This window comes from Schistocerca cancellata, chromosome 10, assembly GCF_023864275.1.
Source record: "Schistocerca cancellata isolate TAMUIC-IGC-003103 chromosome 10, iqSchCanc2.1, whole genome shotgun sequence".
NCBI lineage: Eukaryota > Metazoa > Arthropoda > Insecta > Orthoptera > Acrididae > Schistocerca > Schistocerca cancellata.
The window spans coordinates 200119822-200191910 of record NC_064635.1 but is presented as its reverse complement, the minus strand read 5'-3'; the positions used below and the strand labels follow the sequence as shown (position 1 = coordinate 200191910).

At 39.8% G+C, this 72089-nt stretch overlaps 1 long non-coding RNA gene across 2 annotated transcripts; it reads right to left on the bottom strand.

The window, feature by feature from the left end:
- Positions 1 to 39242: 39242 nt before the first annotated feature.
- Positions 39243 to 53157, bottom strand: LOC126106600 (uncharacterized). Of its 2 annotated transcripts, none has more exons than XR_007523374.1 (3): positions 52835 to 53157; positions 52596 to 52745; positions 39243 to 42222 (listed from the first exon to the last, which is right to left on the bottom strand). It is a non-coding gene; the product is annotated as an uncharacterized LOC126106600 (long non-coding RNA). The 2 variants fall into 2 exon arrangements; XR_007523375.1 differs by having other exon boundaries at positions 39243 to 39652.
- Between the last annotated feature and the right edge of the window lie 18932 nt (positions 53158 to 72089).

Sequence of the window (72089 nt, the reverse complement as noted above, 5' to 3'; positions counted from 1 at the left end):
AGATAAGTCACAACAACATCCTATTTTTAAACATTCAGGGTCTTGAAAATAAAGTTGAAATTCTGGAGGAGTCATTGCCACAGAATAAGTATTCTTTCTTATGTCTATCAGAACATTGGCTTAAACCAGAACAAATACAATACTATGTACCAGAAGGTTATAAATATGGAAACAGTTTTTGCAGATCTCAGTACCGTAATGGTGGTACTGTTATCTATGTTTCAAATGAAATAGAGTGTAGAGAACTAGATCTTAGTTGGGCATGTGTAGAGAAACACTTTGAAACTACCGGAATCATATGTGATATAATGAAACTTATCATAGTATGTATCTACCATTCCCCTGACTCAGATGATAAAACTTTTTTAGATAATTTAGACAGTGTACTCTGCTACATAACGAAATGGAAACAGTATGTAACTGTAATTGGGGGAGACTTTAATTCAAGCTTTGATGTAACATGTAACAAACCCAGTGTAAATAAGTTACTGAATATGCTAAGGCAGCACAACTTCCATCATGTAAATTCAGAACCAACAAGACTACAAGCGTGCTTGGATAATGCTTTTGTCAACTGTGCACGTGATATGTACTCCACCAAGGTAAAGGAATTTGTTTTCTCAGACCACTCCATGTTAACAGTAGAGTTAAGACACTTTATAAAAGGGGACGAGAGCAAGGCTGCACAAAAGTTAACAAAATCTAATACCTTAATATTAACAAAACACAATCTCATAAAACTAACACACCAGCTGAGCATAACAAACTGGGACAAATTATTTCAAAACTGTGATTCCTGTGCCCAAACAGTTTATGAAACATTCCACAATTACTTAACAGGTATTTTAAAAGACCATCTTGTTCAAAAGAAATACCATAAAACAAGAAAGGGTAAATTTTGGTACACCAAAGAACTGGAGAATCTAAAAAATAAGCTACTGCTGTTGAAGCGCCTTGCCAAAGTAAACAATTCTAATGAAATTAAGGATCTCAAAAAAATCACTAAGAAACTGTATAAGAAAGAGTTGCAATTGGCGAAACTAAGATACAACACAAATTTCATAAAAAATAGTAGAAACCAATGCAAAACAGCCTGGTCAGTAATTAATACTGTTAAAGGTGAAGTCAGAAACTTTGACAAGACAGTCCCAATACCAGCAGATACATTCAATAAATATTTTGTAAGCTGTGCTGATGATATCAAAAAGCTAATCAGTAAACCCAATGTAACATGTATAGATTATCTGAAGAGAGCAAACCTAAATCATAATAGGGCCAGATCATCATTGAAACACTTCAAAGAGGTATGCCAACATGAAGTTCTTAAAATAGTCCAAGAAATGAAAAATTCATACAGTACAGATATTTTTAATATGTCAAACAATCTATTGAAAGAAATCATACATTACATTGCAGCACCATTAACATATTCCATAAACCTGTGTCTCATAGAAGGGTTTTTTCCTGATCCTCTCAAACTATCCAAGGTAACTCCAGTCTTTAAGAAGGGTGTCAAATCAGATCCTGCAAACTACAGACCAATTTCACTAATTCCAGTACTAGGAAAAGTCTTTGAAGGCATAATATATAAGCAGATGTATGAGTACCTAGAACTAAATGGTATGTTAAGTGCATCACAGTTTGGTTACAGAAAAGGAAGGTCAGCTATACATGCCATAGAGCTCTTAGTCAGAGACATTCTAGCAGCATTTGAGGACCATGCGCACGCACAGGTAACCTTATGTGATCTGAGCAAAGCTTTTGACTGTGTTGACCACTCACTTCTGCTCTCTAAACTTGAGGACTACGGAATACGTGATAAAAGTTTAAAACTCATCAAATCATACCTCAATAAAAGAAAGCAGGTGGTGAGTTCAGGAAGTCATCTGTCAAACATACTCGAGGTTCATCACGGTGTGCCACAGGGATCTAAATTGGGACCACTTCTTTTCCTTGTACCCATAAATGACTTACCAGGAAATATAGATGTAAAGACATATATGTATGCAGATGACACAACTTTTCTATCTGTAAACCATGTACTTGATAACCTTGTAAGTGATATGAAATTGGCAAAAGAAAATGCAACATCATGGTTTAATGCCAATGGTCTGCTATTAAATGAGGAAAAGACCCAGAATATGTGGTTCAGTCTATCAAAGACTACAAAAATAGAAAAACAAAAGACAAAGTTTTTAGGTATCGTTCTTGACAACAGTCTAACATGGAACTCTCATGTTGATCACATAGTGGTTAGGTTGTCAAGAGTTATATATTTGTTGAAGAGACTGATGTGTTGTGTGACATTTGAGTATGTAAGGACAGCGTACTTTGCCTTTTTTCAATCTGTTTTAAGGTATGGGTTAATACTCTGGGGAAACAGCAGAAAAATAAATGAAATTATGGTGATCCAAAAGAAAGCAATCAGAGTAATGGCTAAGGTAGATAATAGAACACATTGTAAACCATTGTTCATTAAATATAGAATTTTAACAGTAATTAATTTATATATTCTTGACAGTGTTAACTACATACTTGTTGAACTACCTAATTTAAGTGTAACAAATGAAAGGCATGGCTACTATACAAGAACGTGTACTTCTCTGCTGTTGCCACAAAATAGGTTAGCTAAAACTAACAATAGTCATAAGTATATGGCAATTAAAATATATAACAAATTGTCTAAAAATGGGTCAATCAAGCCTGACAAATTATTTAAAGACAATGTTCATAACTTCTTGTTAACTAATCCATTCTATTCATTAGAAGAATTTTTAGAAATGCCCAATATCAACTTAAATATGTAAAAATTTATTTTATAAAATTAATAGGTTAAGTGAACTGACGAAGTCTATTGCATGTAATAATGCTGAATGACTAATAAAGAATCTGAATCTGAATCTGAACCTTGATTTACAACATTAATTTATATTCTAGCATGCCAATTTCTAGTCAGTCTTCTCCCATTCCACCCCATTATTGTTGGCCCTTGACACTGATGCCTCCCAGCCCACAGTTTCATTGTAATTGCTTTCAGTTATCCTTCCCACATCTTCCTCTCTTTTGCTGAGTTTCACATTTGTACCATAATTCATGCTTTTACAGCTTTGTTAAATATTCCCTTCTACCTCTTACACTACAGTCATTGTGGTGGCCACTCATCATGTTAAGATGGTTTAATACTCTTAAATCCATTATTTTCTTGCCATATAATTTCTTTCGTGCTTATTCTTCTTCTCTAGATGCCTACTTAAATTTGTTCTTGCCTTTCCCATGTATCTCTCCTGTCCAGCATTCTACCTAAAGTAAATTTTGAAAGTCCAAAGAATTCTGACATGTTTCTTTAGTCGCACAAGCCCAACATACAATATCACATTTCAATAGACTGGTAAAAAAATTAATTTTCTGTTTCTCTAACTACCTGCTTGGTAAATCTCTCTTAATAGTCATAATGAATGCAATAGGTTGCAAATACCTTTATGATTTACATTTCTGGTTAATACGGCAAATCCACATTGCACTTCTTGATACCATGCACTATCTCCACAATGTGGTAAGCAGCAATTGTCCTTTTCATAATATTGTTACATTCCATCCTGAATTTTCCATTGTTCAAAATTTACTTTTTGTTTCCCTTAAACTTTTAATCTCTTTCTTTACAACCTGATGCAATTTGTCCAATTTCCTTTTAATTTTTTTGTATCTCCTTTAATTTCCTTCTGCATCCCTTACTGTTATCTCCTTGTGATTTTAAACTCATGTTTTCTTGTGACTGTAATGTCTGTTCTGATGACATCTTCAAGGAGTCATATGTACCCACAGTTATTGAAGAATCTGCTACTTTTTTCTTATATTCCAGTATTGTAACCTCATATATCCATTTATTCTCTATCTCAATCCTTGTCACTTCTCCCTCACATAATTCTTCAAACTATTTTGCATATACATTCCATTCTTCATCAATTAGGTTCCTTTTCTTAATATTTTCATAGCTTAATTTTTGTCCAAGTGAGCCCTCCAAACAGTCATGGTTTTTTTATAATATCACAGCATTATATATTTTCTGTTTACCACATCCTCTGCACCATCTTCCACCCTCCTGGCATATACCTTTCCAGTTACCTTTTTTGCTTCATCAGTCTCCAACTTTAACCACTCTGATAACTACTAATATCCCAATACACAAATTAAAACAAAATTTCCTGCCATAATATTGGGCTTAGATCAAAGAAATTTTAACTATCATTTATTTGAATGCTACTTAAATGTACTGCAGCCCCACTTTTACTTTCCCAGTAAAGACTTTCCTTATGTTTATGACTTTTTCCAGTTAAAATTTTCTATGTTCACAAGGTTAATTCACACCCTTTTTGGCATCATTGTAATTACAAATTTCCATTGATTTACACTTAATGGTGCAATATTCATGGAGAGAAATAATGAAAACATGGTATAATTAACATAAAATTATGCTAGAAAGGTATCAACTTTCACATATTGTTTACAAACATTAAGCAGTTAACTTTCTTGAGTCTTCTGTTTATGCTGGTCAAAGACACTGTGAATTTCTTGAAAAATGATGTCGCTGGTTCTGAAATGGGAAGAGATTTTAAAGTTCAGAACAATTTGTGCTGCTGCCTGCTAGTATTTGGTCTGCTAACACTGCCAATGTAACATTAACTATATAGTAAGTAGGAACTTCAGAAAGTAAGTTACACATGTTGCCCCACACTAAGACTATTGCACAAAAGTGGTGTATTATCAGAAGAGAGTAACGTGCAATCTTCTCCTGTATTAAAGATGACAGGTGCATCTCAGTGTGCAAGTGAAATGGAATGATAACTGGAAACATAGCCCAAAGGTGTAGGAGAATGGTGCCAACAATTTGATCAAGGCTGCACAGCCATGGATGATATCGATTGGGAAGGAGGCCACTGATATCAACTACAGATGAAAATGATGGCACACTTGAAGAACTGATTCACAACAATGTCACAATGACTGTTATTGCTCAGCCGATGCTCATCTCAATAGGCAGTGCTCATTCCACCACCTGAGATGGTCTACAGTAATGCAAATAGTGCTCACGTGGTTTTCTGTGGTCACTATCACCTACATACAAAGACACAAGATTTATGGCATCTCTGGACTTCCTCGAGCATTACTCCATGGAAGGCAATAATTTTCTAAGCTGCATGATTATGAGCAAAGAGACAAGGATCCATCATTTTACACTTGCAACAAGGAGAGAATCTATGGAAAGGAGACACACCTCATCTCTAAAAAGAAATGCAAAGTTGTGCAATTAGCATGATAGGTCTGAGCCAACAACTTTTCGACTGTGATGGAGTTGTGTACGCAAATTTTATGGCAAAGGGCACAACCATTTATGCAAATTACATGAAATGTATTTGCAGTTATAAATATGGACAACCATCAGCTGTATAATGGAACAACAACAACAAAAATTTGTGCCTGAGAAGGACTCGAACCCAGATTTCCCACTTACCACATGTGGTTGTCTTACTATTAGGCTGTCCGAGCACACTCCATGACTAGACACAAACTTCCATATGTCATACTTCTGAACAACACAGGTACTGCAATATTGTATTTATCTGAATAGTCCTGTATGTTGGATTCCGTGATCACTGTAACCAGCCCACAAATCCACAAGGCATATGGCATCTCTGGTCTTCCTTGAGTGTTTCTCCATGGAACACATAATTTCCTAAGTTGCACCATTATGGGTAATGAGAAATGGGTCCATCATTTTACGCTTGCAACAAAGAGAGCATCCTTCAAAAGGAGACACACCACCACACCTCTGCAGAAAAAATGCAAAGTTGAGCAATTAACAGGGAAAGTCACAGCCACCAATTCCTTCAACTGTGAACGAGTTGTGTACACAAAGTTTACGGAAAAGGGCACAACCGTTTACATGAATCATTGTGTACACTGGATTCCACGATCACTGTCATCTACACACAAACACACAAGGTTTACGGCATTTTTGGTCTTCCCTAAGTGTTACTCCATGGAAGGCAATAATTTCTTAAGCTGCATCATTATGGCTGATGAGAAATTGGTCCATCATTTTACAATTGCAACGAAGAGACCATCTATGGAAGGGAGACACACCTCTTCACCTCTGAAGGAGAAATGCAGTGGTACTATTGGCAGGGAAGATCATGGCCACTAATTTCTTTGACTGTAAAGTTGTGTACACAAAATTTATGGCAAAGGGCACAACTATGCAAGTGAATTACATGAAATGCATTTACAGTTGCAAATGTGGACAACCATCAGTTGTATAGTCGAATGATGACAAAGAAATTTTGTGCTGATCTGGATTTTGAACCTGGATTTCTCATTTATTGCAAGTGGTCACCTTACCATTGGGCTATCCAAGCACACTTCATGGCTAGACCCAAACTTCCATATGTCACACTTTGAAAGAAACTGAAACAAACTATAATTTTGAACTGTTGCTTAAAATGCCTGAACTAGATACCAGTGTGTTCACAAAAACTAAAGTTTATGTCATATCAAGTAAAAAGTCAGTGTAATTAATAAGGATGTTAATTCATATTTTCATGTAATTTACACCAATTTTTAAAGTTCATTGAAAAATATGAGAAGTATAAAAGGAGTTTTCACAGTACATATGATACTGGTAAAGTGTCAAATCAAGCCCTGTGTAGAATGCCTAGAACACTTTGGCAAAGTGTTTAATTTAATTTAATTTCATGTTTCCTAGGAAAGGTATGAAATGCCAAGTCATTTAACAAAATGGACACAAAGTATAAAAATCTTAATGAGTTTTAATGTCAGTTTAATGGCATCAAGAATTAAATTCAAAAGAAATCAGTGGTTTTATTAAATCTACATCTATAATCTGCAAAACGCCATGAGGTGCATGGCAAATGGCACATCCAATTGTACCAGTTATTAGGTTTTCTTCCTGTTCCACTCACGTATGGAGTGCAGGAAGGATGATTGTTTGAATGCCTCTGTGCATGTAGCAATTATTCTAATCTTATCCTCACAACCACTATGTGAGTGGAACATAGGGGGTTGTAGTATATACCTAGAGTGATCATTTAAAGCCACTTCTTGAAACTTTGTTGATGTACTTTCTAGTGCTAGTTTACGTCTGTCTTCAAGAGTCTGCCATTTCAGTTCCTTCACTACCTCTGCGATACCCTCCCATGGATTAAACAAACCTGTGACCATTTGTGCTGCCCTTCTCTTTATACATTTAATAATATCCCCTGTTAGTCCTAGTTGGTACAGGTCCCACACACTTAAGCCACACAAGTGATTTGTAAGCAATCTCTTTTGTAGACTGATTCCACTTCTCCAGTATTCTACCAACCAACTGAAGTTTACCACCTGCTTGACTCACAACTGAACCTATGTGATCATTCCATTTCAAATGCTTACAAAATGTTCAACCCAGGTGTTTGTATGAGTTGGCTGATTCCAACAGTGACTTACTGATATTATAGTAAGAGGATACTATGTTTTCTTATTTTGTGAAGTGCACAATTTTACATTTTTGACCATTTAGAGCCAATTGCCAATCTCTGCACCATGTTGAAATCTTATCAAGATCCAACAGAATATTTTTGCAGCTTCTCTCAGATAGTACTTCATTACAGATAACTGCAACATCTGCAAAAAATCTGATTTTACTATTAATATGGTCTGTAAGGTCATCAGTATACAATATGAGCAGAAAGAGTCCTAACACAATTCCCTGGGGCACACCTGAAGTTACTTCTACATGTGATGATGACTCTCCATCCAAGATAATATGCTGTGTCCTTCCTACCAAAAAATCCTCAGTCCAGTCACAAATTTTGCTTGATACTCCATATGATCATACTTTTGACAATAAGCTTAGGTGAGGTACTGATTCAACTGCATTTTGGAAATAAACAAACACTACATGTACCTGGTTGCCTTGATCCAAAGTTTTCAGTATGTAATGTGAGAAAAGTGCAAGTTGGGTTTCACATGATCGATGTTTCCAAAAACCATGCTGGTTGGCATTGAGGAGGCCATTATGTTTAAGATACCTCATTATGTTTGAGCTCACAATATGTTCTAAGATTCTACTACAAATCATTGTCAAGGATATCGTACGGTAGTTTTGTTGATCACTTCTACTACCCTTTTTGCAGATGGGTATTATTTGTGCCTTTTTTCAAGAACTGGGCACGATTTTTTGTTTGAGGGTTCTATGACAGATTATAGTGTAAAGAGGGGCTAACTCAGCCACAGATTCAGTATAAAATATGACAGAGATTCCACTGGGGCTTCATTCAATTTTAACAATTTCAGCTATTTCTCAACACCATTGACACTAATACTTATTTCATTCATCTTTTTAATGGTTTGACAATTAAGTTAGGGCAATTCTCCTGGGTTTTCATTTGTAAAGGAACATTTGAAAACAGATAATTCATTTCAGCTTCTGCTTTACTATCCTCAATTTCAGTTCCTGTCTTATTCACTAGGGACTGGATACTAACTTTGGTGCCATTAACAGCCTTTACATATGACCAGAATTTCTTTGCATTTTGTGAAATGTCATTTGATAATATTCTACTATGGTAGTCACTGAAGGCATCACGAGTTGCTCTCTTGACAGCCAAACCTGTTTCATTCAGCATCTTTCTGTCCATAGCCCTATAGCCCTACACTCTGTATTACAACTATTATGCAGTAATATCTGTTTCTTTAAAAGTTTTTTTACAGTTACTGTATACCATAGAGGTTCCTTCCCATTATGAACTGTTCTATTGGATACATATCTATCCAGTGTGTGGTCAAATATGCTTTTGAACTTGAGCCAGAGTTCCTCTAAATGCTCCTGACTTGTGCTGAAAGTTTCAAGTTCCTCATTGAGATATGACCTTGCAGGTTTTTTACCTGGTATACTGAGCATATTCAATCAAGTGCCAAAGAAACTGGTATAGGCACGCATATTCAAATACAGAGATGTGCAAACAGGCAGAATAAGGAGCTGCGGTCAGCAATGTCTATATAAGACAAGAAGTGTCTGGCACAGTTGTTAGATTGGTTACTGCCGGTACAATAGCAGGTTATCAAGATTTAAGTGAGACTGAGCATGGTGTTATAGTCAGTGCATGAGCAATGGGATACAGCATCTCTGAAGTAGTCACAAAGTGAGGATTTTCTGTTACGACAATTTCATGAGTGTACTGTGTATGTCAGGAATCCAGTAAAACATCAAATCTCTGACATCGCTGCAGCCAGAAAAAGATCCTTCAGGAATGGGAACAGAATTGTTCAACAGGACAGAAGTGCAACCCTTCTGTAAATTGCTGCATATTTCAGTGCTGGGCCATCAACAAGTGTCAGTGTGTGAAACACTCAACGAAATGTCATCAACATGGGCTTTCGGAGCCAAAGGCCCACTTGATGGCTCCATGACACAAAGCGTTACATCTTGCCTGGGGCCATCAACACTGAAATTGGAAACATGTTGCTTGGTCGGATGGGTCTTGTTTCAGATGGACGTATACGAGTATGGAGACAACCTCATGGATCCACGGACCCTGCATGTCAGCAAGGGACTGTTCAAGCTGGTGGAGGCTCTATAATGTTGTGGGACATGTGCAGTTGAAATTATATACGACTCCTGATATGTCTAGATACAACTCTGACATGTGACACGTATGTAAGCATCCTGCCTGATCACCTGGATCCATTCATTTCCATTGTGCATTCTGATGGACTTGGGCAATTCCAGCAGGACATTACGACACCTCACACATCCAGAATTGCTGCAGAGTGGCTCAGGAACACTCTTCTGAGTTTAAACACTTCTGCTGGCCACCTAATTCCCCAGACACGAACACTATTGAGCATATCAGGGATGTCTTGCAACATGCTGTTCAGAAGAGATCTATGGCTCCTCACACTCTTATGAATTTATGGACAGCCCTGCAGGATTCATGGTGTTGAATCCCTCCAGCATTACTTCAGACATTAGTCGAGCCCATGCCATGTCATGTTGTGGCACTTCTGCTTGCTCATGGGGGCCCTACGTATTATGAGGCAGGTGCACCAGTTTCTTTGGCTCTTCAGTGTATATCTTTCTGCTTGTTGTCACAACTGCGTCATGGTCATTGATACCAGTTCCAATGTGGACATCCCCAAAGAGGTCAGGTCTGTTTGTTGCCATTGGAACCTATGTATTTCCATCATGAGTGGAGTTCCTAACTAACTGCTCCAGGTAGCTTTAAGAGAAAGCATTTGGTAAAGTTTCATAGGATGTCTTATCATGCCCACCATTAACAAGACTGCAATTTTCGCAATTAATTGTAGGATGATTTAAGTCTCTGCCAATGATTAGAGTATGTCTGGGGAACTTATGTATGAGTGAACTGAGGTTTTCTCTGGAGTTTTTGGTTACATCAGGAGATGAGTCTGATGGGCGATAGAAGGATCCAGTTGCTGGCTGCTGTGGCCGAGTGGTTCTAGACGCTTCAGTCTGGAACCACACAGCTGCTACGGTTGCAGGTTCGAATCCTGCCTTGGGCATGGACGTGTGTGATGTCCTTAGGTGAGTTAGATTTACATAGTTCTAAGTCTAGGAGACTGATGACCTCGTATGTTAAGTCCCATAGTGCATAGAGCCATTTTAAGGATCCAGTTATCATTTTATGTCCACCCTTGAAACTGAGTCTTGCCTGACCAGTCTCACATGTAGCTTCAATTTCTATCTCAGTGGATATGAGTTTTTATCTACTGCAACAAATACACCACCTCCATTTCTCATTTGCCTATCCTTTCAATGTACACATAAATTTTCCCCAAAAATCTCACTGTTATCAATTTCAGGTTTCAACTTGGTTTCTATTCCTACTACTAAGTGAGCTTCACTGCTTTTCAAGAGTGCTTCAGACTCTGGCACTTTTTTCTGAATGCTTTGGCAGTTTACCTTTAGGATTTTAATACTCTCACCTGTGGGAGGCATTTCCTTTGATTTCACACTGATATTTCTGTGTTTCCTACCATTATCTGGATTAATAGAGAGATGCCTAGTCTAAAACAACCCTTGTGTGCAACCCACATACATGCAGCTACCTGAGCAGCAGCCTCTGATGTGTAGTGCACACCTGACCAATTTAGGGGGACCCTACAGTTCTCAACCCTATGGCACAAGTCCACAAAGTCACAGCCTAGCTTGCCACAGAATTTTTGAAGTGTCTGGTTCAGTCCTTCCGCTCTGCTCAGAACCAAAAGGCCATGATCAGTTTGGGGGACAATGCTGCAAACTGTGAGCTTCATTGAAACTCCATGCACAAGACTGGTATTCTCAACCTCCTCTGCCAGTCGCTGGAATGGTCCGAGAATGACTTCGGATCCGAGACAACAGGCATCATTTGTTCCAATGTACACCACAAACTGCAGTTAGTTGCACCCTGTTCCCTCAATGGCTGTTGGAATATCCTCTTCAAAATGTTCCTCTTCAAAATGTTGAATGAGACCCCCAGGCATACACAGTGAGTGCACCTGGTGTCCTTTCCTGTCCACTGCTGCCGTTTTTCTAAGGGATACCAACATTCACTGTATGTCTGAACTACTGACAATTAACAGACCCCTACCCTTTTGAATTTGCCTCCTCCTGACACTAGACAAAACAAGTTTCCACAAAACAGGTGAAGTGAGTCCCACTGGGTCAGTTTCAGTGAAACACAGCACCTCAAACTTGTTGGTTAGGAGGATCAATACAACATCCCGAGTCCTCCCTGGTCCCCATCCATCCTGTAAAGGACACCGAGATCAACCATTGACACACCACTTGCAGTCAAGTGGACAGGTAATAACAAATCCTGTACTTTCTATAGAGGAGACCAGATCCATAGGAGAAGGTAATACTTGAGGTACCTCTTTTACAGGTATCACAGGTACACAACTCTTGGGATACCTTCCAACACACTGATTCCCACCAGCTGTCAATTGTTTGACAGCAGCCAGGGTGATTTGCAGCTGCTTGCGAATGTCAACCAACTCATCCCTTGTTTGAGAACAGTAGTCAAAGTGAACTGCATTTTGACAGGTGCAATGTATTACAAGGCAGTAAACAAAGGACTTTAAATTAAACCTGCTGATAATCTTTTATTCTGTTGAGCTATGCAATTTCTACAGCCCTTCTGCTGCTGCTTTCAGGTTCACAGATTTGTATGAATAGCTGTTTATCATGATGAGTTATATTAAGTTATCAGTTAGACAGCTAATTTATCATCTGGTGTTGCCAACCATGGCCAGTAGAAAAGTGGGTCTAACTAGGATTAACAAACAGCTCATCATTTGAAACTTGAAACTTCCTGGCAGATTAAAACTGTGTGCCGAACCGAGACTCGAACTCAGGACCTTTGCCCTTCGCAGGCAAATGACATGTAAAATTTGAGTGCATCTCATATTTCAGTCAGTCGTTTCATTAGTTCCTGTGTTTTCCAGACGTTCATTACACTGATCTTCATTAGTAACTGATAATAATGATGTTGTCTCTTTTGGATGGTCTTAGCTGATCTCGGGGAAGATCAGTTTGGATTCTGTCGAAATGTTGGATGTGGATCCATTATGATCTGTTGGAAAAACACTGTTTCTTGTAATCTCTAACTCTCTATAAAATATTTCTTTTATTGCACTTTCACAATCATCAACTACAACATTTTCACAATATCTTGTGCACCCCCATTTTAGTGAAAGTGACGCTATGGCACAACTGAACTCTGACTGAAACGGACTGAACCTGATATAACAATGATGTCTGTGGATCCCATAACTGTCAAAATATTTAAATTATCTTTCTCCTATAATCTACTTTAAACAGAACCAGCATTCTATTCAATGCCAAGTCAAAGTATTAAATAAGATGCAATTCATACCATGTCTAATGATTTTTGATATTCAAACAAAAAAAGGATAGAATGTAAAACATTACAAAAAGGAAAGTTGTTACCCACGAGTGAGACCTCTCTGCAGTCTCGCGTGTGTGTGTGTGTGTGTGTGTGTGTGTGTGTGTGTGTGTGTGTGTGTGTGTGTGTCACTCTCTCTCATCTATTTTCAAAAACAATTTTCAAAAACAAAGGTCTTGATGGCTGAAAGGTTATATTGTGATAGTCTTTTTGTTGTGCATATCTGCGAATCACCAGCTCCGCTATATGGTGAGTAGCAGCTTTCCTTTTCGTAATATTGTTGATTTTTGATATTCTATGTATTGCCTCTTGGGTAAAATATTCCAGAGGCAAAACAGTCCCCTATTCAGCTCCCTAGGCATGAATTACTCAGGAGGATGTTGTTATCGGGAGAAACAAAACTGGTGTTCTATGGACCGGAGCATGAACTGTCAGTTCCTTTAAATGGGCAGATAGGCTACAAAATGTAAAAAGGCAAATGGATAGGTTAAAGTTAGATATAGTGGGAGTCAGTGAAGTTTGCTGGCAGGAAGAACAGGAAAAAATCAAATAGACGTATTGCAGGCTTAATAATGAATTAAAAAAATAGGAATGTGGATAAGATGCTATGAACAGCATAGTGAATGCATAATTGCAGCCAAGACAGACACGAAGCCCACATCCACTACAGTAGAATGAGTTTATATGCCAACTAGCTCTGCTGATGCTGAAGAGGTTAAAGAAACCTATGATGAGATAAAAGAAATTATTCAGATAATTAAGGAAGGTGACCCCCCATGAACCACGGACCTCACCGTTAGTGGGGAGGCTTGCGTGCCTCAACGATACAGATAGTTGTACCATAGGTGCAACCGCAACGCAGGGGTATCTGTTGAGAGGCCAGACAAACGTGTGGTTCCTGAAGAGGGGCAGCAGCCTTTTCAGTAGTTGCAGGGGCAACAGTCTGGTTGATTCACTGATCTGGCCTTGTAACACTAACCAAAACAGCCTTGCTGTTCTGGTACTGTGAATAGCTGAAAGCAAGGGGAAACTACAGCCGTAATTTTTCCAAGGGCATGCAGCTTTACTGTATGATTAAATGATGATGGCATCCTCTTGGGTAAAATATTCTGGAGGTAAAATAGTCCCCCATTCGGATCTCCGGGCGGGGACTACTCAAGAGGATGTTGTTATAAGGAGAAATAAACTGGCATTCTACGGATCGGAGCAAGGAATGTCAGATTCCTTAATCAGGCATGTAGGTTAGAAAATTTAAAAAGGGAAATGGATAGGTTAGTAGAAATCCTTGGGTAACAGAAGAGATAATGAATTTAATTGATGAAAGGAGAAAATATAGAAATGCAGTAAATGAAGCAGGCAAAAAGGAATACAAACTTCTCAAAGATGAGATCGACAGGAAGTGCAAAATGGCTAAGCAGGGATGGCTAGAGGACAAATGTAAGGATGTAGAGGCTTATCTCACTAGCCTACAGGAAAATTAAAGCGACCTTTGGAGAAAAGAGAATCACTTGCATCAATATCAAGAGCTCAGATGGAAACCCAGTTCTAAGCAAAGAAGGGAAAGCAGAAAGGTGGAAGGAGTATATAGAGGGTCTATACAAGGGCAATGTTCTTGAGGACAATATTATGGAAATGGAAGACGATGGAGATGATGATCAAATGGGAGATATGATACTGCATGAAGAGTTTGACAGAGCACTGAAAGACCTGAGTCGAAACAAGATCCTGGGAGAAGACAACATTCCATTAGAACTACTGACAGCCTTGGGAGAGCCAGTCCTGACAGAACTCTATGATCTGGTGAGCAAGATGTATGAGACAGGCGAAATGCCCTCAGACTTCAAGAAGAATATAACAATCCCAATCCCAAAGAAAGCAGGTGTTGAAAGATGTGAAAATTACCGAACTATCAGTTTAATAATTTACAGCTGCAAAATACTAATGTGAATTTTTTACAGACGAATGGAAAAACTGGTAGAAGCCAATCTCGGGGAAGATCAGTTTGGATTCTGTCGAAATGTTGGAACATGTAAGGCAATACTGACCCTTCGACTTATCTTAGAAGAAAGATTAAGGAAAGGCAAACCTACGTTTCTAGCATTTGTAGGGAAAGCTTTTGACAACATTGACTGGAATACTCTCTTTCAAATTCTGAAGGTGGCAGGGGTAAAATACAGGGAGCGAAAGGCTATTTACAATTTGTACAGAAAACAGATGGCATTTATAAGAGTCGAGGGGCATGAAAGGGAAGCAGTGGTTGGGAAGGAAGTGAGACAGGGTTGTAGCCTCTCCCCGATGTTATTCAATCTGTATATTGAGCAAGCAGTAAAGGAAACAAAAGAAAAGTTTGGAGTAGGTTTTAAAATCCATGGAGAAGACATAAAAACTTTAAGGTTCACTGATGACATTGTAATTCTGTCAGAGACAGCAAAGGACTTGGAAGAGCAGTTGAATGGAATGGACAGTGTCTTGATAGGAGGGTATAAGATGAACATCAACAAAAGCAAAATGAGGATAATGGAATGTAGTCAAAATAAGTCAGGTGATGCTGAGGGAATTAGATTAGGAAATGGGGCTCATAAAGTAGTAAAGAAGTTTTACTATTTGGGAAGCAAAATAACCGATGATGGTCGAAGTAGAGAGGATATCAAATGTAGACGCAATGGTAAGGAAAGCGTTTCTGAAGAAGAAAAATTTGTTAACATCAAGTATAGATTTAAATGTCAGGAAGTCATTTCTGAAAGTATTTGTATGGAGTGTAGCCAGGTATGGAAGTGAAACACGGATGATAACTAGATTGGAAAAGAAGAGAATAGAAGCTTTCAAAATGTGGTGCTACAGAAGAATGCTGAAGATTAGATGGGTAGATCACGTAACTAATGAGGAGGTATTGAATAGAATTGGAGAGAAGAGGAGTTTGTTTATGGCACAAGTTGACTAGAAGAAGGGATAGCTTGGTAGGACATGTTCTAAGGCATCAAGGGATCACCAATTTAGTATTAGAGGGCAGTGTGGAGGGTAGAAATCATAGAGAGAGACCAAGAGATGAATACACTAAGCAGATTCAGAAGGATGTACACTGCAGTAAATACTGGGAGATGAAGAAGCTTGCGCAGGATATAGTAGCATAGAGAGCTGCATCAAACCAGTCTCAGGACTGAAGACCATAACAACAACAACAACAACAACAACAACAACAACAAGGAAGGTGAAAATTTTATAGTCATGGGGAACTATAATTTGATAATAGGAAAAGCAAGAACATTAAAAATAGTAGGTGAATATGGAATGGGGGAATGGAATGAAAGAGAAAGCCACTTCATACAGTTTTGCATGGAGCATAATTTAATCATAGCCAAAACTTGGTCTGAGAATCATGAAAGAAGGTTCTATACGTGGAAGAGGCCTGGAGACCACGGAAGGTTTCAGTTTGACTATATAATGGTAAGACAGAGATTTTGAAACCAGCTTTTAAATTGTAAGACATTTCCACATGCAGATGTAGACTCAAACCACAGTTAACTGATTATGAACTATAGATTAAAACTGACGAAACTTCAAAAATGTAGAAATTTAAGGAGATATGACATGGAGATGTTGAAATAAGCAGAGGTTGTTGAGAATTTCTGAGGGAGCATTAGGCAATGGTTGGCTAGAACAGCAGAAAGGAATACATTAGAAGAAGAATGAGTATCTCTCAGAGATGAAATAGTGAAGGCAGCAGAGAATAAAGTAGGTAAAAAGATGAGGGCTAGCGGAACTCCTTGGGTAACACTAGAGACATTGAATTTAATCGATGAACAGAGAAAACACAAATATTGCAGTAAATAAAATAGGAGAAAGGGAATGCAGATGTCTAAAAAAATTAGATTGACAGGCAGCACAAAACATCGATGCAGGAATGGCTGGAGGACATATGTAATGATTCAGAAGCATATATCACTAGGGAAAAGATAGATGCTGCCTTCAGAAAAATTACAGACCTGTGGAGAAAAGAGAACCACCTGTATGAATATCAAGAGCTGAGATGGAAAACCAGTCCTAAGCAATTAAGGGAATGCAGAAAGGAGGGAGGAGTATACAGAGAGTCTATACATGGGCGACGTATTTAAGGGCAATATTATGGAAATTGAAGAGGATGTAGAAAAAAGATGAGGTAGGAGATATGATACTGCATGGAGACTTTGACAAAGCACTGAAAGACCTATGTAGAAACAAGACCTGGGGAGTAGACAACATTCCATTAGAGCTACTGGTAGCCTTGAGAGAACCAGCCATGACAAAAATCTTCCATCTGGTGAGCAAGATGTATCAGACAAAAAAAATACCCTCAGACATCAAGAAGAACATAATAATTCCAATTCCAAACAAAGCAGGTGCTCACAGGTGTGAAAATTACCAAACTGTCAGTTCAGTAAGTCATAGCTGCAAAATAGTAACATGAGTTCTTTACAGAATAATGTAAAGACTGGTAGAAGCTGACTTCAGGTAAGATCAGTTTCAATTCCAGATAAATGTAGGAACTTGTGAGCCAATACTGACCCTATGACTTCTCACAGAAGAGAGGTTAAGAAAAGGCAAACCTATGTTTATAGCATTTGTAGACCCAGAGAAAGCTTTTAACAGTAATGGCTGGAATCCTCTCAAATTTGTAGACTTAGAGAAAGCTTTCAACAACATTGACTGGAATACTCTCAAATTCTAAAGGTGACAGGGGTAAAGTAGAGGGTGTTGTGGCGTAGCAAGACAGCCACACCACTCGGAGGTAGCCGAAAGGCACGCTAACTAATGCAGACGGGCGTGAAGTCTGAAACAGGATACTATTGAATGGTAGCAAGAAAAGTACGTAGTTGCTTTATACTTAACTTTTATTCTCTGATGAATACAGCGTTCTTCTTGAGACATTTATACTATAACTCTCAAAGTAGGTAAGGCTAATGGCGCCTTGCTAGGTCGTAGTCATGTGCTTAGCTGAAGGCTATTCTAACTGTCTCTCGGCAAATGAGAGGAAGGCCTCGTACGTCTAGTCGCTAGCAATGTCGTCCGTACAACTGGGGCGAGTGCTCGTCCGTCTTTCTAGACCTGCCATGTGGTGGCGCTAGGTCTGCAAGTACTGATGGCGGCGACACGCGGGTCCGACATGTACTAATGGACCGCGGCCGATTTAAGCTACCACCTAGCAAGTGTGGTGTCTGGCGGTGACACCACATTCCTCCCCCGCAAATCGGCGAACGGTCGTGTTATAAGGCTTCCGCCCGCCGTGGGGAGGGCCCCATGTTGACGTATGCGATGAGGTGGGGAGCCTAACAACAGGCGAGGCTGTGCCACCCGCACCCGGCCATTCGGTCCGAGGGGAGCTAGGAAACGCCTGGAAACCTACTCCAGGGTGCACGTCAACATGCGGCGTATGCGCCCGTAATGAGACAGGGTCGACCTCCATTGCGTCGGGGTATCCGACACGCGATGACGCCATGTGGTCCGGAGCGGGCCAGAGGTCCAGGGCGGACGACAGCTGGTCACGGGAAGCGATCGGCGGCGCGTGACCCAGGGAGGCGGTTGGCGGCTGCAGCGAAGCGTCCTCTGCGGGCGGCAGCGGCGGCGGCGGCTGCGGCGGCGCGACGCCATGGGGCAGAATGGAAGGCATCGTCGGTAACACCTGGGGATGAGGCGAGCCAGTAGATGGGTCCCCAGGGCGCTGACCGGACGGCTCCGTCGCTGAAAGCAGACGGGGAGCGGCAGAACCCAGGCGACGACAGAGGCGCAGCTGATTGAGATGCCGACGCACCTCACCAGAGGCCCCCATAACCAAATACATCGCGCGGCCGAGGCAGCGAAGAATGCGCCCTGCGAGCCAACGCCGTGAACCGCGATAGTTACGATAGAATACAACGTCGCCAGGAGCAAAAGCAGGAGTCTGCCGCTGCACAGGAACCTGATGCGGCGGATGCAGCAAAGACATCAAGGTTCGATGAGGACGACCGTGAAGCAACTCAGCCGGCGAGCGACCATCGCGGGGCTGAGAGCGATACGACGACAAAAAGAGCAACAACGCGTCCTCCCGAGAATGCGACTCTTTCAATTTCAACATCTGTGACTTAAAAGTCCGGACCAAACGTTCAGCAGCACCGTTTGACTGAGGCGAAAACGGCGCGGATGTCAGATGTTGAATACCATTGGCCTGGCAGAATGACTGAAATTCTGCGGACATGAATTGTGGACCATTGTCGGAAACAATAGTCTGTGGAAGACCTTCAATGCAAAAGATAGCAGACAACGCTTGGATGGTGGCAGAGGACGTCGTGGAAGACATCCGGACAACAAAAGGAAAATTACTGAAGGAATCGACAACAACCAACCATCGAGCATTCCAGAATGGACCAGCAAAATCTATGTGTAAGCGTTGCCAAGGGGAAGCGGCTTTCGGCCAAGCAAAGAATTTCCGCGGCGGTGCGGATTGTTGTTCGGCACACGCCATGCAAGAAGAGCACATATTCGTAATCGCAGCATCGATTCCGAACCAAGTACAGTGCTGACGAGCAAGTTGTTTCGTACGCACTATACCCCAATGTCCTCGGTGGAGAAGCTTTAAGACAGAGGACTGTAACGAACGTGGGACCACGACCCTAGACTGATCATTATCAGAACGCAACAACAAAACACCACGTCGTACAAAAAGTCTCTCCTTGTGAGCAAAAAATCTGCGAACCAACGGATCCCCGATCCGCGACTTCGACAAGGGCCATTGCGTAGCAACAAAACGCAAAACGGTAGCAAGGACAGGGTCAGCAGCTGTGGCTGTAGCTACACGACGAAAATCAATCGGAAACGATTCGACCACGTCATCGGTTTCCGCATCAATGAACATGCAAGCAAGTTCGGAAGAATCGAATGCTTTATCCGCGGCAACAGGCAAACGGGACAACGCATCTGCGTTTCCGTGCTTAGCAGTGGACCGGTACAAGATATCGTAGCGGTACTGCGAGAGGAAAAGAGACCAGCGAATGAATTTCTGTGCTGTACGTGGAGGTACAGGCTTGTTCGGATGAAAAAGCGATGTCAAAGGTTTGTGGTCTGTAATGATGGTGAAGTGACGACCATACAAGAAATCGTGAAACTTCGTAACACCAAACACGAGAGCCAAAGCTTCTTTCTCTATCTGGGAATAATTTCTTTGCGCTGACGAGAGCAATTTGGACGCAAAGGCAATAGGGCGATCATGCGAACCATCTTTGTGCGCAAGCACAGCACCGATCCCGAAATCCGATGCATCTACCATCAACAAAAGGGGTTTCTGGGGATCGAATGGCGTAAGGCAAGTATTTGAAAGCAACGCCGATTTCAATTGGCGAAAAGCGCGTTCGCATTCCGTCGACCAGACGAACGGAACACCTTTACGGCGTAAGCGATGAAGCGGAGCTGAAATGGAAGAGGCATTGCGCAGAAAGCGATGATAATAATTAATTTTTCCCAACACACTCTGTAGCTGCTTCAAATTCTGCGGCGAAGGCAAGTCCTGTATGGCACGGAGGTGCTCTGGACTCGGATGTATGCCTTGGGCATTAATTACATGTCCCAGATATGGCAAGTCACGAGCAAAAAACACACATTTGTCCTTCCGCAAGCGAAGACCATTCTGTCGCAAGACCTGAAATAGTGTTCTGAGATTTTGTAAATGTTCTGCTTCTGTCTTTCCTGAGATCACTATATCGTCCAGATAGTTAGCTGCAGTAGGGACCGACGCACAAATAGTTTGTAAATATTGCTGAAACAATGCAGGGGCGGATGCACACCCGAATGGCAGTCTTTTGAATCTGTATAGTCCAAGATGCGTGTTAACCACCAATACGCGCTGGGATTCTTCGTCCACCGGTATTTGCAAGTACGCATCTGCTAGGTCCAACTTTGAAAAATATTTTCCCGGGCACAGTTTGTCAAAAAGATCTTCCGGGCGGGGCAAAGGAAAAGTAGCAGTCACTAGTTGTGGATTCACTGTTGCTTTGAAGTCCACGCAAAGTCTCAATTTGCTGGAAGGTTTTTGCAAAATCACTAAGGGTGAGGCCCAGAGAGAAGCCTGCACACGTTCAATGACACCTTGTGATTCTAAATCTTTTAATGTTCTTGCGACCTCATCACGCAATGCGTGGGGAACATTGCGCGCTCTGAAAAATTTCGGTTGCGCGTTGACTTTTAGTTCCAAATGTGCTTCATAGTTCTTAGCGCAACCAAGGCCCGGTGCAAAAATGTCTGCAAACTCCTCACATAGACTAGAAACACTGGCTGAAGGCACAGTCTGGTTCACTGAGAGAACCTGATTCACAATAGACAAGTTAAACAATTGAAATAAATCTAAACCAAACAAGTTCACTGCAGCAGAAGAACGAAGAACGTAAAACGACACAAGTTTTGTTTGTCCCTTGTATGTTGCAAGAAGGCTGCACTGTCCTAACACAGGGATATGCTGTCCTGAATAACTAGTGAGCTGAACTTTTGCGGCACGCAACGGCGGTGCGCCCAGTTGTTTGTACGTGGCGTGATTGAGCAATGAAACTGCAGCTCCGGTATCGAGCTGGAATGGTATCACTTGTCCGGCAAAGTCCAAATCTACAAAAAGTTTATTGTCTAGCTGACGACAAGAGTGACTGTTTTGTGCAACTTGAACAGACACTGGTACAGAATCACGTGCGACGTGACGGGATTGCCGTCGACGTCGACGCACACTTTTTGTGGGACGAACACAGTCACTGTTAGAAAGAGTAACACTGGGCGGAGTGGCATTAACTACGTGAATGTCCATGGGCGAAGGTTCCCGAGCCTGAGTGTCCGTGGTTCGATTCCGGCGCGAAGCAAAGGGCCTGGAACGGTTGTGATTGTCTGATCTGAGCTTTTTCTGGCAAACACTTTGAACATGTCCTTTCTTGTGACAGTAAAAGCAAATAGCTTGGCGTGACGGGCAATTTTCACGCGAATGTCTAGTAGCACACCTCGGGCATGATTTCACTGCATTTGCGGGCTGGCGAGGCACACCTGGTGTAGAGCGCGGCGTCAGCTGCGTCGAAGTGCGCGAGGGCCGGTTACCGGGCCGCGCAGCGCGTCCAGCGGGCCGGTTAATGTTACACACTGCTGGCGAAGCTTCAAAAGATTCCTGAGCACAGTCAAGTGTGTCTTGCCTATCCAATATGTCTATCACTTGTTGAAGGGAGGGATTAACTAGTTTCAAAATCTGCTCCCTTATGCGAACATCAGAAACGTTCTGTGCTATTGCATCACGCACCATTGTATCTGAATAAGGAAGGCCACAGTCACATTCAAATGCGCAGTCCCTAGTAAGGCCTTGCAAAGTTGCAACCCACTCCCTATTAGTTTGACCGGCCGTACGTTTCATACGAAAGAACGTATACCGTTTTGCAACCACATTAACTGTTTCTTTGAAATAGGCATCTAAAGCCGACACAATTTCTTCGTAGGACAGAGTAGCTACGTCGCGTCGGGGAAACAATTTCACTATCACACGGTACGTTTGCACGCCGACACAAGACAATAAGTGAGGCTGCCGCTCGTTACCTTGAATTCTGTAGGCTGCCAGATGAAAATCCAGCTGTCGGGAATATTCCGCCCAAGATTCTTGAGTGGAATCGAACTGGCGAAACGGCGGTGCAACTGCATGTTGTGGCTGCGGTAGCTGTGAGGAAGCGGCGGCGGCCGCATCGTTTTGCAGCGCACGTTGACCCTGGACGAGCTGTCCCAGGGCATCCAATAACGCCTGCGTCTGCTGATTCTGCAAGCGATAAAATTCGGACAGTACATCTGGAGATTGTGGCGAAGCCATGACACAAATAAATCAAAGCAGAGCAAAACAAGTAGGAAGAACACGTTGACTCGTCGCCAAACTGTTGTGGCGTAGCAAGACAGCCACACCACTCGGAGGTAGCCGAAAGGCACGCTAACTAATGCAGACGGGCGTGAAGTCTGAAACAGGATACTATTGAATGGTAGCAAGAAAAGTACGTAGTTGCTTTATACTTAACTTTTATTCTCTGATGAATACAGCGTTCTTCTTGAGACATTTATACTATAACTCTCAAAGTAGGTAAGGCTAATGGCGCCTTGCTAGGTCGTAGTCATGTGCTTAGCTGAAGGCTATTCTAACTGTCTCTCGGCAAATGAGAGGAAGGCCTCGTACGTCTAGTCGCTAGCAATGTCGTCCGTACAACTGGGGCGAGTGCTCGTCCGTCTTTCTAGACCTGCCATGTGGTGGCGCTAGGTCTGCAAGTACTGATGGCGGCGACACGCGGGTCCGACATGTACTAATGGACCGCGGCCGATTTAAGCTACCACCTAGCAAGTGTGGTGTCTGGCGGTGACACCACAGAGGGAGCAGAAGGCTATTTACAATTTCTACAGAAACCAGATGACAGTTATAAGAGTTGATGCGCATGAAAGGGAAGCAGTGGTTGGGAGTAAAGGACATTCATTGTCCAAGGCATGGGCACTAAACATAACTATGTACATGGAAGATCATCCACAGCATAGTAAAAAAACAATTATGAAGAGATTTGGAGTAAGTCTTCAGCAATATGACATTGTACTGTATAAGGTACTACAAATGTTCAGGGGAGGACAAGGACAACTTACAAGAACTCATGTTTACACATTTCAAGAATGCTTAATACAGTTTACAGGATGTCCACGACAGTGACCTAGTACATTATGCATATCAAATTGCACATAATATTGATTGCAGTAACCTCAAGGAAAGCAGTGGATGGTTGCATAACTTCAACCATTGCAACACAGTTATAAAATGAAAGATAATGAAGTTTTAAGCAAAGTATCAACTTGCCAATGTACAGCATGCAGTGGAGTCAGCCTGAAAATTTGTATACGAGATAAATAAACTTATCTCATAGTTCAGTAAGAAACTTTTTCAGCTCCAACGAGTCAGTGTTTGAAGAGAAAATGCATATGAAAGGAAGCCTGGAAATTAGAGGTGACAGGAGAGGTGTACTAAGTTCAACTGATATCAGTGCCTTAATGCACTCAAACACAATTATACTGCCTGTTAATCTGGATGGTAAATTGGCTGGAAAGTTATTAGTTGTGCTGTGAGAAGTTGGAGGTGCTCTGGCCCCTATGATTCTTCCTCATGGGTGTGATCTTGCAATAACAGTAGTGAATATTTACATCGCAGCAAGGAAGAGTGGGAAAATGGCCATAAGAGAACTACAACTGTGGTATGAGCACTGCTTTTGTTCAATAGCTGGTCAAAATAGCTTGCTTCTACTTGATTCCCAGTCTGTGTATAAAAATCATACTTTTTTAGGGCAAACTATCCCTCCTGAAAAGTGTCTGACATTGTAGTTCATACCACATGGAACCATTGGACAAATTCATCATCTGGATGTTTGTTTTTTCTGTACCTACAAAACATATTATCACACTATCAGCAGCTATGCCTGAAAGTATAGTCAGTTTCATGATAAGCTTCATGGCAACCCTGTCACATTCAGTTGTATGGCATTATGTTCCATCAGTTCTCATCACCTCATTACGCCAATACGATTCTATGTGCATTCTCTAAGAATGGATATCCAGATGAATGTCCTGCTTGGTTTGTAATTCCCAAGTACTTCACCATCAATCTTGTTTGTACTATCCTTTGTGATCATTGTGGTGTGGCATTTTTTTTTTTTACTCAGTGTTCATGGTGCAAGTTAATGGTTTGCTTTGAACATTTCTTGAGTGTCAATGATGTCCATTTGATGAAGTGTATAATATACAGATCACATAGTAGGTTAATCTCAGCACCTCTCAGACACTCTTCTTCTGTCACTCTTTTGATGCGCACGATGAGTCATTAGCACCTAAATGTTTTCCTGTCATAATTGTTAACACAACACTTTCAAATGAGCCTTACTAACGATTGAACTTGTGACCTTGCACTCAAGGAATTACATGTTAGTACAAAATGATCTGTTCGGTATCATAGATTGTAAGATATAAATATAATGTGGCTACTTGCCTTATTGCTTTTACCAAAAACCAAATGGAAAGCACTGAAACTCATTTCCATACAATTTATCTAAATAAGAAAGTTATGACACACAAAATAAGATATATATCAGTTACACAAATATCTAGGTCTGAACACCAAAACAGTATGCCACCACCAAGTTTTCATCCATTGTCCTTTTCAGCTTCTCACTGACTATTGTATGGTGCAGTCCATATAAACCTGAACTACTTTAAAGAGTCATGAAATTCAAACCAATCAAGGGACATGTTTGCAATTGGGAGATAATAATAAACAATTGAGAGATTACATACATACATACAGACATACAAAGTCTTCAGAGCAAATGATGGGGGTGCTCTCCACCAGCTTTGATGCATAACTCTACCCATTTCACCACATTCTGTGAAATTCTGTGAAGTGTACCAATGTTGCTCACTGCATGTGTAATTGTATCACAGCATTATGAAATTGTCTTTCCCATTATCCATGCTGTACTGTTTTGTGGATGATATGGCGGTTTATGCCAATGCAGTATCTGCTGTTTTGTGTGTTGATGTAGCCTGATGGATGGAACCATACCTAATCTGTAAACCAAGTCATGGAGAGAATGTCTGGACATTGAATAAGGAACCCCTGAAACCTTCAACAGTAACGCATTCTTTTCTCGTGATGTTTCTTGCAGTGCTTGTGTCTCGTGCACTCTTTATGGTCACAAAGCCAATTTCTTCTCAGCTCTCTGAAGTGCTGTACGAAATGCCTGTCTCCTAGCTTGATCAAGACAATGATTTCCTTGGAGAATTCTCCAAGCATCTTTGAACATTATCAATAACCTCTGCACTCAATAATTGTCTGTGTTTACCAGTGTCACTATTTAGTACACAAGTTGTCTCCAGCTTCTTTACAATCAATAAAATTGTTGCCTTTGTTGGAACATTCCACACACTGAAGTCTTCCTGGAATGCCTGTTTTGTTGTAATCAGTGAATTTGTCTTCCAATGTTTTCACAATAAAAACCCGCTCTCAGAATGTGTAAGGTATGATTCTTCCCACTAAAGACTGTGAGCAAATCACTAATTTGCCCTTTGTCATGCGGTCAGCTAAAGACTGCGAACAAATCACTAATTTGCTCTTTATTGCCATGCCATACACACTCACTGGCTTCGTAAACCATGACAGATGATGCTACGAACCAACTACTTGAGCCAAGCAAGTGCGGCATTATACTGGACAAAGGAGCTCATCCATAGAAACAACAATTAACTTGCCAACAATGGGCAGTACCAGGTGTACAAGTATGAAACCAGAATTTGGTTGCAATAATTACAAGTCCGTTGATTGGAACTGATAAACAGTATTTTATTCAAAATAGCTTCCATTGCTATTTATACATTTCTCCCACCTCTCCAGCAGGTTATGAATGCCACGCAAAAAAAAAAAAAAGGTTCTTCTTTAGAAGCAAATATTTTCATACGAACTGAAGCATTGTTAAGTGAGAGCATGTCCCTGTCATGCAAACAGATGATAATCAGATGAAGCCAAGTCTGGTGAATAAGGAATAAGCTGCATGCCCTAGTATTTCCCAACCAAATACCTCAATCGTTTCCCTGACCCATTTTGCTATGTGTGATGGGGCATTATCATGGAGAAATATGAATGTGTGTTGACTTTTTCCATATTCCATTCATTTTTCAAATAATGCTCAATTTAAATCAATCATTTGATGTTGTTAGCAATCAGTGTTAACATTTCATCAGGTTTTAGCAGCTCAAAAAAGATGACATCCTTCTGATTGCACCAAACACAGAGCATTGACTTCTTTCCAAAGCACATTGGTCTTGCAGTGGATGTCAATGGTTTGGCTGGATTCACCCATGATTTGCAATGCTTAGGATTTTCAGAATACACCCATTTTTCATCAACTGTCACTATTCGATGGAGAAATGACTTCCTTTTGTACTTGGCAAGCAGCATTTCACAAGTGATCTTTCAATTTCCTTGCTGTCTTTCCATTCAATTCATGCAGAACCCATTTTTCCACTTTCTGCACCTTTCCCATAGATTTCAACCAAAAAGAAATGGCTTTCTGCATCACTTTCATTTCTTCCATCAGTTCCTGTTGAGTTTGAGTATCATCCAATAAGACCTGCAATTCGTTGTCTTTGAACCTTTTCAGTGGTTTCCCGTGATCGTTGTTTCTTATATCAAAATCACCACCTTTGAATTTTCTGAACCACTCAAAACACTGTGTTTTCCCAAGCACTCAATGTGGTTCTGCAGCAGTTTCTTCAAATGATAATAGAAAACCAATGCTGTCCACAAATCGTAGTTTGTAGGCACAAAACTTGACATCTTTACTGGTTTGAAACAGATACCAATGTATGGAACTTGGGTTAGTGTGTGTGTTAAGATCCATCGTCAACCGTCACAAGAAGCAGATGGTGTTGCAGATGTGATCTCATGGGGCCCTATACTGATGGCAAGCACCATCTATAGGGAATTCTGGCTTCATACTTTTACACCTGGTACTTCCAGTTCTCCCAGAGTTACTGAGATCTTTAAAACAACTGTCCCATTATTACAATCTTTTGGAGGAAAATTATGGCCTATTTAAGTAGCTCAGGTTTATATGGATCACCCTGCACAATGATGCTTTCTAACAATAGTCCTCGCATGCACATAAATTTAATCTTTTCAACAATATTACACATCTTGGAAACCCAACTTTACTACCGATCAATAAGCAGTATTTAAACAAAATTATTAGTATTAACAAACAGTGAACTGATACAATTAGAAAGTTAATGCTTTGAAGTTGTTGCCTATAACTCTGAACCAAGGTAATTAAATATCTATCATCAGTTTGAAGTATTGACATCTTTCATAATTTTCAGTTTTCTATACTCATTTAATTGGAAGCATTTACACCACCTGTCAATACCACACTCCATTTAAACCTTAGCTGGTAACATCCATCTTATAAGAGGGTATAAAATTGCTCTACACCTTGGCACAAGTGCATTGTTAATTTCATCTGATATTTTGACTATGCTTCAGTTGTGAGTTGAACTTATTATTGTGCAGATATTGTTGTTTCATTTCCGTGAAAGTATTGTTTCATTGTTTCACTTGCATGCACATGTCAGCCACATTGTCTCACAGGCAGATATTACTCTAAAAGGAAGAATTTTTCTCCAACTGATGGACAGGTATTACTTTAAATGAGTACATTTTTTGTGTTATACTCATTACTTTCCAAATATAACTTTATTTATAGAAGGCTACTAGTGGGGGCAATACCTGATGTGTCACAAAGAAGCAAAAGAATGGTGCAGTTGGCCTTAGAGCAGTTCGAGAAGAGCAATGATGTTTATCATTCAGACAATTCTTATGGTCCTGAAGAAAATTACCTATCAGAAAATGACAATGATTCTCAAATAGACATGAATGATCTTCTGAATTCATCTGAGAATGAACAAGATAGTGTTGACTCTGTTTAGAATAGTTAAAACTGACACAAGTTACCATGGCAAGATGAACTGCTTGACTTGGAGTTTCAAAGTGCCCATTTGTAGCATTAAGCCACCATACAAAAAATAGAATAAAAATTGGATTTTTGTCATAGTTAGGCCCTGCCAATCAGTTAGGTAATGATCCAGATCCAGGAGAAATATGGTGTTTGCTTTTCAACACTGAGATTTTGGATGAGATTGTGCTACATACTAACTCAAAACTGAAAGTCATAAGGAATAAATTAAAGAATCCTTCCTCCTCCTGTTACAAAGATAGAGACAAAACTGAAATGGAGGCATTGATTGGTTTGATGTTCTGTGTTTCATTTCCAAATCTGGACATGAAAAATTAGCATAAGTTTTTGCAAATAACTGTACAGAATGCCTCATTTTTCATGCAACAATATATCTACAACGATGTGAAGCTTTACTGGTAGCTCTCAGATTTGATGATGCATCCACTCATGAACAAAGGTAAATGTATGATCCTGCACCAGCTGTGTCCAACATTTTCAACATCTTTATTTCTAACTGTCAGAAGGTATACTCCATTGGAGCTCGTGTTTGCATGGATGAGATTCTAATCCCATTTAGACAAAATAATTTAATCAGACAGATAAGAAATCTACTCACCAAGTGGTGGCAGAACACAAACCTAGAAGAGGGTTGTAATTGGGCAAGCTTTTGGAGACAGTGGCTCCTCCTTCAGGCAGAAGGGTTGAAGTGGAAGGGAGAAGAATGAAGGAAAACGACTGGAGAGGTCTACGAAATGGGGTAGATTTCAGGAAAGTCACTCAGAACCATGGGTCAGGGGAGACTTACTGCATGGAATGAGAAGGAAAGACTGACTGCTGGGAACTGCATCAGACAAGATTTGAAAATCTACCTCTTTTCTTAGACCTCTCCAGTCCTTTTCCTTTTCACTACTCTTCCTCCACCTTCAACCCTTCTGCCAGAAGGAGGAGCCACTGGCTCTGGAAGCTTGCCTAATTACAACCCTCTTTCATGTGTGTGTTCTGCTGCCACTTGGTGAGTAGATTTTTTATCTATACAATTAAATTATTTTGTCAAAAATAGTGTTATGTAATCCCATTTATAGGCAGAGACCAAGTCAGAATATGTACGCCCAAGAAACCTGGTAAATATGGCATAAAGGTCATGTGTCTTCCAGATGCACACTCACCATATTTATATGTTGCTTATGTTTATGTTGGGAAAGACAGCTATGGAGCAACACTATCTGTGATTTATCTTTCAAATTTATATGTGGAACAAACAGGAATATCACAGCAGACAGCTGGTTTACCTCCATTTAATTGTGAAAGAAGGTGCTGAAAACAAGTTGACATATGTTGGAACTCTAAAATCCAACAAAAGAGAAGTTCCAAAGGGTTTTTTCCAACCCAAAGAAAGCTACAGTATTTATGGTTTCAGTAAAGATCTTACATTATTGTATTTTGTTCCCAAAAAATCTAAGACATGTTGCTTAAAATCCGTCTTGATTGCAAAAAAAATTTTTTTTTATTATTCATATGACCGGTTTCGGTTCATTCAGAACCATCTTCAGATCTGATATTTTCGTTACAGGAGTAACCCGTCCAAATCCAGCAACTTTCACATGCTACGTCACGTGACGTAGCATGTGAAAGTTGCTGGATTTGGACGGGTTACTCCTGTAACGAAAATATCAGATCTGAAGATGGTTCTGAATGAACCGAAACCGGTCATATGAATAATAATAAAAAAAATTTTTTTGCAATCAAGACGGATTTTAAGCAACATTATAAAATCACTGATTGCTGTTATCCCATAAGACATTATGTCTGTTTTTGCAAAATCTAAGACAGTTATGCTTTCTTCAATGCACCGCTCTGCATATAGCAATGAGAAAAGCAAACCAGAAATTATTAATTTAGAAAATGCCATGAAATGTGGTGTAGCAACTACTCAGCTAATGGGAAAACAATGAGGTAGCCACTGGCAATATTTTACTTTCAATATCAATGAGCTGCAAAAATGCCTATGTTATGTATTTACATAAGGGAACCATGTCAAGATGTGAGTTCATGAAGAGCACAGAAATGTGCTTAATCAGAAGACATATACAGAGAAGGATCCAGATTTTAAACTTGCAGGATGAACTTAGGAAAACTATTCTAGATATTTTGGGTGAAGAGCAGCAAGTTTTTGATCCAACAAAAAGAGAAAGAAGCAAGAAGCCAGAAAACACTGTCATTCATGTCCCTACACAATGAACAGAATGATTGCGTACAAGTATGTGAAATGCAATAAACCCATTTGCTTACAGACTTGCATGAAAATATGTGAAATACATACAGAAAATTTTCTTTCTTGTTTTCTTTACTTCCACAAGTGTTTGAAATGTGATAAACCCAACTGCTTACCTAGCTCCCTGAAAATGTGCAAAATACACTCCTGGAAATTGAAATAAGAACACCGTGAATTCATTGTCCCAGGAAGGGGAAACTTTATTGACACATTCCTTGGGTCAGATACATCACATGATCACACTGACAGAACCACAGGCACATAGACACAGGCAACAGAGCATGCACAATGTCGGCACTAGTACAGTGTACATCCACCTTTCGCAGCAATGCAGGCTGCTATTCTCCCATGGAGACGATCGTAGAGATGCTGGATGTAGTCCTGTGGAACGGCTTGCCATGCCATTTCCACCTGGCGCCTCAGTTGGACCAGCGTTCGTGCTGGACATGCAGACCGCATGAGACAACGCTTCATCCAGTCCCAAACATGCTCAATGGGGGACAGATCCGGAGATCTTGCTGGCCAGGGTAGTTGACTTACACCTTCTAGAGCACGTTGGGTGGCACGGGATACATGTGGACGTGCATTGTCCTGTTGGAACAGCAAGTTCCCTTGCCGGTCTAGGAATGGTAGAACGATGGGTTCGATGACGGTTTGGATGTACCGTGCACTATTCAGTGTCCCCTCGACGATCACCAGTGGTGTACGGCCAGTGTAGGAGATCGCTCCCCACACCATGATGCCGGGTGTTGGCCCTGTGTGCCTCGGTCGTATGCAGTCCTGATTGTGGCGCTCACCTGCACGGCGCCAAACACGCATACGACCATCATTGGCACCAAGGCAGAAGCGACTCTCATCGCTGAAGACGACACGTCTCCATTTGTCCCTCCATTCAAGCCTGTCGCGACACCACTGGAGGCAGGCTGCACGATGTTGGGGCGTGAGCGGAAGACGGCCTAACGGTGTGCGGGACCGTAGCCCAGCTTCATGGAGACGGTTGCGAATGGTCCTCGCCGATACCCCAGGAGCAACAGTGTCCCTAATTTGCTGGGAAGTGGCGGTGCGGTCCCCTACGGCACTGCGTAGGATCCTACGGTCTTGGCGTGCATCCGTGCGTCGCTGCGGTCCGGTCCCAGGTCGACGGGCATGTGCACCTTCCGCCGACCACTGGCGACAACATCGATGTACTGTGGAGACCTCACGCCCCACGTGTTGAGCAATTCGGCGGTACGTCCACCCGGCCTCCCGCATGCCCACTATACGCCCTCGCTCAAAGTCCGTCAACTGCACATACGGTTCACGTCCACACTGTCGCGGCATGCTACCAGTGTTAAAGACTGTGATGGAGCTCCGTATGCCACGGCAAACTGGCTGACACTGACGGCGGCGGTGCACAAATGCTGCGCAGCTAGCGCCATTCGACGGCCAACACCGCGGTTCCTGGTGTGTCCGCTGTGCTGTGCGTGTGATCATTGCTTGTACAGCCCTCTCGCAGTGTCCGGAGCAAGTATGGTGGGTCTGACACACCAGTGTCAATGTGTTCTTTTTTCCATTTCCAGGAGTGTATGTGCAGAAAGTTTGTAATTTTTTTCTTTACTTCAATATATATCAATACATTCAAGAAGCCAGGTCAACTATACAAATGATTTGATTGGAAACTCAACTATTTAACTTTTTGAATTTTGCAAAAGAATAATCAAGTTTACAAACTATTTCATGAAGAAAATATATGTAATTTTTGCATGTTGTAATGCAAATTATGATTTAAACACAATAAAAATAATAGTATTAATATTTCATCACACTTTTAAACTGTTATCAACTTTCAATATTCACTAAAGTGGACACAAATTGCAAAATTTGATAATTTTAGTCTCCCATACAGATGTTATCATTAGTGCACATTTTTTACATGTTACCAACAAAAGGCTAACCTGGTGATACAGATCTCCATAGAATCTGGAGAGAGAGGTTCCCATTGTGGAGGGTCAGTGGGCACACACTAGCAGAGGCTCCATACACAAGTTGCTGGGCATGGACAGTTCACTGAGGTGGTACCAAGATGTGGATAATTTAAATGAAAAGCTGAATGTTGCCTGCTTTGCACTTAGAAGTTTCTCTCATTATGTTCACACTGCAAACATAAATGCTAGCATACTTTCAATAAATACTGTGCTAATATTATAGGGCAATGCAGATTAGGTCAAAAACGTATTTTTCTACAGAATTATGCAATAAGAATACTGTGTATTGTTGATAACTGAACATCTTGCAGAAGCATTTCCAAAGACATGGGTGTTCTTTGTGCCAAAGTATTTACTCCCTGAGAAGTATTCACAGCAAGACACGAGAATGAATTTAGATGAAGCATGCAATGCACAACCACAATATTAGAAGAATAAATGATTTCCATCTAGACTTTACATCCCTACGTTGGCTTTGCAATGGCGTTTTATTATTATGGTACTAAGATGTACAACAAGATGACAGTAGACATAAGGCAGGAAACTGAAAACCCTCAGACTGAATATCTTATTAGCCACTGTTTCTATATTTTATCCCAATATTTGGATATGGGATGTAAATTTTGCTTCCAATATTTATATTAAACATGATTTAACTTTGCAAATATATATAAGCTTACAACATTCTGAGTTGAGTTACAGATGAATTTGGTTTGAAGAATCAGAGATGAAAACAGAATCTACTTAGGCAGAGCAATGTACATTTTTTCTCTTCAAAGTGTGTTTTTTTCCCTGAGATACAACATGTTTGAAGTAATTTAAAACTTTTTTCCATAATAATAATAAAAAACAAATGAGATTGGGCTTAATGTCCTGTTGACATTGAGACCATTACAGCCAGAGCACAAGCTCGGATGGTGTCATGTATTGGGAAGGAAATCAGTCATGCCCTTTCAAGGAACCATCCCAGAATTTGCCTAGAGCAATTTAGGGAAATCACGGTAAACCCAAATCTGGATGGCCGGATGCGGGTTTGAACCATCGTCCTCCTGAATGTGAGACCAGTGTGCTAACCTCTGTGCCACCTCGCTCAGTTTCCCATACTAATCAGTGAGGGTACTGGGCACTAGTCACAATTTGTTAATGTATTTAGAGTAGTAGCCTGCAGTGGCTGCTATTGCCTGTTAACATAATGATTTATTGAATGTTTTGGATCATGATATGTGATTGAAAGACTGTGTGAATAAAGTAGTTTAAAATCTTCATTTTTCCCAAATTTTATAACATACAAGGGTGTATCATGTTACCATATTCTTAAAGTAGCCTCTCTTACCTTTCTCCCATAAAGTTTACTTTTATTCTTCTCATTAACCAATTCAGCGAATGCTGAAAGATGGATTGTGAAGCTTTCCACTTTTTGACTGCTGTACTGAATTAATACAATTTAGGCTTAAAATTATAACTTACCAATTGCAAGAGTACTGACCCTAATTTCATCACTCATTGTATCCATTTCTTGTTCAGTGGGTGAACTGATGGGTGCTTAAAGACTTTAAAGTAATCAACACTGTTGAAGTTAAATTATAGTTAAAAGTTTAAAACTCTTTACTGATGATCAGTAAATCAATAAAAAGTTTCATTACTATTTTTACTCAACAGCACAGTAAACTACAAATATTCAAAGGGTACATGAGAGGCAGTTACGCTGAAGGCAGTCTACTGACCTCACCAAATTTTCACACGTCTAGTACTCAACATGGAGGTTTTTTTTTTTTTTTTTTTTTTTTTTTTTTTTTTTTTTTTTTTTTTTTTTTTTTTTTTTACAGCTGACTGTACACAATTGTGGCCTAGTTCTGACTTCGAGGAACTTTTCCAATAAATGCTCAACCAGAATTAATTCTGACTTTCCCCACAGAACCTATTTAATGACTTGCGTGGAAATATTTTTACAAAATGTTAAAATTTAAAGGTACTGCATATTAAATAACAATATAAAATGCAGGATTTGTGTGCAAAACTTTTACACCATGTCTCATACAGTTAGTTAAGGTACTTGTTCATATGAGCAGACTTTTGGGTGACTATTTTTATCCCCGATGATTATTATTATGCAGCGAGAAATTTCCTCAGACCCGAATTTTATAATTTTAATATTTCACTAACTTATATCTTTTTTGTAGTGAGAGTGTACATTTTTGGATTCAGGAAACTTAAAGTAACAAGAAGTAACACTGCATATTTGAATGATTTTGTAACAACATTTTTGTGTTTGAGTAATATTTTCTGAATAACAAATTTCTTGCTGCAATTTTGTCATATGATGACATGATGGAGACTATGGCTGTTGTTTGAAGACAAATGTTGGTGTTAGGACAGCAACCAGCCACAAATTTACTTTCAGTTCCTTTATTCAAAGGGTACCGTTACCGGTTTCGAATCGTTGTGATTCATCCTCAGACGGTTTACACGCTTTCTTTATGACATGTGGTGTGTTTTTTACAGATTAACTGTCGTGAAATGTCGGTTTGGAGTGTTTGTTTTCATAGCATTCGTCCAACAGATGTAAATGCATTCCCACTGCATTCTTATTGTTGCACACGTAAAGTGTTCAGTGAGAACAATTTACGTGTGCATATGTGAAAAAATGCTTTAGTGCTGCTTGTGGCAGTGCATGTGGAACACGGTTAAAAAGTGCCGAGAAATACACTCCTGGAAATGGAAAAAAGAACACATTGACACCGGTGTGTCAGACCCACCATACTTGCTCCGGACACTGCGAGAGGGCTGTACAAGCAATGATCACACGCACGGCACAGCGGACACACCAGGAACCGCGGTGTTGGCCGTCGAATGGCGCTAGCTGCGCAGCATTTGTGCTCCGCCGCCGTCAGTGTCAGCCAGTTTGCCGTGGCATACGGAGCTCCATCGCAGTCTTTAACACTGGTAGCATGCCGCGACAGCGTGGACGTGAACCGTATGTGCAGTTGACGGACTTTGAGCGAGGGCGTATAGTGGGCATGCGGGAGGCCGGGTGGACGTACCGCCGAATTGCTCAACACGTGGGGCGTGAGGTCTCCACAGTACATCGATGTTGTCGCCAGTGGTCGGCGGAAGGTGCACGTGCCCGTCGACCTGGGACAGGACCGCAGCGACGCACGGATGCACGCCAAGACCGTAGGATCCTACGCTGTGCCGTAGGGGACCGCACCGCCACTTCCCAGCAAATTAGGGACACTGTTGCTCCTGGGGTATCGGCGAGGACCATTCGCAACCGTCTCCATGAAGCTGGGCTACGGTCCTGCACACCGTTAGGCCGTCTTCCGCTCACGCCGCAACATCGTGCAGCCCGCCTCCAGTGGTGTCGCGACAGGCGTGAATGGAGGGACGAATGGAGACGTGTCGTCTTCAGCGATGAGAGTCGCTTCTGCCTTGGTGCCAATGATGGTCGTATGCGTGTTTGGCGCCGTGCAGGTGAGCGCCACAATCAGGACTGCATACGACCGAGGCACACAGGGCCAACACCCGGCATCATGGTGTGGGGAGCGATCTCCTACACTGGCCGTACACCACTGGTGATCATCGAGGGGACACTGAATAGTGCACGGTACATCCAAACCGTCATCGAACCCATCGTTCTACCATTCCTAGACCGGCAAGGGAACTTGCTGTTCCAACAGGACAATGCACGTCCGCATGTATCCCGTGCCACCCAACGTGCTCTAGAAGGTGTAAGTCAACTACCCTGGCCAGCAAGATCTCCGGATCTGTCCCCCATTGAGCATGTTTGGGACTGGATGAAGCGTCGTCTCACGCGGTCTGCACGTCCAGCACGAACGCTGGTCCAACTGAGGCGCCAGGTGGAAATGGCATGGCAAGCCGTTCCACAGGACTACATCCAGCATCTCTACGATCGTCTCCATGGGAGAATAGCAGCCTGCATTGCTGCGAAAGGTGGATATACACTGTACTAGTGCCGACATTGTGCATGCTCTGTTGCCTGCGTCTATGTGCCTGTGGTTCTGTCAGTGTGATCATGTGATGTATCTGACCCCAGGAATGTGTCAATAAAGTTTCCCCTTCCTGGGACAATGAATTCACGGTGTTCTTATTTCAATTTCCAGGAGTGTAGATACAATAAAAAACACACAAACACACACACAAATTTCAAGCTTTCACAGCCTGAGATTGCTTCATCAGGAAAGAGGGAAGGAGAGGGAAAGACGAAAGGATGTGGGTTTTAAGGGAGAGGGTAAGGAGTCATTCCAATCCCTGGAACGGAAAGACTTACTTTAGGGGGAAAAAGACACAGACACAGGCAGACTGTGTCTTCATATGTGCGGATGGATATGTGTGTGTGTGTGTGTGTGTGTGTGTGTGTGTGTGTGTGTGTGTGTGTGTGTGTGTGTGTGTGTGTGTGTGTGTGTGTGTGTGTGTGTGTGTGTGCGCGCGCGCGCGCGAGTGTATACTTGTCCTTTTTTTCCCCCTAAGGTAAGTCTTTCCGGTCCCGGGATTGGAATGACTCCTTACCCTCTCCCTTAAAACCCACATCCTTTCGTCTTTCCCTCTCCTTCCCTCTTTCCTGATGAAGCAACCTCGGGTTGCGAAAGCTTGAAATTTGTGTGTGTGTTTTTTATTGTGTCTATCTACCAGCACTTTCTCATTTGGTAAGTCACAGCACCTTTGTTTTTTATATATATTTTTCCCACGTGGAATGTTTCTTTCTATTATATCCAATTTGTTATTTATTTATTTATTTATTGGGCCAATAAACCTTATAGACATACAATGTATGACAGATGATGGACATATTTTAAGTACAATAGCATTAGGCAACTATTCTAGTCTGTCACTCATAAATGTGACAAATTGTAAAAACAACTCTTTATTAAAAAAGTTCAAAAAAAAAACTGTTGAAATGGCTCTGAGCACTATGGAACTTAACATCTGGGGTCATCAGTCCCCTAGAATTTAGAACTACTTAAACTTAACTAACCTAAGGACACCACACACATCCATGCCCGAGGCAGGATTCAAACCTGCGACCATAGCAGTCACTCGGTTCCGGACTATTTGGTTCCAGCAGCTTTTTTGAATGTGTTGGTACTCTTAATAATTTCTGGCAGCTTACTGTAGATTGTTACACCACAGTGATGAGCACTCTCTTGAGATAGATTTGTGCTGGAATAATTTATGTGGATATTTTTCCTTAACCTAGTATGTTGCTCATGCGCAGCAGTGTTTTGGATAAACAGATTCTTTCTTCATTTTAAGAGAACAATTTCTAGGATATAAATGCAAGGAGGAAGAATATTTAAAACTCAAAAAATGGCTTATAGGAACTTCTATTGTTTATTTTTTATTAATCATATTATTCTCTTTCGTTTCCTGAATGTTGTTATGGCAGTAGTAGTATTTCCCCAAAAGATAACACCATATCATAACAGTGAATGTATCCAAGAAAAATGCACAGTTTTTACAGTTTCAAGCATTGCAATGCTGGATAGTACCTTGATTACATACGTTACTTTAAAGAGTTGGGAGTTTAAGGATGTTATGTGAGAGTTCCATTTTCAATTTTCTTACAGGCAAAGCACAAGAAACTATGGCACATTGACATTCTGAATTTCATAGTTGCTCATGTGAATTACTGCCTTTTCAGTGTATTTATTTTGCTGTGGCTGAAAGCATAGAGTAACTGTTTTTGTCAGTTTAATACAAACATGTTCCTATGGAGCCATTGTCAAACTTTATCTTTGATGACACCTGCAACAGTGATAAGATCTTTACTTCTGTTTGCTTCCATACGCAGACTGGCATCATCTGCAAATAGAACTGCTTTTGCATTCTTTATACATGAGGGGAGACTATTAATACGTGATGGCAGATCAGTAATGTGTACTAGAGAAAGAAATAGTCCTAAGACAGAGCCCTGCGGTACCTCATGTGACACTGGGGGTAGCACTGAAAGGTAGTTCCATGTAGTGTGTGTCTGTGTTTGACTTCTGTAACCTGAGCTTGATTACTTAAGCAAGTTATCAGTCACAAATTAGGCACTTCTTGCATATCATAACAACCAAGTTTATTTAAGGAGAATGGTCTGTGAATACCAAGGGAAACCCTGAAAAAATTTTCAGTTTTCTAAATAGTGTACTCAAATAATAAGATTTGTAAGCCAATATAATGCTTACCATCTTTTAAGACATCTTCCGGAAGCATTTTTATGTATGAACCACAGGTTTAGCTCTCACACTTTTTTTAATTATATTTTTGTTGTTGTAAGTGAAATAAATCATGCTAATTATTTATGCACATCACAGGTACACATTACTCAAAATACAAACAGAGAAGGTTTATGTTTTTCCTGTATGTTCTTTACACTATTATCTTCAAAGCAGACTATTGAAAAGATGGTGCTGTCATAAACTGTGGTACAAAAAAATTTTAAGTACGATTATCAATAATTTTGGAAATGAATTCAGCATTTTTATTCAAAAAAGCATTTTATTTTCAGAGTTAAGTCACAAGAGTAGTCTACTTTTTGATTAAGCAATCTTTAAGACGCTATTTCAAAATTTCAGGTCTCTGTCTTTAATAGTTTCCACCCAAAGTGTACCAGAACTTAATTATAATTTAACTTTTTGGAAATTCAAGATAAAGTTAAAACTTGCTTTTCCTGTTAAACTTGGATAACACTAATACAGCCCAGGTCCATATTCATCTTGTTTTCTTTATTGTTCTTCCTCCCTTCTCTTTTTCTCACTACTTATTCTTGCTTCTTTGGTGGCTTCCATCACTGATTTTTTTTTTGCTTCAGAAAGTCTCCTTCGGTCAATGTCTATTAGAGCTCTATGCATATTTAGTCTACCAGGCACTCCCATCAGTTCCACAACATTAAGCGTTGACACCGCACCGTCACTGAAACACAGAACAGCATTTAGCACACCTATTTTCAAAGTATTTAGTCCTACTAGAAGAGCTTTTGATATGTGTTCCCATACACAGTTGTTGAAACAGCAGCAAACTATGACTAAACTCTCTGTATGAATGAAAGATAAGCAACTGTAAAGCTTTCACAGGTTAGCCAACCTAAATAACTAAAAAGTCATAAAAACGAAACAAATGAGAACAAAACATTATTTTCAATAGAGCTGACAGTGTGCTGTGGGCACATTGTGGTGCGTGCAGCCACTTTGAAATTATCTATTTTGGTACTTTCTGTGGTCCTTTTTCTTGTTCAGTAAACTACAGAGAATTTTTTAAGACAAAAATTAAAAACCAATTTTTGACAGACTTTGGAGTGATTTTGAATTGCATTTAAGATGTGGTTGACAAGATAAAAGGTAGCAGTCTCAGTGGAATATTGTGCTCTGAAATCATGTTGATAATATATACTTCCAACTGAAAAATCTTGTTACCTGAGCAAGAAAGAGTTAATTTATAATCTTTCAAAAGCCAAATAGCAGTGCTACAGGTCCATAACGTGACGTTTTCTTCAAGCAAATCTCTTATGACTTTAGAGGATTTTAGCAGATGAGGAAAAATGCCCTCCGACAGTCAAGAATTGCAAATGGTTAATAATGGTGTGAGAATAAAGTTTGTCAACAGTTTTCTTATTATCACCAGGGATCTCATCAATTCCTGTCGAACTGCTATTTTTTTAAGGAGCTTATAATTCTTCCTAGCTCACCTTGACTAGCAGGACTGAGGGTCATGTATTTTTTGTCAATATTGAGTTTTGCAAGTACCTGGGAATCCTTCAAAACTAATTTACCAATTTTTTCGATCATTAAATCATTTGTGATTGTGGCACAGAATGGATTGGAACAGACCTGCAACTAAGACTGTTGTTATAGGATATAGTAATATCCTTGTGAGTTTCCTTCTTCCCAGGAAGTTTCTGCACAGCTGTCCACAATAGCTTAGTCTGGTTTATAGAGTCCCTGATATATTGGTTATTTTCTCTTAATTTAGCTTCTTTTATGACTTAGTCCAGAAATAATTTTATTTTTTACATTCCTTGGAAAGGATTTTTTTTTTAAGTTTAAAAAATCTCTCTTCCTGTTGCAGGAGACTGATTCCTGCTACAGCCTAGTTGTTTGGTTTGTTTGTGTTTTTGCACTCTAATTTCTTTTTGAGGAAGGCTTTTTGAAAATACTCAGTTTTATTATGAAATGGGAGTACTTGTCATCTGTATTAGATTTACAAAGATCATTAGCCCTTGATTGATTTGATAGCAACTGAAGAAAATATTCTGTATTTCCTTTGCTGAAGATCCTCTCATATACAATAGGTTCATCCACAGACGAAAGGCAGCTGAAGGGCACAGTACGTACCTGTGCCCAATGATCAGTACGTCCTGTGCTGAGTCTGAGCTGAGTACCTATTCACACTTATTAAACATGCAAACAAAGTTGACACTCAGCACACTGGCTGATGGGAGCAACTGAAAATGGGAAATGCCTTTGCAGTTGCTCCCCTCAGCCACCACGTCGAGTGTCAACTTTGTTTTCGCGTACAATACACAGACTCTGTCAGACCATTCACAAAGTAAGACATTATTATTTTTTATATGTCTTCTGTAGACATCTGTGGTTGATGATATGATTTGTCCCCCCTCAACACAATTACAATTATCTTCAGTGATTTCCACTTTCAACCTTTTCAAATGACCATGTTGAAGCCCAGTTGCTGTGCAGGAGGACCAAATGTTGTCTTCTATAGACATAACTGTTATTGTGTTGGAGAATAAAATAAATAAAAAAATTAACTGAAACAAGTTTTGATGTCTAGCATAGGCTGTAATGTAAAATTTCATGGCTGGGAATGTTCCAGCCAGTATGCCATGGTCAGATGAATTTCTTGAGGCTTGCTGAGAGCCACTGTGTGCATCAGACTTTTGAAAATGCTACAACTGCCATTCAAGATGTCCTCCACAGATGGGGATGAAATGTTGGGTTTCAACAAGAAATTGATCCGACCACACCATAAGAGCCCAGAATATTTTATTAAGTCTACCATAGGATGTTGAAGATTTTTTGTACAGGCAGACTTTAATCCATTACTGGCCAGTTTTGGCCTTTGACTGTCTTCAAATGCCTGCAATACCAATCAACAGTTAGCTAATACTAGATAACATATTTTATGTACTCCAATGAAAACCAGTTTTATAACAAACTTTTGTGTTTATTAACAATGCTCAGTTTCGATGTTGCAGATAATTTCATGACACTGTTGCCTGCTACAAAATGTCCTCGTATATCACAATCCTTTTCACAAACACAAAATTACAGATGAAAATTATGCTATACCATGAAGTTTCGGGATTGCAATCAGATGATGTCTACTTCTTGCCACAATATTTTAGCTGTTAATCATTCAGCCAACATCAGGTGAGTGTTTGGACTGGAAATTGCTAGTTCATATTGTTACGTCTTCCTTTGCACGCTGTGTGGTTCTTTAGTGGATACCGGAGTGAGGAACAGATGCTGTTCGTGAAGAAAAAAATCATACATTAATTTATTCTACATCTAATAGCAAATAGTAAAAATAATACATAATTTTGTTACTAGAGTGACAGCATCAGTTGCTAACAGCAGCTTTGAATGTAGAAATATATACAGACACAAAAAGTTGATAAATCCGTCACTTTTCAATACAATGTCTTTTCAGAAGATGTTGAGCCCCAGCCACTACTAAAGTCTGTACATGTTATTCAGCTGACAAACACATAAAATGGGCAAAAGGAATGAATGTTGTAACTTAAGTACAAGCACCACTGGAGCTCCTGAGAGGGGATGCTTGAATCTAATTGGCAGTAGTGTAATCATTCGTGGCAGCACCCTTGTGTTGTGGTGGAGGCTGTAAGAAAAAAATGCAATGGCGTAACTGGCAGCACGCGTATTTGATAGGGTGACCTACTGGATATCAGCCGATACTGCACACTGCACTTTATACCAAAAATTGACTCAGAGATACATGCGCAAAGGCAGCTGCTGCACGAGTGACCTCTGTCGAGTTTCGTGCCCTTTTTGAATACTGCTCCATCTATGGCGCACAGGCACATGTGTAATGGTGATATTACATGTGTGATATCTGTCACAATGTGGGCTCACAGAAATAAAATTCAGATGTCAACTTAATAAAGTTAACTGTCATTAGATATGTCATTAATCATAAAATGTTTTCTTGCTGAAGAAATTTACAAAAGAACACCTGGTCCCACACCATCCAGTTGAAAGCTGCCATCACAATTAATCAGATCTTTTATGCGATTGCAGTCTTTCTCGGTGTATTCCAATGATGAATTCTTCTCAGGTTATCAGCTGAGTGGTGATATTGTCTTGTCACAATGTTTCAACGAGTTTCGTACCCATCTGGCAAAGATGATGGGTACAAAACTCATTTAAATGTTGTGACAAGATGAAGCCACATATCAGCTGATAACCTGTGAATTCATCAATTGGATCTTTAGTCAAACATACTTTCATGACTCCATAATAACTGAATCCCAGCAAGGTCCTGTCAAAACCAAAGTTTCTGTGTGAGGTGGATGTGATGCAACCTGTACTGTGCTCCAGGACAATTTATTGTCATTGCACACACACTGCCCATTTTGGGACACATGTTCAGAGGAACTTTTTCTTTCAGTGAACACTTATTTACTAATAATACTTTTAAACACCCATGGAACAGTTTTCCACCTCAAGTTCTCAAAGTATGTGGCAGCATGTTGAACCATATTTGCCCATTTATATGAGGACTATTCTCAGTCACTAATAGTTTTCACCTCTGCTTGACGTAGTTAGCCTCATTTTTGGTGTCATAATTATTTGTATCACTGTGCTTGCTTACTTTGTTTCTACTATTCACACAAAATGTGAAACATTTATACAAATACAAGGAATACATTGTTAAATATTTGCATCGGACAAAGGATTCACAAGACGACTCTCTAGTCTAGACTCTAGTCAATGCATTACCCTAACTGCTTGTTCCTGTAATATCAATACTCTATTCAGTTGTAGGTCTGCCGCTCAGGCCCAAAGCTCGATACCATAATAAAGAAATGGATAAATTATTCCGTAGTACATGATTTTTAAGTTCTGCCTTGGAGCCAATTTTGACAACTGGCTTACCAGATACAAATAATACAGCTAAAGCCACAGTGTAACTGTAAATTCCTAGTAACTGAAACTCTGACTGCTTTTCCTCAATCGCCTCTCTGAAACTGTTATTATTCAAAGTACTTTCTTTCACTGTGAGTCACATATGCAGCAAAACAACAATTCTCTTTATGTAAATAGGAATGATTAATTTTACAAATTACCTGACTAGGAATAGAATGAATATGAAGAATTCCCCATATGCCAACATTGCTATTAGATTAGATTAGAGATTAGGTTAGTACTTGTTCCATAGGTCATGAATACGACACTTTGTAATGATGTCGAATGGGTCTGGTTAATAAAAGGTGTCTATACAAGATATATTACATGACACTCAATTTTTTGTTGGGGGTTGGGAAATTACCCACTTACTATATCCAAAAATTCATCTAACGAGTAGAAGGAGTTGCCATTAAGAAATTCTTTTAATTTCCTTTTAAATGCTATATGGCTATCTGTCAGACTTTTGATGCTATTAGGTAAGTGACCAAAGACTTTTGTGGCAGCATAATTTACCCCCTTCTGAGCCAAAGTTAGATTTAACCTTGAGTAGTGAAGATCATCCTTTGTCATAGTGGTGTAGGCATGTACACTGCTATTACTTTGGAATTCGTTCGGATTGTTAATAACAAATTTCATAAGTGAATATATATATTGTGTGGCTACAGTGAAGATTTCTAGCTCTTTAAATAAGTGTCTGCAGGATGATCTTGGATGAGCTCCAGCAATTATTCTGATTACATGCTTTTGTGCAATGAACACTCTTACTCAATGATGAGTTACCCCAGAATATGATGCCATACGAAAGCAGAGAATGAAAATAGGCGTGGTAAGCTAATTTACTCAGATGTATATTGCCAAAATTTGCAATGACCCTAATAGCATTAAGTAGCTGAACTCAAACGTTTCAGCAGATCCTCAGTGTGTTTTTTCCAGTTGAACCCTTCACAATGCATACACCTAAAAATTTTGAATATTCTACCGTAGCTACCGATTTCTGATCGAAGTCTATATTTATTAATGGTGTCATTCCATTTACTGTGTGTAACTGTATATACTGTGTTTTGTCAAAGTTTAATGAGAGCCCATTTGCAGAGAACCACTTAATGATTTTCTGAAAAACATTGTTTACAATTTCACCATTTAATTCTTGTCTGTTGGGTGTGATAGCTATACTTGTATCATCAGCATATCACTTATCAGTATTATCACTTGATATAATTATAAGGCCCTGACAAAATAAAATAAAATTGAATACCTTATGGACAGATTGCCACAGTTTGATAGGGTTTTTGGAGTTTGCAGTTAAAAAAACATGCTACAACATATTTCCAGTATACCGTCAAACCTCATACCACAAAAACTAGTACATGTCTAGGAAATTGCAGCTCTGGGGAAGTACTGAATTCTTTATTTAGAAGATCTACATTTCTCTTCAAACCCTTTTAAATATTCCACAAATGCCCTGCTTGCCATTTCACCTCGTGAAAGTCTGCACAGGCTTCCTAGAACATCTTCATAGGGAAGTTTCACACATAACAACTCTATAAAGCCATACTGAATGCCCCAGTGCAAACTTGAAGAAATCAGTGTTCTTCTTTAGTGTTTTTGTGGATAACAGGAGGTAATCTTTACTTCTCAACAAATTGTAGCCTTTTGGAGGAAAAGTGTTTATTTCCCATTATGCCATACTAGATGAGTTTTCCTGGTTTCCTCAAGTTGCTAAGGCAAATGGTAGGTTGGTTCCTTTGATCAGGGCATGGCCAACTTTTCACTCTGCCTTCACCTAATCCTAAACAGCTTTGTTAATTTTTATATATGTTTATATTATTTCTGTATCATATCCAGCATGTTGAATACTGTTGTGCTGAATGGTCTATGGATAAATAATCATATAAATAAATAAATAAATACAACAAGTACTGCCAACAGCACATTTCACCTTTAGGACAAATCTTATAGTTTCATTTGACCATTTGTGGGAATCTGATGCAGAGACTTTCCGTTAACATTGGATGTGGATGAAGAAACGATTTTAGCTTCCTCTCACAGGTAGTGTTCTCATCTGCATTCCTCCTTATCTACGCGAAGAAATAAGAATGCTTTATGTCACATTTACTATAACACAGATCTGACCTGTGAATTTTCTGAATAACAATTAAGTGACATTCTGTGAATACTTACTTCTACTTTAAGCTTTTTGTAACCGCAAGTTTACAATAACATCTTCAGTTCTATTGAATGTCTTATTTTGCATTTAGTATGTTTCATCAGTAGCTCTCCAGTGGCTATAAAAATGTAGCAAAGGGATCTTATTGTTTAATAAATTGAAACATTCAAATGGAAGTTACATCTGAAGCATATTTCAGTAACCATTTTAATAACATTTCATAGCCAATAAAATATATGTGTATCAGTTCACCTCAAAATTAAAGTAACATGACAGTTCAATAACTGAGTTGCACACAGCTATAAAACTAATGTTGTAGTTTGCATACTTTTGCAACAAAATTGCACTGACAGATCTAAGGCTTACATCATAGTAAAGGCCTACTTGTTGAAACGATAAACTTGTAGTCTTTTGAATATAACAAATGTTTTATTGCCAACATTACTCAGAGACAAATTCTTAATACCCATGTTGTTGACAGAATGCTTGTGAAGACAGTTGTGATAATCAAGAGATTGTAACTGATACATCTTCTAAACAGGAACCATGTTCACAAATTACAATATAGCAAGTCCACATGATGTTGCAAAAAACGAAGCAGATAACTGCTTAGCAGAAGTAAAGAAATTTTTCTAGGAGTAATAAACACCACAATACAATCGTTGCAACAATATCACATAGTGAGACCTTACCTTTCCTGGCGAATCGAATGTTCAAATAACTTACGGGTTTGCTGCCGGGTGACATCATCGAACACCGCCGATATTTCGACAGGAGCACACCCTGCCATTCTCAAGGCACAAATGCAAGGAAGAAAAAGTGTGCAAGCAAATTTAATACCTTGGTTCACAGAGGAAAAACAAGGAAGACACCACACACAGAACAAGTGTCAACACAACCAAAGATAACCAACATCAGAAATATCGATAGTTACTATTAATCAACAGGTGAGATAGCACTAATTCTGTCCCTCTGTTTTTTGATGAGAGACAGAGCCAGATTCGAAGCAGCATTTACAAAAAATCCACCATCTCTGCTATTAATAAGGTTGCTTGATAGTCTGCTTTCAACAGCTTCCTTAATAACACTATCCCAATAGCTGGACGTGGAAGCCCGAATCTCCGTGTTGTTGTATTCCATAGGATGACTGGTGTCAAGGCAATAGCGGATTTGCTTGGCTGTTGTAAGCGTGTGTGACGCTTATGTTCAATACACCGGTCTTCCACAGTCCTGATTGTCTGACCAATATATGACATGCCACAACTGCAAGGAATACAATAGACCCCAGCCTTACGCAAACCAAGATCATCTTTTACGGACACCAACAGGGCCTTAATCTTAGAAGGTGGTTGAAAAACACATTTCACATCATACTTCCGCAAAATAGAGCCAACAGGAATGGATGTTTCACTCCACAGCGGAGTGCCAGGAAGTTTCATATCAGCACACACTCCACTGCAGAGTGAAAATCTCATTCTGGAAACATCCCCCAGGCTGTGGCTAAGCCATGTCTCCGCAATATCCTTTCTTTCAGGAGTGCAGTTCTGCAAGGTTCGCAGGAGAGCTTCTGTAAAGTTTGGAAGGTAGGAGACGAGGTACTGGCAGAAGTAAAGCTGTGAGGACGGGGCATGAGTCATGCTTGGGTAGCTCAGTTGGTAGAGCACTTGCCCGCGAGAGGCAAAGGTCCCGAGTTTGAGTCTCAGTCCGGCACACAGTTTTAATGTGGCAGGAAGTTTCAGACATGTTCTTTGTTAGGAAAATGTAGCTTTCTTGATATAGGCAAATTGGAAAGATGCCAGCATACCAGGCATGGAATGCATCTGAATTATGAAGGAAAGAAATTTATTTGTAAGATGATAAATGAAATCATTGCAAGCAGAGAGAAGGCAAACAGTGTAATTCCATCTACGGGACTGACATCAACATTGGCAGAAACAGTACAAGAAGCAGCTAAAGAATCTAATAAATCAAACAGGACACCTTCTTCACTTACCCCCTCCTATGCGGAAGTGGTTTCTGGGCAGAAGTATGATGAAGAGGCATCATCAAGGGGGGCAATGGAAAGAATACCATAAAACAAACCAGGTAGAACAGCAAAAGCAAAGTTTCCTACAATTACTGCAGCAACAGCAATGACTCCAACAGCTCCATCATCGAGAAACGGAACAACAGCAGCACTGGCACCCAGAGCATCAGCCACAATAAAGTAAGGCGAAGGCGGCCTACCACAAAGGAGGAGGAATTTTGCTATCCCCCCTAAAAAAAGATCAGACTTAACAACTTCAGTTGAAATTCTAACATACAGCAGTGCTATAAATAAATCCAAACATTCAGCTGTAATTTAACAAAACATGCCAGAATTTTATCATGGAAATGCACTGATTGGTGTGAAACGTCTACAGAGACGTCTACAGACGTTAAAGTAACCTCTGGCGTGCTACAGGGGAGTGTTGTGGGACCACTGCTTTTCACAATATATATAAATGACCTAGTAGATAGTGTCGGAAGTTCCATGTGGCTTTTCGCGGATGATGCTGTAGTATACAGAGAAGTTGCAGCATTAGAAAATTGTAGCGAAATGCAGGAAGATCTGCAGCGGATAGGCACTTGGTGCAGGGAGTGGCAACTGACCCTTAACATAGACAAATGTAATGTACTGCGAATACATAAAAAGAAGGATCCTTTATTGTATGATTATATGATAGCGGAACAAACACTGGTAGCAGTTACTTCTGTGAAATATCTGGGAGTATGCGTACGGAACGATTTGAAGTGGAATGATCATATAAAAGTAATTGTTGGTAAGGCGGGTGCCAGGTTGAGATTCATTGGGAGAGTCCTTAGAAAATGTAGTCCATCAACAAAGGAGGTGGCTTACAAAACACTCGTTCGACCTATACTTGAGTATTGCTCATCAGTGTGGGATCCGTACCAGATCGGGTTGACGGAGGAGATAGAGAAGATCCAAAGAAGAGCGGCGCGTTTCGTCACGGGGTTATTTGGTAACCATGATAGCGTTGCGGAGATGTTTAGCAAACTCAAGTGGCAGACTCTGCAAGAGAGGCGCTCTGCATCGCGGTGTAGCTTGCTCGCCAGGTTTCGAGAGGGTGCGTTTCTGGATGAGGTATCGAATATATTGCTTCCCCCTACTTATACCTCCCGAGGAGATCAGGAATGTAAAATTAGAGAGATTAGAGTGCGCACGGAGGCTTTCAGACAGTCGTTCTTCCCACGAACCATACGCGACTGGAACAGGAAAGGGGGGTAATGACAGTGGCACGTAAAGTGCCCTCCATCACACACCGTTGGGTGGTTTGCGGAGTATAAATGTAGATGTAGAAACATGACTCTACCCCAAAAATCTATTTTTCATAATGTACAGGGATTCAAGAGTAAGTTGTATGAGCTAGAACTTTTAACGAGTATCAACAGTGAGGTGTCAGATGCCCAAATATTGTGTATTACTGAATACTACATGAAGTTGCTCAAAATAGACCCAGTTGTGGTACCACAATTCAAACTAGTGCATCACTTCTCAAGTAAAGTCTTCAGAGCTGGAGGAAGCTGCATATTTGTAAAAAAACAGTGTTGCAGCTTCACACCTGGGTATAGAAAAAGATGTAGAATTGTCAGGTGTTATTTTAAACATTTCATGAACTGTTACAACCTTGTTATGAAGTGTAGATCCCCAACCAGGGTAACAAACCAAAGTGTACGTGCTCTTGACAAAGTAGTCAGCAACACAAATAGTTTGTTAGATTTGTAAATCCAGGATGTTCTGACCTTGATGCACTGAACATACAACCAGTCGTTCTGGGAAGTGAACCTCAACCCAACAAAATGATACTACAAAGCCGAAATTTTTTGTACCATACACAGAGAGAACACAGAGATTGTATACCACTCTCAAACAGAAGATGAAAAATTTGAAACCTTTTTAAACATTTTCTGTTACTATTTCAATTGTCATTTCCCTTCAAAAACAAAAACATATTTGTAACAACAAAGTATCCTCCAACTGGATTACAACACAGGTGTTATAACCTCAGCAATAGTGAAGAGAGAGCTTTTCTCCTTCAGAAAGGATGGTACTTGGCAAAAGTGAACAATTTAAGTAGTACTTCACTGCATACAAAAGAATATTTAGAAATGCGGCAAAAAAAAAAAAAAAAAAAAAAAAAAAAAAAAAAAAAAAAAAAAAAAAAAAAAAAAAAAACTACACAATGACACCTTTCTGAAGTCTTCATATAAAAAAAGCAAATCCATGCGGCAAATAATTCACACAAGGATGGGTAGGAATAGGAACAGTGTTCATAACTTTAAACTTAAAGCAAATGCAACAATGATAAGTGACCAAGACGAAGTAGCTCAGGAATTTAACTAATACTATATTGAAACTGTAGAAATAGTAACAGAATATCTAAAAAGTAATTGCTCCTCTCAAATAGTCCTTAGTACCTTTGACCACACAATGTTTTTATCGCCAACATTGGGACCATAGATAGAAATGATAATTCAGCAAAATAGTAAAATAAAGAAAAAACATCACCAGCAGGAGAAGACATGATCCCTTACTTCCCTCTCCACCACTGCAGCAATCTTATCAGTAAGCCACTGTCTCATGTAATAAATGCTTCATTTTCAGATGCAGTATTACCAAGAAAACTTAAAACAGCAAAAGTCATACCCATACATAAAAAGGGATATAAAGAAGATCCTAGCTACTACTGTTCAGTTGCAGTGCTGTGTATATTCAGCAAAATATTTGAATTGCAATGGTTGCCAGACTAAAATCATTTATTAGAAAAAACAACAGGTTTTTCTCTGCTCAGTATGATTTTCAAGAAAATAAAACCACTACTGATGCAATATATGAATTTCTTGATGCTACTCTACATCTTGCTGACAAGAAATGCCCAGCTATAGTTGTCTTTCATGACCTCACAAAGGCTTTTAACATGGTAAATCACAATATACTTTTCCATAAGATGGATTCTTATGGGATAAGGGGAACTACTCATGGCTGGCTCAGAAGCTATGTGAAAGACCGAGCACAGTATGCTGCTATACATAAATTCATTCAATCAGGAATCCTCAATGGGGTGCACTCATCTACAAAAGTGGTGTGCCACAGTACTCTGTTCTAAGGCCCTTGTTATTTCTACTTTATATAAATGACCTCCTTTCCACCCTCTCCACTAGCGAGGCATTTCTCTTTGCTGATGATACTAATTTCCTTATATCAAATACAGATGAATATCTTCAGTCAGCAGTTAATAGAAATACAAACGAACTAGACTCGTGGCTTGCATACAATAGACTACTCCTAAATCGAAAAAAGACAGAATGTCTAACTGTCCGCGGCATTCAGAACAAAGCTACCCAAGTTCCAACAGTAACACTAAGTGGCAGCAATCTAGACTTTGTCAGTGAAACAAAATTCTTTGAGACTGACATCACTGATACATTCACATGGAAAAGCCACATTAATATGATTAGTTTCAGGCTAAACAGTTTGTTTTATGCTCCACTCAGTGAGGGATGAACAAACTGCCAACACATCGACATGTGTATTGTGCTCTTTTCCATTCTGTACTATGCTATGGAATTATTGTTTGGGGTCATAGTATCAAAACAAGGACATTATTTATAATTGAAAAAACAGCACAAAGCAATCAGAATAACTCTGTACAAAAAGTGAAGAGAAACATGCAAAACACTGTTTAAAAAATGAAATGTAAGCCTACCGCCTCCCCCTAGCCAATATATATTTGAACTTGCTCTGTTTTATTGAATACAACATCAACAGATTGTATAGGAATCTGGACAGACACCATCATGACACAAGATCAAAAAACAAAAATGCTTAAAACTAGTTCCTCATTTACTGAACTGTAGCCTATAGCAATAGTGTTAAGTGTATAGGAACCAAACTCCACAACTATCTCTCGAAAGAAGTTGAAAGTATTCAAAAATCAACAAAATTTAAAAAAAAAATCTTAAGAGCACCCCTAACAAAGCGCTCCTTTTACAGCATACAATTCTTTCTTGAACGTGATCTATCACAAATTATGTATTTTTATTACGTTTCAGAATCAGACTGTTTCATTAAAAATAACGTATTGATTATGACCAGCATTATTATTTGAACTTATTCTGGTATTATTATGAATAAATATGCAATATACCTTCAGCCAGGTGAACACTATTGGAAAAAGTGCTATGTCTATGTATGTTCACATATAGGCCTAGATAGCTTTGTCTTGTCCCTTATCATATTGAATGATTGAGTGGATCAATAAATATACAAATACTTAGCGTTCAGAATTTCAATCTAAGCTCGCTTCGCTAGTCATTAATGTGGTACTTATCCTGTCAAAAACTAACCATGCCTTACGCTACTGGTGTGACTAATAAAAGGTCGCAGCAGTTAATAGTGTACACACAACATGATACATCTGAATGAGCACCGTATTTTTCTATCCTGAACATAAAAACAGAAAAATATAAATAAATAGCTCACCTTCGTTACTGCCTGCTTCGGCCCTTGCTATTTGGTTATTTCCCATTAGAAGTGCACGTATTTGGAACGTTGACTTTCGAAGAAATTGCACTACACTATTTTCCTTCCATCAGCTTTATTCATCTCGTATTGTGAACAGTCAAAGTGAAGCTTCAACAAATCATATGAAGCTATAATGTACAGAAAAATACGGGTATTGTAGCTGTAATTACGAGTGCATTGCCCGATTAATTACTTACCCCAAACACTTGAAATGTACAGCTGGTTACCAGCTGTCATTCCCACAGTTTTGTGAACCTGTTGCCCTCCCAATCTACGGTAGAAACAACCTGCTCTCTCTCTCTCCGAATTGCTAATACAATCCGGTGCACCAATGCACCTCATTTCAAAGTTTTCAACGCCAGAAATTCACTCTCACTGGCGATAAATATAAACAAACACTACCTCTTGCAACAAGACCCGAAATAAATACTCAGTACTGTCGTAAAATATCATGATCACGCCGGCGTGGCCTCACCCATCATTGATTTTCAAATGCAAAAGCCCTGGAATAAGTAGAGAGCGTTCTCCCTAGTGAGGAGGTACAGCTGCCATCTGTCGGTGCACGAGTGTGCTAATTGTATGGTCCGCCGTATGGGAGCACCAACAACGAGAAGTTGATTTTATTTCCAATTACAAGTTTAGCACGAAAAATTTGGAAGTAACAACTATTTCCATAGGTACACCAACTAATAATTTTTAGTTTGCCAAAAAAAACTGCATATGTGTTCCTGGATTTAAACTTTTTATCACAAGACTATTTCCTACCCAATATCGTATGTGGTAACGTACTTTATATATTACGCAGCTGAAATTGTCAGACCCATGCATGATGCATGCTTCCTATGCACCACTTGCACTTCCAACATAAATGCACTACCCTTGAATGATGCATTGGAATGCATAATCAAAAGTATCAAAGTCAATTACAAAACAATTTTTTGAGGGTGCGATCACTCACGAGTGATAAGCCCCGCAAGACTGATAATAGGCAAGGGACAACAATCGCTTGCCCGCAAACTGGGATCAGTCCCGTTCGACAGTCCGCCTGATGCGTGGCGCTTAGAAAGGCAAGATTACAAATACTGTGAACAGCTTCAAGTAAATTCAGCAAAACAGATGCATGTCAGTTTATCTTCAGTAATTGTCATTCTGGATACACGTGAAAAAAAAAATCTGGATTAGGAGCAGTGGGAAAACTCACACCACATTTGCAAACCACCTGCAGAATCACTCAGCGCCGGATTAGCTACATAGTTAGAATTAGCAAATACTGCAGGGCGCAAAAAAAAAAAAAATAATAACAATAATTCAAATCAAAGATGAATGATACCCTACCTACCGTCCAATGGAAAGACGGTGGTGTCCAAATCGACAGTGAGAAGTAACAATTCCAGATCATCTCTAACAATGAGCGCTGGCCAGACAACACATTATGTGTCATAAGTTTACTACACTGCAAAACTTGTAGGGGAATTCCCTAATGTTGACCGAGCAGGTCGTATTAATCCTTTCCATTAGAATAGGGTTATATTTATTACCAATAAGAAAATAATTAATGGATACCGTATTTATTTTTGTAAGTCTATTATAACAGTCGTTCATTCTTTCTATAATCAATTTACTTTTCTTATAGTACTTTTGATACGAACTGTCTAGAATGAAGCTTGTTTTCTTGTTGGTGAACTGTTGTATAACGTGTTCTTGTTTAGCGGTTCCTGCGTTTCTAGTGACTGCGTAATTTGCAGACAGGAAAACGAACAGTACTGAAGAATAAGGTAAACATATTTGTTTCATTGGTATAAACTACCAAGTTAAAAGAAACAAAGTACGTTATATGTGCAGCGATATTACAATGGAGATATCAGTTATCGGTGTTTGATATGATAATAAAATGTTATCGCTGTTGTCATTTGCTTCTGAGTACAGTAGAGATTTATGTGCCACAAAATGGTTCAAATGGCTCTGAGCACTATGGGACTTAACTTCTGAGGTCATCAGTCCCCTAGAACTTAGAACTACTTAAACTTAACTAACCCAAGGACATCACACACATCCATGCCCGAGGCAGGGTTCGAACCTGCGACGGTAGCGGTCGCGCGGTTCCAGACTGTAGCGCTTAGAACCGCTCGGCCACCCTGGCCGGCTTATGTGCCACAGAGACACCATGGATGCCACTGAATTTTTGAAAGCAGTGGTGTTATGACAGGGTGCCAGTTTCTCGTCGGGCAGCCATGGTGTAGCCTCGTCTGTGAGAATGTGTCGAAAATAAGTTCTCGTAAGGCACGAAATCACTAAAAATGAGTTTACCATGCAGCTCCGTAGCATAATGATTAAGGCTTTAGGCTCGAAAACTGTAGGTCGTGTTGTATTTTTTTAAATAATACTATCAGTCTTTATTTTCGGTTACTTTGGTTTTAAATGTAATTATTTCCTTATAGTTAACTTATGATATGTGAATACATTGTTTGAATCATTGCATTAATTTTACCATTCTGCACAAATTTCGTCCCATAGTTCTAGAGTTCTTTCCACAAAATTTCAATAGTTCTGCAGAATGTAACGAAGAAAACAACAATACTCGAAAAAATTTTCGTATCGAAAACATTCTTTGTCAATTTCCGCATAATGTAAATAAGTACAAGAGTTCTGAGCACAGTTCTGAACAGAGCTCCAAGAGTTATATCGAAAATCCAAGTAACATTTTTTTGTGCAGCTAATAGTTTACGAGATAATTGCAATTTAAGGAGAAAATACTTTCACTTACTGTGAAGTTGGCACCGTTTTTTTCAGAAATATATATTTTTTCAGTGTTCTTGATAGAAATGCCATAGTTCTAGAGTTCTTTGTACAAGATTGCAATAGTTCTGCAGAATTTAGCGAAGAAAACAACAGTACTCGTAAAAATTGTGGTATCAAAATCATTTTTTTCGATTTTGGCAAAAAGTAAATTCGTACAACAGTTCTGAGGACAGTTCTGAATAGAACCCCAATAGTTCTATCGAATATTCTAATAACAGTTTTTTGTGCAGCTAATAGGTTACGAGATAATTGCAATTTAAGGAGGAAACCTCTTCACTTACTGTGAAGTTGGCACCGTTTTTTTTCAGAAATATATATTTTTTCAGTGTTCTTGATAGAAATGCCATAGTTCTAGAGTTCTTTGTACAAAATATTTTAATAGTCTTGCAGAATTTAGCGAAGAAAACAACATTACTCGAAAAAAAATTCGTATCGAAAACATTCTTTGTCAATTTTCGCAAAAAGTAAATTCGTACAACAGTTCTGAACAGGACACCAAGAGCTCTATCGAAAATCCTAATAACAGCTTTTGTGGCGATAATAGTTTACACGGTAACTGCTTTGATGTTAGACCCACTGTCTCAACAGAAAAACATAAATTCGTACAACAGTTTTGATGAACAGTTCTGGATAACACCCCAAGACTTCTATCGATAATCATAATAACATTTTTTGTGGTTATAATAGTTTGTAAGATAAGTAATTAATTGTGGGGCTCACTTACTTTACAAAAAAATTATGTCTATTCGTACGTTCTGATGACAGCTCTGGATAGCATTGTAAGAGTTCTATCGAAAATACTAGTAACATATTCTGTGCAGGTAATTGTTTACGTTGTACGTGCATTTAATAATGAATGCTTATGAGCATTTCCCGTGAAGTTTGCACCGCTTTTACGAGAAATATACATGTTTTTCATAGTTCTTGATATGTATGCAATAGTTCTAGATTTCCCTGCTCAAAACACGAATAGTTCTGCAGAATTTCGGGAAGAAAACAATAACTCGTCAAAATTTTGATACAGTAAAAAATTATTTGTCAGTTTGGAAAAAATAAATTTGTATAACAGTTCTGTTGGCAGTTCTGGATAGCACCCGAAGAAATGTATTGAAAATGATAAGAACATTTTTGTGGCGATAATAGTTTATACGATAATTGTTTTAATCTGATACTCACTTTCTCTACGAAAACAAAATTAGTAGAATAGATCTGATGACAGTTCTGAATAGCACCCACAGAGTTCTACCAAAAACTATAAGAACATTTTTTGTGACGATGATATTATATGAGATAATTAATGTGGACTCACTGTTGTCATGTAAACATAATAAAATCGTACAAAAGGTCTGATGGCATTTCTTAATAGGACCCTAAGAGTTCTACCGAAAACTGTAGTAACATTTTTTGTGGGGATAACAGTTAATGAGATAATATCATTTACGAGAGACCCACTTGGTCTACATTGTAATAAATTGGCACAACCCTTTTGCTGACAGTTCTGGATAGCACCGAAAGAGTTCTTTTAAAAAAAACTCATAACATTTTTATGGTGCCAATAGATTATGAAATAGATTGTGTGTTCACTCTGCAGTGGGTGTGCGCCGATGTGAAACTTACTGGCAGATAAAAACTGTGTGCCGGACCGCGTCTCTAACCCCAGGCTGTGACGAAGGAATATCGTCACAATATCCTTTCTTCCAGGAGTGCTACATCTGCAATTTTCGTAGGACAACTTCTGCGAAATTGGGAACGCAGGAGATGAGATACTGCTGGAAGTACAGCTATGAGGACGGATCGTAAATTCTCACTTTTATTTTGGAATTATGTGAGACATAAACAATGTTACATTGTGCAGTGCAGTACACAAGAAGCTCTTTTATCCAGACTAGGTGGGACCGGAAGAAATCCGGATAACCGAAAATCCGGATATATATTCTACCAAATACAAAAAGTCTAAATGTTCAGCACTGTACAAATGCCGGTACACCTTCTTAAGACTGATTGTAGTAACTGTAGTTGGAAGTGTGGGATGTGCACGCTTAGATGATTCAAAGAGAGAAGGCTCGTCAGTGCAAAACAGATGGCTGAGAGGGCAGATACATTCACACACGCCACTAACCAGGTGGTGTCACACCTGTCGAGAAGCGTACCAGAGGTACAATGAGCTGTGGTGGAGTGCTGTTGGCGTGATTACTATGCAACTTACTTGATGGGCACCAATACACCATTATATTAATGTACAATACTTGAGAAACAATGCCATTCACACACTCTGAGCTCCTTAATCACTCAGTACTAGACTAAAGTACCGGCCTAGTCATAAGCAGCCTATGTACCTCACCGACTACATATCTTCGTGTTATAAGAAAAAAAGGAAAATACCGAGGGACACAAAATATGAATCCGGATAAACAGGAAATCCGGATTAGTGAGGACCAAATAAACGAGGTTCTTGTTTACAAATTTCGAACTCCTTATTAATGTTAATACTGTATCTCCTCAACATAATAACACCTCTATCGGTCATGTACTGAATTAGGATTTAAACATACTACTTAGTTCGTTTGTACAATATATTCATTTAAATATACTTACATTTCTATACATTGTAAAGACTTTTGACTCTCGCTGTAGTGTAACTCATCAAACTTCCACACTTCCTTTCTAACTACAACAAATGTTTGCAACAATATTAACGATAGCAATTTCAAATTTATTCGTTACACACAGCACATGTTTTTATGTATCCTAGCGTCTGGTGATGATGCCACCTAACTTTCATCCATGAGGGTCCTGGGCATATTTTTAGCTGTTAGTGGGTCCTCGATGTCATGAGAGCTCAAAACAATTACTGTTTTACATAATAAAATTCTTCTGGTTCTTCCTGATTCTAAAATATACACTTCATGTACAATACCTCGTCATTCTCGTGCTTAAATGTCATTTTGTTTAATTTGGGCGCCGCAGTTTCCGTAGAACCTCGTTCATGTAACATCTTTGAAGAACCTGTGATTGTTGTATGTGCAGGAAAAATGTTTACATGGCATTAAACAAAATCAGAATGCGTTTCAACAGTTGCAATATGTTTTAATGGTGGAGTAAAAATGGTTCAAATGCCTCTGAGCACTACGGGACTTAACTTCTGAGGTCATCAGTCCCCTAGAACTTAGAACTACTTAAACCTAACTAACCTAAAGACATCACACTCATCCATGCCCGAGGCAGGATTCGATCCTGCGATCGGAGTGGTCGCGCGGTTCCAGACTGTAGCGCCTAGAACCGCTCGGCCACTCCGGCCCGCCTGATGGAGTAAAGATTAAAAACAATGAGCAGAACAGGCATCAAGACTAGCAACAACATGGCAATTGTGCTGGTATGGGCGGACAGGCAACATGTCACATAAACTGAAAAAGCTGCTGAAAGCATGAGAAAGGAGGCCAGAATAACAAAGAAAGGAAGTAAAACTAAAGAAAATGAAAAGAACGCGAAAGGTATCAACAAGATTATGGAGCAGGAATGGTTTGCAATGTCGTCATTGAGAAGAAAATGACATACAGATCTTTAGTTTCAATTTTCTGTAATCAACGTGTTTGCATACAGAAATATTGTTACCGGTATCTCTTCCACTATTAGAGCTACATAAACAAAGCTATGGATGAATAATAATATAGTGTTTGCCTACACACTGATCCACACTATTCAATAATGGATTAAATATTTTAATCTGCAGTATGTCATATTATTTTCTTAAATTATTAGGAGAAAAAGTTGACTCTTAAAACACATTTTTTTAAATAATCAAAACATGAAACTGATAAATATTACTGGTTTGCTGTTTCAACAAGGCAATAATTCAAAGAATAAAATTTGTTTTTATCTTTTATTTGGAATAGCATGTAAGTACATTGAACCTAAAATAACAATTGCGTATAATTCAGTATGTAAGAAAGACATCAATATTCACTGCACAATGTATTCCATAGATTTACAATTTTTTTCACCTCACAATATACCAATTCTTTGATAAAAGTTTCATTACTGAATCTATTGACAGTCTTGCATTATTAAATTTCAAAGTACCAGTAAAAACTACGGGCCATGATGTACAGGTCCCCTTAACAGCTCTTCTTCAGGATACACTAAAACCCAGAAGGAAATACATATCTAGGGAATTCAGTAATAAATAAGCTTAGAATTTATGAGGTGTGAAGCAACTAAGAAAAATAGGTACAAAAAGTATATACGTGAAATTTAGGGTATAAAATGCTCTTATTCTAGTAACTAAAACAGGAGGGCTGTGGTTCCAGAAACAAAGATACTAAGAATCAACATAAGAGCTGTATTTGTCATATTTAGATATCAACTTTTAGCAATTGCTTACCTTATAAAGCAAAGTTCCTATGTAGGAGCTACTTGTTTCGTCTCGTCGGTCTTGTAGCTGCCATTTGGAAATTTTCCTGTCTTGACATACATGAACAGATGCGGAGAAATTATTGTTTCTTTTGAAACACTGTGTACATCTTTATACAGGTCATCGTACTGGTTCCAGTAGGTTCCATCGAAGACATATGCCGTGTAGTGTTTGATGGAACTATTATAATGAATGGCACCAACGAGAGTGTACTCTTGATTGTTGACTACGAATTCTTTCGTGATCGTTTGCAACACACATTTCTTCCTTTGATTCGGAGGAAACTGATCTTCAGTTAGTGGACAAGTTGTTATACTAGTATCCATCATCAAGTAGCATCCGAATTTCTTTTCTTCGACTGCTTCTCCTTTACATTTCTTGCATTTTATGATAGTCTTTAGACCTTCATTTGTTGCATCTACAGCCTCTTGCATGAAATTATAACCAAGTCTGAAAAGCACATAGATATCAAAGGAAATATAATGTAGTTTCACATAGCGTGAATTTAGGCACGTCAGACACGATATCTTTTTGTTGCAAATCGGGATATCTCGTATAATTCCCCAACATTGGACTCTGCATTCAGAGACAATATACTTCGAGAGATTACTCCTTTTTAGGAACGGTATCACATATAAAATATCAAATCTCTGCTTAAAATGCTGGGAGTTTATAATTTTTTTGTCCAAAACATCCAAAGCCAAATCCAAAAATGGATGGCTCACTATTTGAATGGTACTTTTGAATTCATCACTGAGTGATATTGCTTGCGTGAATAAGGTCATCAAAGAACCGAAACCGCACGTTCCCTTCAAGTTGTAGGTAGCAGATTTGAATTTGCTTGAGGACCCATTTGGGAAAAGTGGCAGATAAATGTCTATGAATTTCTTAGTCGAATTCCAGTTTGGGCAATCATCTAAGTAGTGTTTCTTGCTCTTAGTTTGCATGCTCGATGTGACAATGATTTCATTTTGAAGCTTTTTCAGCATTGCACTCTCCTCAATTTTATTGTTACAGGTATCTCGGTTTTCTTCTGTTTTCGAACTACAGGCTGAAATTTCAGTGACATCCCTGGTGAAGAATGATTCTCGAAAGTCTTTTGTGGAATGATTTATCTCTTAAAAGTCCAAATTCGGCAGTAAATTATTATCTGAGGAGCGCTGAAAACACACACTATCACTCTTGACTGAGAGACTGTTGTTCTACCCATTCATAACAAGTGAGCTCGAAGTAGGAGAAAATCTGTATTCAAAACTATTAAAAATTTTGTTTAACTCTGTCTCATAGCCATCTTCGTGTTGGGTCTCACTTCGTAAGGTATTGTTCAGTGTACTCTCAGAATTATCGAGTATATGATTGCTTTTGGGGCTTGTTATTTTCAGCTACTTATTTTTTCCTCTCCAGTTTTTTTCTTCAAGGTAAGGCAATGATGCTTCAGTTGGTTTGTGCTTCACAGCTTGCTTTGAATCTTGTTTTTCCATCATAAGTGGCGCTAACAGTTTTGTCTCCTCACGCAGCCACTTCAAATCTTGAAAAATGAATTTGTCTAGTCGTAAAGGCAGCTTGTCAAAGCCCATTGTCTTTAATTTTGAAAATTGTCCTTCAGTTGCTGCTGAAGAACGAATAGATAAAGGAATATGGAAAGAAGGATACATAACAGATGTCCACAGTGGTATATAGTACATCAATTCTTTCAGCATCTCTGCAGCATTAGTAATGTTGTACGGATTCACATCAAAGAGATTGTCATCCTTAGTCTGATTCCCGATGACTTCCGCTTCATTGTAGATACGTTTTGCCCTATCAATCCATGCGGTTGCAGTAGATTCCTTAGAGTTCAAAATTGATTCCAAAAGGCAGTCATCATTGTTTTCAACAGCATCAGTTTTCTTGTCATCATCTTTCTTTTCGTCAGTATATGAATGACGTGAGCCACCTCTGATAATGTTATCAAGGTGGCGCTGATGTTCCATTGATGAATATTCTAGACCACACTCATCAATATCAAGATGTTCACTCAACGCAACAACCAAAAGTGAGCGCAAAGCACTTTCGATGTCACGAAAATCTGTCATCATGTAAATATGGGCCAAAACGCGAGGATAAAGTTGTTTGACTTGTGATTCATCTCTTGAGAAGCATTTCTACCTTGAAATCATGACCAGAAAATGGTTTAAATCTATTCTCAAACAACACGAGGGTAGAATTACTCCTTCATGCAAAACTATATGACTATAACACCTATTCAAATAATCTGTTAAGTCCGTGTAATTGGCTATTGCCCTAGAAATGGAAACCAACAAAGCCTTACCAAAATCAGTTACCATGAGTTTTGGTCTGGGAGCTCCAGATTTGACGATTTCCATAAAGAAAAATGACAACAATGATGTGTCATGCCTAGAGGATATCACCTGATAAGTTGGGCAACTGATTGATGATCGATTGACACAGTCAGCCCTGTTTTAAATGCAACGTAGCATCTACTGAATTGTATACACTGCTATTGATTTGATGACAATATTTGTGCAACTGACTTTGATCTTTCAACCAATATATACAGAAGAATGTGTCCAATCCGATTGCGTGAATATCGCCCCGATGGGTTGTATGTTTTGCAATTTGCAGATTTTCAACAGGCTTACTAGTTGTTATACCAAATCGTTTGTCCCTTTCCTCTTCTTTAGCCTTCCTCAAGACATCAGCATTTGGTAAATTCGGAGGAATAATGTCTCCGAAAGACATATTTTTCGCTTCATCATTTCGCCAAAGAGCTGCAGGCATCCTGTTATCAACCAATTTAGCAGCTACCTGGTTTTCTCGTGCCACGAAGTTGTCTTCTTTTCAGGTGATTACTATCGTCTGAAAAGTTTGAAAGTCTGCAGTGCAGAATAATATCGTTGTCATTTTTTGGCTTCTTCAGAACAATCCCTTCGAAAGTGGCTCCGCATTCTGTACATCTTCCTTTGATCTTCAAAAAGTACTTTGAACTTGAACTTTCACACACTTTCGCATATTTGAACGAAAAGGCACATGGAATTTTGTGATGTTCATAAATTTTATCAGCCATCGAATCGGTCCATCTCCAATATCCAGTCTTGAAGGCTTTCCAAGTTTCCTCTTTGTTGGTTTTATGGTAGACCATTTTTCTGCTGACAGTAGTAAGTCAAATTGCTTTGTCATGTCCCTGTTGCACGAAGAACCAAAAACATTCCACGACTCATCTTTGCTGTTGTTGTCTTTTTCTTCAACGAAACATTCCAGCCTTAAGGTGTTTCTAACAAAAGTAAGCAGATCATCACGATCTCCTTTAATTGTTGTGTAAATATGTTTCGAAGACAATTTCGAGCCGATGTCGGCCATGGCATCGGACAATTTTTGGAAGACCGGATGAGACGGAGTAAATTGAATGCCTCTATCATCGATTACTTTAAATTCCTTCATGCTGAGAAGACGTTTCAATTCTGGTAGTTTTACATTTCTATGGGTATTACGGTTCATAAATATCACTTACACAACAGCACCGACTGCACAACAGGCACCGACTGCACAAGAGCTCTGACTGAACGAGCATAATGATTATTCCCATGAGAGAGAGTAGTATTGTTGCGTTCAGTCATTAGGGGCAGATCAAGGAGCGAAACGCAGCGCTGGCGGGCGCCTTCACACGACGTGGCGCGCGCCACCCAAAAAGTGCAGCTGTTGTTGCCATTAGCTTTGATGCTACCGCGAGAAGCTTTGATGCTACCTCTATCGTAACTGCTACGCTGACGTCACTTGCCGATTGTTTAAAAGACGCAGTTCACGTGTTCATTGTTTCCAGATGTAGTGCCACGACTTTTGCATTGTTGCTGTGCTTTGTTTATTATTTTTTGGTCTGAGATGTCTCAGGGACGTATCATCGTTTTTATTATCCTTCCATCGGGCGCAGCTGTTCTGATTGATACATGTCGAAATTTTCTATAAATTACTTTTCAACAATTAACAGTATTGGCGCGTTCTCGTTAATAGCTTCCTCTCTCTGTATGCCTTTCATTGTTGAATGATTCAGTATCGATGTTAATGTTCTCTTGATGAGATATGAGCCCATTGCTCGTTTTTATCCAGTGTGTCCTTTCATATTTCATTTCAGCAATTAATTTATTTGTTTTGCTCTGATTGTTGCCAGCATCATGTCAGTGGGAAAGAAATATAAACGGATTGAGTGCCAAATAGGAGGAACAAAGTTAGAACAGGCGGACGGTTTCAAGTACTTAGGATGCATATTCTCACAGGACGGCACCATAGTGAAAGAACTGGAAGCGAGGTGTAGCAAAGCTAATGCAGTGAGCGCTCAGCTACGATCTACTCTCTTCTACAAGAAGGAAGTCAGTACCAAGACTAAGTTATCTGTGCACCGTTCAATCTTTCGACCAACTTTGTTGTATGGGAGCGAAAGCTGGGTGGATTCAGGTTACCTTATCAACAAGGTTGAGGTTACGGATATGAAAGTAGCTAGGATGATTGCAGGTACTAGTAGATGGGAACAATGGCAGGAGGGTGTCCACAATGAGGAAATCAAAGAAAAACTGGGAATGAACTCTATAGATGTAGCAGTCAGGGCGAACAGGCTTAGATGGTGGGGTCATGTTACACGCATGGGAGAAGCAAGGTTACCCAAGAGACTCATGGATTCAGCAGTAGAGGGTAGGAGGAGTCGGGGCAGACCGAGGAGAAGGTACCTGGATTCGGTTAAGAATGATTTTGAAGTAATAGGTTTAACATCAGAAGAGGCACCAATGTTAGCACTGAATAGGGGATCATGGAGGAACTGTATAAGGGGGGCTATGCTCCAGACTGAACGCTGAAAGGCGTAATCAGTGTTAAATGATGATGCTTATGATGATGATGATGATGATTTATTTGTTTATCAACGTAGTAAGTAGTACAAAGCTAATTCAGAATGTAAAATGCACTTAAATTCTGCTTGAACTGTTTAATCGTCAGTGTCCGCTGTCTGAACGTCAAATATCAAATTAATACACATGCGCCTGGTTGCGTTATTTTATAGGAATTTTATTATTTTAAGTGGGATGTACTAAGTAGGTCATGTTGAAGAAATCCAAAGCATATTGTTCGAAGAGGATAATATTATTTGAAATTTACGTGGACCAATAGGCGCAGCTGTAATTGCCTCATAGATGACAATATTTCTCTATTGTAGTTTTGTATTCCAATCAGTATTTTGAGAGCGTCAAAGCTTCATTTCAGCGTGAGAAAGGGGTAAAATCATTAGATGTTATTGAATTGAAATCCTTCATCAGTCTCTTGTTTTTAATTGTTGTTAACAAAAGTAACAGATAAAGCCTGGAAGATCTGGGTGGAACTGATGGAGATGGCATTGAAAAATTTCACCTCGCAAATTAACATAAAACGTTTCAAATTTATTGTGGAGTGCCTTGGATTTTACAGTCGCGCTATTCGTGATGAAAGGAGACAATTAGACAAGCTAACAGCAATTTGGGAAATATTTACTGTGTTTGTACGCAACTACCAGAAATCTTATACCCTCGGAGAAAATGTTAACAGTAGACAAGAAGCTGGAAGGTTTCTGTGGAAGGTGCAGTTTTCGGCAATATGTACCTATCAAAACAAACAAGTATGGATTTAATATCCATGCTTTTGTGGATTCTTAAGTATTTGACCTTTACAATTTGGAAATATAAGCTGTGTTGCAGCCAGAAGGATTGTACCAACTGAGCAATAAACATTTCGATGTTGTTCTGTGACTGTGTAAACCTATGTATCAGTCAGGTCGGAATCTGAAAACGGACAACTGGTTTACTGGTATTGGAATGATAATAGAGCTATGAAGGAAGAGTTTTTCTTTTGTTGGCACGATGAAGAAAAACAAGCGTGAGATTTCTCTAGAGTTTGCTATGAGTAGAAGAAGGGCTGCCCACAGTTCCTTTTTTTTGGATCCCACAAGACTGAGCTCTAGTTTCCTCCGTACCTAAAAAGGGGAAGTGTGTGATCCTGGCATCACGTTTGCATGAAGATAATTCGATAGATGCTGACACCGTAGATAAACGGATGCCATCCATCGTAAATTTTACAATAGCGTTAAGTGTGGTATTTTCACAGCGGGTAAGTTGAATGCTTTTTACAACGCTGCAAGAAATGTGCGCCGTTGGTCAATGGTTATATTTTTGTAATGATCAATACAGTTGGAATCTATGCACAAGTGATTTATTGTGGCAACAGTAAGAATTGTATCAGAAGGAAAGGGCTCGTGAATAAGCTATGTTATACATTCTTGTTTTCTTCGCTATATTCTGCAGAACTATTCAAATTTTGTACGAAGAACTCTAGAACTATGGCATATCTATCAAGAACTCTGAAAAAAATATACATTTCTGAAGAAAAGGGTGACACCTTCACAGTAAGTGAAAAGATTTTCTCCTTAAATTGCAATTATCTCGCAAACTATTAGCTGCACAAAAATGTTATTTGGATTTTCGATAGTACTCTTGATGTTCTGTTCTGAACTGTCCTCAGAACTGTTATACGAATTCACTTTTTGCGAAAATTTACAAAGAATGTTTTCGATACGAAATTTTTTTCCGAGTATTGTTGTTTTCTTCGCTTAATTCTGCAGAACTATTGAAATCTTCTACAAAGAACTCTAGAACTACGGCATATCTATCAAGAACTCTGAAAAATATATATATTTCTGAAAAAAGGGTGTCAGCTTCACAGTAGGAGCTCTTACAGGGTTCTTAATTAAGTTGCAATTACCTCTTAAACTATTACCTGCACAAAAAATGCTACTAGGATTTTCGATAGAACTCTTCACGTGTTGTCCAGAACTGTCATCAGAAGTGTTGTACGATTATATTTATACGGTACGGAGGAAACTAGAGCTCAGTCTTGTGGGATCCAAAAAAAGGAACTGTGGGCAGCCCTTCTTCTACTCATAGCAAACTCTAGAGAAATCTCACGCTTGTGTTTACATCTGAGGTGCAACTGCTCACATCATTGCAGGTTAGTTAGACCAGCTGACTGGCCATTGCTGTCCAAGTTAAATGTGTCGGTAAGGGGCAACCCGTGGTCTAGGGGTAGCGTCTTTGATTCATAATCAAAACGCCTTCGGACCCGCGTTTGATAAATAATCAGCATTGGCGGCCGAAGACTTCCGGCATAAGAAGTCAGCCTCATTCTGCCAACGGCCTTGTCAAAGAGTGCGGAGGAGCAGACAGAGGTTCTTGTCCTAGGGGTGGAAAATTGCTCCTAAAGGCGGAAGAATCAGCAATGATCAACGACATGAGGATGCAGAAGGCAATGGAAACCACTGCATTAAAGACACATAACGTGTGTCCACAGGACATGTGGCCTGTAATTGAAGAAGTGTCATGATGATCTCTCCATTGGCAAAAGATTCCGGAATAGTTCCCCATTCGGATTTCCGGGAGGAGACTGCCAAGGGGGAGGTTACCATGAGAAAAAGATTGAATAATCTACGAAAGGATAACGTTCTACGAGTTGGGGCGTGGAATGTCAGAAGCTTGAACGTGGTAGGGAAACTAGAAAATCTGAAAAGGGAAATGCAAAGGCTCAATCTAGATATAGTAGGGGTCAGTGAAGTGAAGTGGAAGGAAGACAAGGATTTCTGGTCAGATGAGTATCGGGTAATATCAACAGCAGCAGAAAATGGTATAACAGGTGTAGGATTCGTTATGAATAGGAAGGTAGGGCAGAGGGTGTGTTACTGTGAACAGTTCAGTGACCGGGTTGTTCTAATCAGAATCGACAGCAGACCAACACCGACAACGATAGTTCAGGTATACATGCCGACGTCGCAAGCTGAAGATGAACAGATAGAGAAAGTGTATGAGGATATTGAAAGGGTAATGCAGTATGTAAAGGGGGACGAAAATCTAATAGTCATGGGCGACTGGAATGCAGTTGTAGGGGAAGGAGTAGAAGAAAAGGTTACAGGAGAATATGGGCTTGGGACAAGGAATGAAAGAGGAGAAAGACTAATTGAGTTCTGTAACAAGTTTCAGCTAGTAATAGCGAATACCCTGTTCAAGAATCACAAGAGGAGGAGGTATACTTGGAGAAGGCCGGGAGATACGGGAAGATTTCAATTAGATTACATCATGGTCAGACAGAGATTCCGAAATCAGATACTGGATTGTAAGGCGTACCCAGGAGCAGATATAGACTCAGATCACAATATAGTAGTGATGAAGAGTAGGCTGAAGTTCAAGACATTAGTCAGGAAGAATCAATACGCAAAGAAGTGGGATACGGAAGTACTAAGGAATGACGAGATACGTTTGAGGTTCCCTAACGCTATAGATACAGCAATAAGGAATAGCGCAGTAGGCAGTACAGTTGAAGAGGAATGGACATCTCTAAAAAAGGCCATCACAGAAGTTGGGAAGGAAAACATAGGTACAAAGAAGGTAGCTGCGAAGAAACCATGGGTAACAGAAGAAATACTTCAGTTGATTGATGAAAGGAGGAAGTACAAACATGTTCCGGGAAAATCAGGAATACAGAAATACAAGTCGCTGAGGAATGAAATAAATAAGAAGTGCAGGGAAGCTAAGACGAAATGGCTGCAGGAAAAATGTGAAGACATCGAAAAAGATATGATTGTCGGAAGGACAGACTCACCATACAGGAAAGTCAAAACAACCTTTGGTGACATTAAAAGCAATGGTGGTAACATTAAGACTGCAACGGGAATTCCACTGTTAAATGCAGAGGAGAGAGCAGATAGGTGGAAAGAATACATTGAAAGCCTCTATGAGGGTGAAGATTTGTCTGATGTGATAGAAGAAGAAACAGGAGTCGATTTAGAAGAGATAGGGAATCTAGTATTAGAATCGGAATTTAAAAGAGCTTTGGAGGACTTACGGTCAAATGAGGTAGAAGGGATAGATAACATTCCATGAGAATTTCTAAAATCATTAGAGGAAGTGGCAACAAAACGACTATTCACGTTGGGGTGTAGAATATATGAGTCTGGCGATATACCATCTGACTTTCGGAAAAGCATCATCCACACAATTCCGAAGACGGCAAGAGCTGACAAGTGCGAGAATTATCGCACAATCAGCTTAACAGCTCATGCATCAAAGCTGCTTACAAGAATAATATACAGAAGAATGGAAAAGAAAATTGAGAATGCGCTAGGTGACGATCAGTTTGGCTTTAGGAAAAGTAAAGGGATGAGAGAGGCAATTCTGACGTTACGGCTAAGCAAGGCTAAAGAAAAATCAAGACACTATCATAGGATTTGTCGACCTGGAAAAAGCGTTCGACAATATAAAATGGTGCAAGCTGTTCGAGATTCTGAAAAAAGTAGGGGTAAGCTATAGGGAGAGACGGGTCATATACAATATGTACAACAACCAAGAGGGAATAATAAGAGTGGACGATCAAGAACGAAGTGCTCGTATTAAGAAGGGTGTAAGACAAGGCTGTAGCCTTTCGCCCCTACTCTTCAATCTGTACATCGAGGAAGCAATGATGGAAATAAAAGAAAGGTTCAGGAGTGGAATTAAAATACAGGATGAAAGGATATCAATGATACGATTCGCTGATGACATTGCTATCCTGAGTGAAAGTGAAGAAGAATTAAATGATCTGCTGAACGGAATGAATAGTCTAATGAGTACACAGTATGGTTTGAGAGTAAATCGGAGAAAGACGAAGGTAATGAGAAGCAGTAGAAATGAAAACAGCGAGGAACTTATCATCAGGATTGATGGTCACGAAGTCAATGAAGTTAAGGAATTCTGCTACCTAGGCAGTAAAATAACCAATGACGGACGGAGCAAGGACATCAAAAGCAGACTCGCAATGGCAAAAAGACATTTCCGGCCAAGAGAAGTCTACTAATATCAAATACCGGCCTTAATTTGAGGAAGAAATTTCTGAGGATGTACGTCTGTATGGTAGTGAAACATGGACTGTGGGAAAACCGGAACAGAAGACAATCGAAGCATTTGAGATGTGGTGCTATAGACGAATGTTGAAAATTAGGTGGACTGATAAGGTAAGGTAATGAGGAGGTTCTACGCAGAATCGGAGAGGAAAGGAATATGTGGAAAACACTGATAAGGAGAAGGGACTGGTTGATAGGACATCTGCTAAGACATGAGGGAATGACTTCCATGGTACTACAGGGAGCTGTATAGGGCAAAAACTAAAAAAAATAAAGAGTCGGTATCCCGCATAATCCCGCAGTCTATTGACGTGTAACAGCGTAAAACTTAACTTTATGATCATATCTGCTGTACTGAGCACAGTTTCGCTTCCGCTCCAACAGGAAAAAAAGCCAATGAGATTCAAGCAAACGCGGAAGAATATGTGGCGTAATGTTTACATCAGGTTTGTTCGGTTGATGAACAGATTAAAGTAAATTCGTTTTCAAAGGCATGTAGCAGGGAACTTCCAGGACATGGGTTCCTATTCAAAATACTATGTACTCCCTCCCCTCTACACGTCCTAGAACACCTTGTGTGGACAGTTCATCCATTCGGGTAATAGAGAATCTTCACCTTTATGCTTGTTATCGACATTGACACCAACAAGACATCGGTCCCAAGAATACCAAGACCTCCAAGAATTTTATAATTTCAAGTTTAAAGTCGGATAACAAATGACAAAAGAAACACAGGCAAATTTTTCTGAGCGAGGTATGTGCGATGCAAAAGCATCAAAGGTAGTAATTACCGTCAGTCGTCAGGTAATCTCTTAGCACGTTTCTCAGCCGAAACCGAGAAATACAATTCAGTTCTGGAACTGTCATTTGCCATTTTGATAGCGAGTCGATCAGTCAACAGAATCCACAAAGTCACGCAGGGGCCGGATTTTGCCTTCTTCATATATTACGTGCAGTTCTATATTCCGCCAGCTTTCGCAGTGACATTTGAAAAAGCTGCACGGATTAGTTCTGTTCGGTTCACATTGTTATAGATAGTGGCAAATGTAAAAAATGCAGCATTTGTATGGTGTGCTCGATGCCGTGAAAATGTTGTTTTTCATGATTCTACTATACTTACCGCTGTGGTTCGCGTGAGGCTACATCTGTGATATAAAACGATGGACGTAGTCAAAATATAGAGTATTTATGTGATTCTTGAAGTTTTCCCAGCGGACATAATGTTCCATCATTTTTCGGGCGTGCACTCGGGACAGCGACAATTCTTCTTGCGATATTTCGGCTAGAAACCTCCCAGCCACCTTCAAGGCACTCAGCGCTTATATGTTTATCTTTGCTATATACATCTTAACTATGACTAGCGCAGTAGTGGCGACTTTGATATCTTTGACGCATGCACTTTCAATCCTCAGCAGCTTTGTATCACGTGACTCCGTATAAATAGGCACGCGCAAACGCTATGAACTCACATATCCGCATCCTCTACACCTCCCGCCGTCTTGAACCCCCTCACCCCATGGTTGCCCCTCTCCTCTCCCATCCCCGCCCCCTGCCACGTCTTCACCGTTGTGTCCCCCCAACCCTCCATCTCTACACCCTACATCTCCTTTCCCAAGGTGGCTTCCATCAGCTCCCCCTCCCGGATGATGCCCTCTCTCCCTCCATTTATCCTTACTATCAACTCTGATCCTCACCCCCCTCCTTTCCTCCGTCCTTTTCCTGGGCTCCCTCTTCCTCCCCCCTTCACTCCTGTGTTTTTTCCCCGCCTATCATCTCCTTTCTCTCCCCCCCCCCCCGAGTCCTTTTGTACTCCCCTCCTCTGCCTTCCCCAATCCCTGGCACGTCTGCTCAGCACCTCCCACCCCTCTTATGGATCCTCCTCTTCCATTGGCTCCTTTCCCCCCCTCCCCCTTCACTTTTCCTCTCCTCCCCCCCTTTTTCCCGTCATCTGACCAGTTTCCCCCCATCTGCTCTCGGGTGTGGTATGTCGTATTTGTGCCAACTTTTAGCGCAGTGTTTAAGTGAGTGTTCGGTGTTGTGCGTCCTTCCACAGTGTTGCAAACAGAAATCATGCTGTCGCTGGGTGCGCTTTTTATATCTCTTGCGAACAGAACCCAGACTGTCGCCGTGTTTTTTTAAATTGTCTGTCTATTGTTTTTCTGTTTCTTGTGTGTTTTATTGGCTTCATCGACCCTGTGTTTTATGTTTTACGCTCCAGAATTTTCTGCCATTTTTACCTTTAAGTCACCGATTTTATCGCCAACTGTTATTATTTTTTATTATCTTCATCTTTTTAAAACAAATT